The sequence below is a fragment of the Pteropus medius genome, unplaced genomic scaffold, assembly GCF_902729225.1.
Source record: "Pteropus medius unplaced genomic scaffold, Ma_sr-lr_union100, whole genome shotgun sequence".
Lineage (NCBI taxonomy): Eukaryota > Metazoa > Chordata > Mammalia > Chiroptera > Pteropodidae > Pteropus > Pteropus medius.
The window spans coordinates 10,453,408-10,517,128 of record NW_024344253.1 but is presented as its reverse complement, the minus strand read 5'-3'; the positions used below and the strand labels follow the sequence as shown (position 1 = coordinate 10,517,128).

Sequence of the window (63,721 nt, the reverse complement as noted above, 5' to 3'; positions counted from 1 at the left end):
AAAAAAAAAAAAAAAAAATTTACAGTGGAAAGCAAATAGTTGATGAGAATCTGAGATTATGAATATTACTTTGTTATGACATCCACCTTAACGATACAAATTTTGGGAAAAATATATAAAATTGAAAACATATTTACAGTAAAGTATGGTCACCTCATCCTCTCTTTATTTTTACCTCAGCTTCAAATTTTCTGGCTGCAGGGACAAAGAGGAATAAAAGGTCACTTAGAACAATGTAGTATCATTTAATCTTTAAAACTTTACATGCTTTAGCCGGCATGTACCTGGAGTCTGGGACCCACCACCACAGACTCCTTGGAATTCTTTCTTCTGCGTGGCTCTCAACAAGTTTTCTGTGATGGAATCTACTCAGAAATGCAGTCAACATCCATGTTTGCTTTAGACTTTTTTTTTTTTAAAGGATGTTTTCAGTCAACCAGGTAAATATATAACAGAGAATTTCAGCCACAAATTAAAGTGTACTTTGAGAGAGGGGAGAGAGAGATGATTGAAACAGAGGTGTCTGTATTAAATTAATGAGACTCCAGACAGCTATGCTTCCATAACTGTCCCCCTCTGAGTTACCCAGTGAATGCAACTTGTTCCCCTTCTTTTTGACAAATTACCAAAAAATTGCCAAAGTCACCCTTCTGTACTCTTTTCCTTGCGTATGCCCTTGTCTTTTTAAAGCTGGTTTTGAAGCCTGTTTGGTACATGTCGCATCCAACAATAAGGAAGAGAGGGAAATGGATAAAAAGGAATGAGGGCTCTCCTTTCAAAGGTCCTATATCTAGACTTTTGTAAACGATATTGGCATTACATTATGGGAGAAACCTTTGTAAATAGAGGCAAAAATAGAAGCCTATTTGTTTTAAATTTTTTATATTTTTAAAAAATCTACATTGACTTCAGAAAGAATGGATAAAGTTGTTAAGGTGTTCTCCAACAAGGAAGGAAGGCTCCAGAATGTCCCCTGGCGGCTCTGCTCAGAGGGTACCCACTTGGTGATGCTATGCAAGTTAAGTTCAAATTCCAGTTTCCTTGTTTAACTTGAACAACACTCAAAAGTCAACTATAATGGCTCCTCTACCCATCTTTTTGTTTTGTTTTGCATTGTTTTCAATCACTTAATTAAAGAATTTTGCATATAGATTAACTCTCTCCCTTTACCATCGCCCTGCCCACCAATGGTTTTGACTGCTAGGGACTAGGCACCACAGTGGTTTAATGGATTTCCTACTTTGATGATAAAATCCTTGTATTTCTTACAGAAAAGATTTCCTCTGCTTCTAACAAAACTGTAATCTTGAATCTTCTGACTCCTCTTTCCCTGCATCCCATCCCTGGTGTTTCAGGAAGGACAAATTAAGCGATGTTTCTTCTGAGAGTAGCAAGGAAAGTGTCTTTGAGAACGCATATGTTGTCATGACATAAATACTTTTCCTACACGACTTAGACCATTTTGAACTAAAGCAGGAAGGCTGATTCTAAGCTACTACTGACGCTGAACCTGGAAAGATAGAAGTGTAGAAGGAAAAAGGGCTGAAGGAAAACAACCTTTCCTGAGTAAAAAGTTGGATCTTTCTTCTAGTGTATAGTTTAAAACTACTGACTCATTGGAATGAATTTGAAGTTCAGGTTACACTTTTCTTATAGTAGATTTTGTGATTAAACTCATCGAATACACCCTTTTAAACCTTTCCATGGGATATACATAGAGATTACATTCTGCACCTTCTCCACCCACTCCTCCACCTCTACATCTGTCAAAACCATTACTATCTCATTTCTTTTTGCAAAGGGCCCTTGAAAACACATTTGCTTTGGCATTCCCAGCACTTGAGCAGCTGTGGGAGGCATGGATTCCCATGCCCCTCAGTGCCCTGAGATAGGTGGCTCCTGTGTGTTCAGAGAAAGCTGAGTCCCTGAGCGTAAAGCCCAGACCCAGGCCACACCTTCTGTCACTTGAGACTGGAAGGAGACAGAGGTGAGGTTCACAAAGGGAAAAAGAGATCGCCCTTCTCTCCCTCTGCCTGAATCTCTTCTTCCAGTAGAGTCCAGGGCCTTGCCATTATTGTTTGTTTAGATGAAAGGAATGTGGCACTTGACTTGCTCTTCTCTTTTTCAAGACTCAGTAAAGGGTTGAGAGCCGTTTCTTCCTAGAGGGGCTTCCTGACACCCTCACCTACCCTCTGACTTCCCCCCTCAGCCTGCTGTTTTTCGTCCTATCCTCTGTTGCTGGCTAATACTTTATCATACCACTTTCTTGTCATTCTCTCTCCAGACTGGGAGGCATTCCTTCTAGACACTGGGATTCCAGGAGTCTTAGTAAATCTTTGTAGCCTCCTGTCTAGCACTTAGTAGATGCACAATTGTCAACTGAATGAGCAAACAAACTGTGGGAGCCCACAAGGCTCTTCTGACTTCCTGACTGTGCCAGGAAGCTGCGTTTATATTGAGTCAGATGGCCCAAGCCTAACACTCCTTAAAATAGGAGATAGTTTGGAGAAAAAGGAGGAGGGAAACAATGATAGAAATGGTCTCCTGGTAAATAAAATAAGAACCTTTGAAAGGATCAACAAATAAAAAATAAGCTGGAAATCTCTGTTTTACTACAAATTGAGTATTCTGAAACCAGATTCAGGGCTGCCTTGCTTTATGAGCGTGGGGCGATCACAAATCCAGTGTGTCAGTTTTTGCACGTGTTTTTTCCTCCCAGTTCTTTAGTTTAGTTGAAGCCATCAAAATGCTAGTATGATCTATGCCAATCATCTTCAAAATGTTAAACCGTGTTCTCCATAAGTCAAAAATGTATCAGCTCACATCTTCTTTTTCTATATAGCTATAAATTATATGCACGCGCTACTACTATGCTAGTGCATCATGCACATTATAAAACATGTCACACATAAATTAAGAGATGAGATAACAATATAAATAGAAACTTCAGCTCTATCTCTTCAGGCCTAGATGGACATTATTGTGCCTTATGTAGACAGCACACCCCAGTTTGGAGGCCACTACTATAATGTGACTTCCCCCACTTCTCCCACTTATGATTTGGTGATTTGGACATAGTCAGAAACTGCAGGAGTTGGCTACTCATTATGCAGCTGTCTGCCTCGGTTTACTACTTTTGATGATATAGGCTTGTTTATGTCCCAGAAATGTAGAGATCAATGGATGGTACACTTGATTCTAAAAATGAGGTCATTTGTTTGGTATATTGTATATTAATTCCTTCTATCCTCCACTGTTTTCTGGGAAAATCTTTTTATACTAAATCTTGTTGATTCTTCAATTAAGTAGGGTTATAGAGTCATCTTTATTTTTGAATTGTGGAATTTTAACAGTTTGAAGAATCTTAGTGGTGACCTCTAGCCTAGTTATCACACAGTGACACAAAAAAACTGAGCCATAAAGAAGACAGAAGCTGCCTTGATATGGCAGATGATCCCATTGCCTGCAGAAGTGACCTTTCCTCCTCTGCTCTAACTGTATTTGCCCTCTTCTGAGTGGCCACGGGCAGGCTGAATCACCTCTTCAGTCCCTGAGAATGCATCTTGATTGGAGTAAGTCAGTTATGGAGACTCTGTCTATGGACCTTGTTAAGCGATTGGGTTTACGCTTAGGTGTGTGACATGGTGTGACAAAGCTTCTTGGCAAGTTTCTTTCACTTTAAAAAAGGAGCACAGCTAATAGACATTCCCCTGCTACCTCTGGATCTCATCACCTATGTGTAACATGGACACTTCAGCAGCCACATGAGGGCCAGGGAGGAAGCTGGCCTACAGGGACAACTCGTCCAGAATGCATGATGAAGTAGAGAGAAGAGCACACACACCGCGCTAACTCGAGCATGCTGGAACTGTCATAACTCTGGACCTCGTGCTGTGAAAGATAAGCCATTGTTTAAGCCGTCATTTCTGCTTTTTTGTAGCCAAATGCATCCTATCTGATATACTTATCCAAAGGAGTTGGAGATGTCAGAAATGGAACAATAAAGCAAAACTTTAAAATAGTAAGTATGAAATGGCTTGGTTTTTATTTACAAATAATAGCTTAAAAGAATTCATTCATTCTGCCCTGTAAAGGCAGTTTGTTTCTTTCACTTAGAGAACTTTAGTCTCTGTCAACTTAGAAGGTTCCGAAAGAATAATTATTTGATTACAAGGATATTCAGCTTCTTCATTTCCATAAATGTCCAACTCTAGTGACATCTTGATGGGCTGCTTCTGGGAATATATTTACTTTTTAATACTGAGCTCCTTAGGCTGGGATATCCAGTTACATTATGAATTTCATCTATTGGCAGATACAATTTGCCTACAGAGGCCTGGGTTAACAGTCTCTCAGTGAATTAGTGGCAAAATGCCTGAGTGTGGAATCAGAGTTTTTCTATGTTCAAACTAAAACTCCATCCTGTGCCGGTCTAAGCTGCTTTCACTGCTGGCAATTATTTAGGACTCTCAGAAATAACCTAGGAGCTTATAAAGGTAATGAGTGGTTTCAAATCACCCATAGACACCCATAGTAAATGGAAAAGCTTTTGTCAACATCTTTAATGGCTTCAGTTGGTAAATTATTAACAGAATATATGTGGAGTTCTCAGCATTTCAAATATACTTACTTTCTGAACAAGAACATTGGAGAACAGTCTCTCCTGCTGGCTCTCAAGCTGCAGGTGTCCGCCCTCCTGTCCCTGCCTCCCTCCGCTTCCCATGTTATGTCGAGTCTTCCTTCAATTACAGAGGGGGCTTCTCTTCACGTGGCTGAGGGCTCTTAGCTTCTTGTGCATGTTTACCTTTGTCTAAGCCTTGTCATGTGACTGGTTTCATTCCATTCAACTCCTTTCCTGGCATGTGAGGGAAAGATAACAATTTGAAAAAAATAAGCGCAAACTTAGATTCTAGTGAAGACTTGGCCACTTACTAACTTTCAGTAAATTGAATTCTCTCAGCCTCAATTTCTTTACCTGTAAATTGGGGACAGTAATATTATGTGTGATATCTACATCTCAGAGTTTTGTCAGAATCAAGTGACGCAATCTTTGTGGATAGGCTGTGAACCTTATAATTCTCAATATTTACAAATTGCATCATTTATGTTGATATTTTTCCTTCATAGGAGGTTTACATATATCCACTCAAATGTTCCAGTTCTGACTGACTCAGTATGAAGGAAGAACAAGTCCACATGCCAATGAGTGGAATGACCCATATGATACGTGTGCTGGAAAATAGAGTGTGGTGTTGTTTTTACACTAACAAATATTGAGAAGCAGATCTGTTATTATTTTTCACAGCAACATTTCCTGACATACCTGGCAGGCTGGGTAATGTCCGTATGCTGGGAACATTCATTAGTCAAAGGAGAAATGGAAAAGGTTAAGAAGAATAAAGCAAGGGTAAGTGGGAGAGACAGGTTATACTTTAGAAGACTTTTTTTTTTTTTAAGAGCACTCCTGTGGAGCAGGAGACACTGTCCTGAATCAAATGACAATAATGTGTGTTGTCTATTACTCTCACTAACTGTATGATGCTGGGAAAACCATGTAACTTTCTTGAGCTAAGTTTTCTCCATCAATGAAATGGAAATGGAAATGGTACCTACCTCAGAGGGTTGCTGTGAGTACTAAATGGGATAACAAACAAAGTAACTAGCACACAATGATGATGTTATATGTAAGTGTGTAGGTGTGTGTGTGCACGTGCTTTACTAGTACCCAGTTTCTGGTTCCCTGAGGAGCCACACAGTCCACTGATGTCTTATTGATCACTTATTAATCACAAGACCCTACTGTGAGGCAACGAACTCTGAAGGTGCTTAGAATCTAGACAAAAAAACTGAGAAGACAAGGGCACAAAAAACAAGGAAGAGTAAAAATGGAAAGTAAATAAAGATGCTAAATACAGAGCATCATTGGTTGTAGAAACTGAAAAGAGTTTAAGTTCCTTAAGACCTGAAAAATTCACAGAAATTATGTTTCATAGACAGGATCATGGAGAATGACTATGTCCTGAAATGAGGAAGAAATTCCAGTTGTAGAAGCAGCAAGAGCAAAGGCATGATGCAGGAGTAAGAATAAACTCATACTGGCTAGAACTGGCTGAATAGCAAGATAGGCTCGGGCTGCCTTTGTGTGAATGCTGCTGGTGGCTCCAAAAACCAATGGAGTCTACCTGGTCATTGCTCATGAATTCTTGTTTTTGAGAGAGCAACCTAGATGAACAATGCCTGGGGACACCTAATTAACATGTGATATGCAGGATGGTCTGGCCTTTTCTCTTTGTAAAGAATTTCCTGTTGATCAACGACATCTAACCGGGTCGTTAGAGTGTGCTAGGTATCAAGGAAGGTTATGAAGAAAATAGAGAGCATGCAAGATACGTGGCCAGAAGATCATTCTAATTATAGAATAAAACACACACGTAAAGAGAATAAATCTTTATAGAAGAGGTGAGCTGCATGTTTTAAGAAAGAACACTTTTTTAAAAAAAAAATAGTATAATATAAATAGAAAAGTGGGTGACATTCCGTGTAGTCGAAAAAGGTGGGGTTGTTGTGAGGTTGATGTGTGTGCAGAGCAGTGTTTGGAAAGCCTGAAGTCATGATTTGACTGTGTTTTGCTTGATGCATCAGAGGCCCACTCAGCCCCGGGGAGCAGTAGGCATGCCACAATATTTCCTGTTTGCCTGGCAGGTTACCCATCCTATTTTGATCTTGCTCCATCAAAGCAGGGATGATGTGTTCAATGATTTTTTAAAGAAATCCTCTTACTCATCTTCTTTTGTATTCATGGATCGTGCGTCTCCACTCATTCTTCCTCAGCCCGTCTCCCAGTGAAAGTTTAACAATTCCTCCCCTCAGTTCCTGGTGATTTTCCTCCTTAGAACTTTCATAATATTCTAGAGGAGGACCCCTAGATTCTCCCAGCTTCTTGCTAAGTGTTAAGAGCAAACACAACCCTGGCAGGTGTGTTGGCTGCATCTGCAATTTAGAATTAGAATGAAAGAATGCAAAAATGTGAATAACAAAAAATGGTGCTATTTGGGGGAAATGAAGTTAAATAATAGCTATATAAGGTTTTTATATACTGATAAATGCAACTGATAGAAACAAAGAGAGCTACCTGCTTCCAGTCAGGTACCTGCCAAGTCCTTAGGAGGAAGAGCAGGGAAAGATGTTGGGAGTAGACAGAGAAGGAGAGCCCACCAGTTTGAGCTCCTTATGGGTAGGGATTGTGTCTCTTTTATTCCTTTGGCCTAGTACAGTGCTGGACACATCGGTGATGCTCACTGAGAGCCTTATGTACATGAAAAAGTAAACAAACTTCAGAAAAGTTTCATGGATTAGAGGTGGCTTCAAGCAGATCCGCAGTCTTCCAAAGCCTAACTTCCAGATTTAGCAGAGAATCATTGTGGCTCTGTAATGCCCCTGGACCTATCTCAAGTATTAGTAATTTGCTGTTTCCTTTGGAACAGAATCACTAGTTGAGGCCTGAGACCAGAAAGTACCTGTACAGCTTTTTCTCAAGAAATACTGTTAGTGGCTGCTGGGTCTTTTTTCCCCCAGAGTTTTCTTCTCTCAGACTCCATGCCGTTAATATTAGATGTAATTTTAAAATACCTTTAGAATTTTAACATTTGAATTTTATGTATAAATTATAGCATTTAGCATGCGAGCTAAAAATCTGTACCTATTTACTTTCTAAAGAAAATATGCATAATTTCTCACAAGACTAAACAGAAGACAGTATTACGTAGAAAAAAGTACACATTGTAACTTTGTCATAGTAATGTCCTTGGGGCTATTATTATTTTTAAGGAAAAAAAGGAAAGATTTATTTGTCTCTTGGTCTAAGTAAGATTGGGTAGGGGATACAGGCACCTTCTTTGATCACAAAGGAGTCATAATTTGTGTCATTCAAACATTTTTCTCTCCTTTCTACCAAGCAAACAAAACAAAACAAAAACTCTAAAAACAAAACAACTCACAACCACAGTAGAGGCAACAACAAAAACATCAAACAAGAGGATTTAGGTAGAACACTACCACAATTAGATCAGCAAAGGAGATTTTAGAATTTCACGTGGCTTATGTAATTCTAAGAAAGAGATGCTTTATGTGTTGCTATCAAAGGAAAGTGGGAGACAGGAAAAAAAGAAGAGAAAAACAAGGAAGGCACAATTCTGTGTCTGAGTTCGTGTTTCTCAATAGGGACATTCGGGATAAAAGGTGGTCGATAATAATTTACCACTACAACAAAGAATTCTGCTGGGGACTTAAAAATGGGTTGGAATTCTCTTGATTAATTGTACATTTTATTTCCACTTCCAAAATTCCTAATGTTTTAAACTTTTGAAAGAGGATTTCTTCCTGTTACAGTTTATAAATGTCTCAAAGTGTGGGTGTATGGTAAACCATTCCAAATTTACCCTGGGAGAAATATTCTTTAATTTTGACTATTCTGGCTCTCCTTTTGATTTTTGTATGAGAATCTTCAGCTCACTCTGCTCTTCTGTCTTTGAACTCACTCTCTCTGGGTGAACTAATTAATGCTCATAGCTTTGACTCCTATCGATGGCCTAGTTTTTGCACCCATCATGGACATCTCAACTATTCTTCAGTCCCATGTCTTAAGCAAGGGTAAGAAATCTGCATTTAGATATATTTTTCTCATTTAAGAAAAATATGATAAAAACCAAACTTAACTCCTTCTCTCTTAACCTCTCTTAATTTCGCAAATATTTGAGTGCCAATTACATACCTATTAGGCTAAGGTCTAGTGACCAATCAGGCAGAGTCCCTGATCTCATAGATTATTATATAGTCTAGGGGTTAAAAAAAAAAAAAGTATTAGTAAATTAATCACACAAGTGTGGGAAAACTACAGGTTCCTACGGGTGTATAATATGAAGACCTCAGTTGGTCTGAAAAGTCAAAAATTATTTCTAGGCAGTATTTTCCTTAGCTCCCATATCCAATCACTAAGATCTATTGGCTACACCCCATTTTTACAGTTGCGACCCTATTGGGGACCCTCCATTTCTGATGTTTGGATTACTCCACTTGGATTCTCAGTGGCCTCTCTCTATTGCAGACTATCAGCACATGGCTGTCATGTTAATATTCTCAAATGTTCATTTTTATCAGTCAACAACTTAAGAATCTTCAGTGGTCCCCTAGAGTCTGTTGAATCAAATTCAGGCAGATTACCTTGCCTAAACACTTTCATGGTGCTAATCCAAAATATTTCCTTCACCAATTCCTTATTCGGCTTTACTCATGCTATTCACCATACCTAGAGTGTGACTTTCCTCTTCTTCTGTACTTTATACCTTCTAGACGTCAATGATTTTCAAATTCTGAACCCTTAATGAGAGGGAATCAATAAGGGAAGAATACGAAAAGTGGATAGAGGTGAGAGATGGGATCTGTCCTTATTGCTCTCTGTGTCATAAGATTTCATTTGAAGAAGGTGGTCCAAGGCGAAAAACACTTGAAAATCTACATATCTTTGAAGTTTCCAGTTAAGATTCATCTTCCCACAGAAGTTGTTCCTCACTAAGCACTGCCCCTTACTAAGCCTCCACACTGACTTTTCCCTCTGCCTTCACACTGTCCTCCCAGGTGCAGTGTGCTTGCGTAGCTATTGTTAATAAATTTGCCTCCTTGGGCCTGATTTTTTTAACTTCTTTTGTATTTCCTAAAGTTCTTTATCTTGATATTAATGAATGAAGAAATTGATGGACACTCTATGAATACTCTATGATTCTTTCAGCTAGTGGAAATTTCCAGTTTATAAAATTATATTTTAATCTAGTCTCCATTTTCAGCAACAAAACAAATAGAAATAATCAGTATATCAAAAGTGACATTCTGTATGGGTGTTCCTGCCACATGAGGGCGAGTCCACATAGATGGTCAAAAAATAAGAGAGTGGATTTGTGAGAAGTGCTGAGAATGTTCTCTCTGAAACTCCTTATTCACTGGGATTGACTTCCTGCTTTGCCCTGTTCTCTTCATTTCCTCCAAGATTTACATGGGCCTATTTGCTAACCTGTGACATATAGGTTCAAACTTTGTATCTTATATCTCTAAGGGCAAAGTGGTGGAAACTTTTTTAGGACCAAGGTTTACTTTGTTAAGTTGGAGTAATATGAATTTAATTGGACCACAATTATTGTTAGTGCTTATTATTCAAGCCTGTTCCTGATAAGTGGACCCTGATACATCCCAAGTTCCCACTGGAACAACAAACAACAAAGAGAACAAGTCTTTGCAGTGGCTTCGCCACTGAGCCCAAAAACCACATCTGATAAGCTATGTAATTTGCTATAGCAATTTGTGCCAAAAATAAAGGCACACTTTTGCAGAGTCGAACATTTCTAAGAAAAACTAAACTCTGCCTCATGCTAATCCAGTTCCTTTTCTTTCTTTGTCAGACTTGATATTCATGGATAGAAAATACCAGGTTGCATCTTAGGTCCATACCATCGACATCCTTTGGCTAAATGACTGTGTCTATCCTCTTCTAGTCATCTCAAGCCGCTCTTGCTGTCACACTGCAACCTGAAGAGTGAGCAAAGGCAGCAGCAGTGGTCTGTTTTACAACACCCCAGTAACATGATGTTTTTAACAGCACAGCAGGTTCTTGGCCAATGGCCCTGGTTAAAGGAAGAGAGGCACAGAATCTTCGAAGTCATCAATTTTAATGAGCAGTGCAACTATTCCAGTAAACTAGATCCCTTTATTTGTGTTTGCTTGACAAAGAAACCTGATATATCTAAGACATTTATTCCCTTTTAGTCAGCACCAGGACAGGAACTCACTTTTTTACCACCAGTATTAGACCCCCAATGGTGATAAAAATTTTTGTGCAGTCTTTTGGAGGAGAAGAATAAAAGAGGCTACAAGGAAAAAAAAAACTCAAAAAACAAAAAACAAACAAACAAACAAACAAACAAAACACATACAAACCTCTGAAAAATTCAGGCTTTTTTTTTGGCTCAGAGGTTAAACATGAATTGTTAGAGTTCCCTTTCAAAGTTGGAGTCTGCCAAGGTCTCTCAGGCTTGGATAGTTTTGTGGAAGTTACAACAGAAATAAGGAATTTCATCTGCATTTTCAAAGGCAAGAAATACTCAATTAGTGTGTGTGTGTGTGTGTGTGTGTGTGTGTGTGTGTGTGTGTGCTCACTAGGTGCCCGAAAGAGACAGAGACAGACAGAGAGAGAGAGAGAGAGCCAAAAGTTGAGAATTCCACTAATTTTATTTGTAACTTAAAAAACTGTAATATATTTAGAAGAAATATTTCTGAATATTCTGGGAAAGTCACACTAGATGTACTAAGTAATTTCTAAGGTTCATGGTAAGATAAACAAACAGGTAAATTGCTCAAGAGGAGATGTTTGTGTACCAGAGAAAACAACAACCTGGCCTTTGCTTCTAATCTTTTTTCATCTTTGTGCAATCTCATTGAATTCTTTTTCCAGATCTGAAGGCAATAGACAGGCATTTGTTTTTTACTCCTTAAGAAAACTTAAGTTCTAGAATCATTAAAGTTGAAAGCCCTTGTACAATTTGCTACATTACTCTCCTCATTATTAAGGGATTCATAGCAAAGGCAAGCTGTGCCATTTCTTACAAATTTTTCTATCAAATAAAATTCCTGTTCTTTTTTTTTCCTGTTAAAAAATTTTAAAATAGAGTGGAAAAAAATGAACCCAGAAAAAAATTACGCAAATGGCAAGGTAGTGACAGGGCATCTATCAAAGTGGCTCTGGAAATTCCAATTTTTAAAGTGTTATAAAAATATCATTATTAATGATGATTGACTGGGTTTTCAGAGCCAACATATTTCAAGGCGGCTAAGTTAGAGTTGAGTGCAAAAGCCGGGGTGCTAAAATGGCTTAAGGGTTCCCTCACTTTGTTTCTTCATTGATTTTTAAGTAACATGTGAGCACATTCAAATTGATGATTTTCATTTTGAATTAGTTTGGCCTCTGTCATGAAGAGCCTTCCATCTTTTCCTGACTGTCAGTGTCTAATTCATCTTCATCAAGTGCCCAGCAGGAAGATTCGGATCTTATTACTTTTTGTTTTACAGTTTTATCGTTTACAGGAAATAGGGAGACAGAGAAAAATAGAGCAGAATCTATCCACGTTTTCAGTAGAACTACTCAATGGGAGAAGCTACGCCTTCACTTATGGACCTAGCAGAATCTCCTGGGTTGCGGCAGTCCCAGGAGCTGGGAGAGGTGGAACGCTAATCCAATGCCCCCTTGTGATGTTTGTTTTGTTTTATTTTGTTTTAGTTTCTTTCAGATTCCTGAAAATACTTAGCTCCCAGTCCATGTAAATATGATAACTGTACCTGTTGTCCTCTCCATTTTACAGATGGGAACCCTAAGGCTAAGGAAAACCATGCACAGGACTGACAAAAACCATATTAGATTGGCCGACTGTTCCCCTGAAAGTCTTCTATTTTGCTCTATTTTCAGTTACTGCCAAGACTGGGAAAAATGACAAGTATGTTTTTTCTTTCTTTCTTTCTTTCTTTTTTTTAAATGTAACTAAATTGTGGTTGGAAAAGATCATAAAAATATTGTCCTGTTTAGGTAAAGCTCAAGGCTCAAGTTAGAGGACTTCTCTAAAGGACACAGGAAAAAAATATGAACACCAACAAAACCAATCATTTACTGAGCAAAATGGTCTCTTTTCTACCCTCTGAAGCTCCTTAACTCTCAACCCTCTGCTTTTCACAGCTAGCATTGCTGCATGCTCTCTGCAGACTCACTCATTCTCCAGTCCTCTGGGAGGACACCAGTTTGTCTTTTTGACAGTGTGCCAAAAATGAAAAAAGGAAGAGTTTAAGCAACTGTCAACCAGGAAATATTTTGTTTGTTTGTTTTTTGAAAAAGAAAATTTGCCAACGTAGCCAAGAAATTTTCTCTAAGTTATAGACTGTCAGTCTCCATAATCACTCTTTGTTCTTTTTCTTTTCTGAATCCTGCATTTTCACTGAGGGTACATAATCTTTGGCATTATCCTCATTGGCTCAGCTTAGCTTTCAGTCCCTTGGGGTCCTGCTGACTCTCTAAACTTTCAACTCCTAAATCCAGTGCTGGCTCACCCAGGAAAGAGAAAAGCAAATTGAACAATAAAATTCAAGCTGTAGCTTCCGTTGTGACTCAAGAGCAGAAAATGTTTTTAATGGCCAAGAGCACATAAGTGCCATTAATCACCAAGAATTTAGTATTTCTCATTGGGGGCCCCAAACTAATACCATTTTGCCCAACTCTTTTACTATCTGGGATTTAAAAAGCTTGTCAAAAGTAGTTATCCGATTGAATATTTACCTAAGGCTGAACATTTTGGAGACTGTTTCATAGAAACTATATATGCCAAAAAGGAGAAAGTAACAATTTTTCTTCTTTTCTTTTATTTTTCATTCCTCCCTCATATTTCTCTTCCTTTTCTTAGCAACTTTTGCCAGGTCAGCCCTTCTATGCATGATCAGTTTGCTGTGATCTATGGACAACTCCCACCTCAGGAATTTGAAGCCTTGTGTTAAGACTTTTTATTTTGTTCAGTCCAGGCTACAGATTTTTAAGAAATCATCAGAGGCTTATATTGTAGGCACTGATTTTTATTCTTTGAGCTGCATAGATAAATTAGAGCATTTTTGGGAGGGATCTTTGCAGGCATACTGTTTGGAACATTTTTCTAGTGTGTCCCTATAACTTTAAGTATTATTTGAATGTTTGCACAATAAGTTGATGGGAGGCTTTCTTTCTCTTTCTTTTTTCCACCTGATGTTCCGAGAGCAATAAATAAGTGTTTGAAAGATGTTATAAATTCACTTGTTAGTAATTCTTGGAATAAATTAGAATAATTGATTTGGGGAACCTAAGTAAGTATTTGTCATAATGAATCCACATTTCATATGGAAGGGAGCCACATTCTTCTTCATTCATAGAGATCAGGTCGAAAGCTTATGTTGAGTGATAGGGGCTCCAAATCTATTCTCTGGTCTTGGAGAGGCACAAGTTCTTGAAATAGCTGGACTACAGTTTAACTAGAATATTTTGGATGCAAGTAGAAATTTAAAAAAATATATTCTCCTTCGGTTTAGGATTAACAACTGTAATAGTGCAGAACATTGTAATTTTATATGCTCTATTCAAATAAAGGACTAACGGGGTTGGACAACTGCATTTGTTAAAAGCTTGTAGTGTGCCAGGCTCCACATATATTTTCCTCTCAGCCCTGTACAGCGGGTATCATTATTCTATTTCAAAGATGAAGAAACAGGCTTAGAGCGGTTAGGTGATCTAACCAATGTCAAAACATAACAGTAGCAGTGTTTGGAAGGCTTGCATGCCTCCAAATCCATGCTTTTTTCTGTTATAATCTGTTGCCTCCAACATGTAAAAAGGCTAATTTGATTATCTACCATTATTGCCCACCTACACAGGCACATTTCGCAGAGAATACTAACTCTTCTAATGGTCCGCCAAGCAGAGGTGGGGGACCACTGCCTTTGGCTAACCTGTCTCTTCAGAAATCTTGTAGATGAGCAGAGTATATTCCCCTCCTCACCAAATTGCCCAAAGGAAATGGGCAGCTCAGAGAAGCCACTCAGAACTTCATGCAATGCCGAAGTGTTCAGGGTGAGGAGATCAAGTAATATAAGCACTGTTGTATCAGGTGTAGTAAAATAAGCCTGCATCAGTCTGGGTTTTCCTATGATCTTCATTTCAGTTTGTAGTCCTTTCTTAGGACACTGAATAAGATGACCTCAACTGGTAGGATCAGGACAAGTTCTCGGTGGGGTGGCAGTGGTTCTGGCCCTAAGTGCAATTGTATAACAGGCAGGCCTATTTTCTGAGGTACTTGCTTCCCCTTCAGAGCTTTTGTCTCTTTTATGGGAATTTCTCTCCCGTCTGGCACTCTGGACCTTCATACTCTTCCACTTTCCCCTGAACACTCTCTGCTCTGATGAGCTATCACCTGGAAGGAATCTAATCAATTATATCATCACTTGCAGGAATGACTATTGTGGTGGAATTTCAAAAATCAAGGCAGACGAGTGAAGCTGAAATGTCAGAGCAACAGAGATTTCTTAACACTCTTCAATGGATAAGAGAGTTTACCATCCATTCACGGGTCATTCATAGGGGAGGCCGATCCTGGAGGGAGATGGAAGAAGACTAACGTAGATGCCTGAAGGGTGCTTGACTGGAATCTGCCTCTGGAAAAAACCAAGAGTTCTCTTGCTGGCATGTTGTCCCTCTAACATCTTCCAATTCACTCTACTATGAACTCTGGCATTTATATTGAGGCAGTTGGAGGTGTGGGAGAGGAGCATTTTCTTTCCTGTGGCTGGGTTCTCAGCCTTCAAAGGAAGGCCAAGATAATTCTTTTTAACTGTTGTAACTTGGTCAAAGAGACTTCCTAGAGAAGAAAGAAAGATTACGAAGACCAACAGCCTAGGCAATGCAGTATAAAAATGCAGCACATTTTTAAAAAGTAGTCCACTCATTGGCTGTAGTGCCAATAGAACCTTGTGTTTTCCTAAAGCTGTTTCTATGTCTATTGTTGATGGGAAACCTTTTTGAAAGTTGAAACTTGCCCAATTGATTTTGGAGCTGAAGAAGTTTCCTGGAGTGTCAGTAGTTTACCTATTTCCTTACTTGTTGTAGATACTCACCTAGAGCAGGACAATGCCAGTTTATAAAGTGATCCATGGTGTAGAAAAACATTTTTTATGAAGGAGGTTTCTTCCACAGACAGTTCAGAAGCACTACTATTTTATCTAGAGAGTCAAGATATACTGAAAGCAAAGGTACTGTTGCAGACTGTGGCAAGTTAGGTAGATGATAGGTTTCTTTTGTTCTTAAGGGATTGGCCAACAATGTTTGCAGTAATTTAACTTGTTTCTCTTCTAAAGGAGAAAGTGAAAGTGCTTGAGGAACACCTCTGTATATTCCATGCTGTGAGAGGAATGTGTCGAAGAACACAGAAAATAAGCTACATGAAAAACAAGAAGTAGAAGGGAAATCTACATCGACGAGTAGGTATGGTGAACTAAATATCTTTTTCTGTTGGTACTAATTAGGCATATTCACAATTTTGTTTGTTTTTTTAAGTTGCATTCTTGTTAGAACTTTGCTCTAGTTGTTTTGTAATTATTTCTCTAAGATCGCCGATCCTCATTAGGTTATGAACTACATGAAGGCATGCATCTTCTTTATTTTTGTATCCCTAGCAGCAAGCAGCAAGTGATAATTAAGTGACCACAATTATTTTTATCTTACAGTTTTTACTCTAAAACAATAATTTCTCTGGGAATGGGACAGTCTTGTGAATCATCTCAGAGAATTTAGGGCATGACCGGAACCAACAACCTGACCCAAGTAGGTCTAGATTATTGACTAGTCAAGAGATGTCAATCTTTCTTATTGTAAATTGACTGAATCTGAAACATGAATTTGGTTAGCCAAAGAGAATACGTTGAAGCAAGGAAGATGACACAAGACGGAAGACTATCTCAAGATCAAGATTCCAGAAAGACATTTCATCTTGGCCAGCTCTGTGAGAGTGCATGCAACCTTTGTATTTGCATAGCCTCCTGTATTCAGAGAGCCCTGCATTTGTTTTAATGCTCTTTTGTTCAAGTCTAAAAATTCTTAATATCTTTTGAACCAGGCATCCCACAATTTCATTCTCACCGGGCCCTGATAAATAGTAGCTGGTCCTGGCTCCTAGTAAGATGATGGGATCTGTAAGAGCCAAGGTCAGAGAAGCTTTACCCAGATAGTATATGAGAAAAAGCAAGCACTGGCTGTAAGTAGAACTCATCTTACATGGCTGCTGAGTATCCTGCAAGCACTGTATAGGGTCGACTTCCCAGAAAAGTGAATTATAGGACTGCTCATCAGAAAAAGACGGATATCTTCATGGAGAAGAGTCTTCAGGGAGCAAATTAGGAAGGACTTTTTCTCTCCGGGATGATAGGACAGACAAAAAGAAGGACTTATGTGGACTGGGAGACTGGGATAGTCTCAGGAAGAGTGAGGACATACCTGCAGAGAAATAGTTTTAAGTGCAGAGAAAAGAATCTTTAGGTATTCTTAATCTTTGTTCCAAAATAGGGCCCCCTTAGGAATGTCAGACTGGTCAAACTATGGGGAGCCCCATACTAGGACCAGATATTAGAATGTAAGTTGTAGAAGACACTAAAAATCCACAAAACCTCATCTGGTTTCTGAGTATACTTGATGAAAAAGAAGTCAGTAATTATTGGCCAAAGAAAATAACTAGGAGACCTCTTAGATTTCTTGATTTTGGGGGTAATTTTTTACATTTGTTTTTATTATCTTCATCTAATTCTTCATATTGATTAATAACACCATCTTAAAATAGAAGGGCCTGTGTACTTATTCTGGGGTGTAATAAGGAAGAGAAGAGGTGGGAGAATCATATTGTGCTCTGTTTTCTACGCTAAGGAGAGAAACAAATCACAGGACACAGAGTAGGAGAGGACAGTTTCTATTTTTTAGTTTGTTTTTAAAGAAGGCTAAATACCTGGGGTCTGTAAGTGGTATTTACAGACTCCATGTTGTCGCTGGGAGTAGCTTGGATACGGTTAAGGATACAGTTAAGGAAATTAACTGTATAGAAGGCTGCATAGAAGCTCCATGAGTTTCTTCTCCTGGAGGGCAATTTCAGACATACTCAAGAAGAGGCGTTATCCCAACCTCCAAGAGATCTAAAAGATTCCCAAACATTCAAAAAATGATGATACTGTTATCTCGATCAAACAGAAACATACACATCATAACAATTTGATAATGAACCCTCTGCTGGCTGGGAGGAGGTTGCTATGTATAAATGTGACATAGTCATGGGTTCTTCTTGGAGCAGAACTTTAGATATGATAGAGAGCCAGCCAAACTCACTGATCTCCATACTCTGATGGCTCATGGAGAAACGATTTCTGTAGTTATAAGGATTCTTTAATGCATCTCTAGGACTAAGTTGGAAAGTGAAAACATTTAGGGGTTCGGTGAAATTTTTTTTTTCTCTTCTTCCAGTTGTGGTCATGATTCTGGAAGAGAAAGGAGACTAATAGCTGGTTACATAGAAGGCATCCAAAGGAAAGAATTTGTCTTCTTGATCATGACAGGAATGTCAGGAAGATATACTACTGAAAATGAAAAAGGGCACTGGATCAAAGTGGAGAAGATATTTAACAAAGATAAATGGATGAAGGGGAGGGAGAAAAATTAAGACCAACTACCAAGTAGGTAATAAACAGTGGGCGTGACAGAGAAAGAATTTGTATAGTGGAGGTGGTCCCTAGTAATTATCATTCTTTCATTCTTTCAACACATAACAGAGAAGTTCAAAGAATACAATTTTGACCTTAGGAAACTATATATGTCAACACAGAGTAGGGGTTGATAAAATAACTCAAAGTTTTGAAGCAAAAAAGTAACATAATGTTATTGAGAATGCTGAGATTTGATGGGATAACACTCTACCTAAAAAATATCAAGATAAAGAAATATTTTATTCTAAAACTTATCCAGTAGAAGGAAAATAGAATAGTGCTATGTATAACTACGGTATACATCCAAATGGATACAAAGGTAAAGGAAAGAAGTCACATGAGAAATAAACCAGCTATACTGCCATGAGAATATAGTTCAGATCACTCAGAAAGAGGAAAAATATGGATATTATGTTTCTGATGTTAAATCTTGGTATGAAATAGCCCTTTGTAGTAATGGAGAATTTGAATCTCTTTTGGAAAATTAATTTTGATAAAATTAAAGTGTTTAATCAACATTTAACTTTTAACATTGACATTTTTAATTCCTAAATAAGAGAGAATATGAGAGAGGCAAACATCAATACGGAAATTCTAAGGGATAATAATAATGACCAGAATCTTGGAGTTCCGACTATTGTGAAGGTCACATGTGTCGCCTTGCTCTGCATTCCTCAAAATGAGGTTTTTGGACAAGGACAGTTCCACAAATTGCTGCTGGTCTGCAACAATATGAAATAAGTCTTTGGAAACTTTTAGAGCAATTTTCACCACCACAACATTTTAATGTTATTTTCATAATTAAAACTGATTCATTACTACAGATACTTTGAGAAGCACTGTCCTAATTCATGATAAAATAGCATTCAAAAAATGTACTGCTCTTTGTCTTGAAAAGGAATATAGATTATTAGGAAAAGAAATCTAAAGAGAAAATGAAAGAACAAGGGAATTTGAGCATATGTTTGGATATTATTTCAATGAAATGAATGAGGGAAGTCACCTAAAAAGTAGTATGATTATATTAGCAGCTCTCTTGATGAGAAAAGGGAGTAAAACCCTCTTATTGAGCATTTGTTGTATATTACACACTTTTATTTAGATTATTTTATTTAATCTTCATCTTTCAGATAAGCGACATTATTCAAATTTTTATGGAAGGAGGCATGAGGCGCAATGACGTTAGTGGGTTTCACGGTGGACCCCAACAAGATATGTCTACATCCTAATCCCCAGAACCTGTGAATATTACCCAATATGGAAATAGTTGTAATTTAGTTAAGAATCTTGAGAGGAGGAGCTTATCCTAAATGGGTCCCACATGTATCATTTGTATCCTTGTAAGACAGACACACAAAGGTGAAGACACAAAGAGGAGGAGGCAATGTGGCCATGGAAGTGAAAATGGGAGTGATGTGGCCACAAGTCGAGGAATGCCTGGAGCCCCTGGAAACTGGAAGAGGCAGGGAAGGGATTTTCCCTACAGTCTTTGTAAGGATTGTGACCCTGTAGACACTTGCGTTTGGCTTCTGGCTTCCAGAATTGTGACAGAACAAATTTCTATTGTTTTAAGCCACCCCGTTTGTGGTTATTTGTTACAACAGCCTTAGGAACCTAATACAGTGACCTAAAGTAACTTCTAGGAAATGAAATATCTGACATTTAACCTCAGGTCTAATTTCAAAGCCTTTTACTATGAGCTAACACATAGTAGACTTCAAGACTTTATAATACCTGGATCAAATGATTAATAATGTGACGAAAGGATAGAGAGAGCACTGAGAAATAAAGAGCATATGATGTGGCCTCATGTTATAGGTTTGAATCCTGGTTCCTCTATTCACTTTACTTGTCTTCTGAAAGTCTCAGTTCCCTCAACTGAAAAAGAAGTATCATAAACAAAACTAACAGTGTCATTGTGAACACTGAGTACAATGCCATATGTGAAACTCCTTTGAAAATTGTAGAGCACTATTTAAATGCTAATTACTAAGATTTTTTTTTTCTCTAGGAGATACTAAAGAGATGATGTTCGCAGTGCCCTTTCCATTTAATACCTATCTGTTGCAGCTGCAATGGCACTAGATTGCCCAACCTTCTGCCATAGCAAAGGGCAAGATGAGCATCCTCCTCTCTCCAGATGCATAGTCCTAATAACATGTGCCCATAGGAACAACAAGAAGGCCCTGAACCTGTTGAGCAATTTCTGTTTGAAAGAAAACCTCAGCAACTCTCATGCCAAAACAAGATAGTTGTTTTTGGCAGATATTTTTTTTTTTCGGTATTTAGATGGACAATACTAAATAACTCTATTCAAGAGGCCGGTTCATTTTTACTTGTTTACTTACACCCTGCCTTGTTCCAGAAAGGATTTAAGGTGGATTACCTACTAATACCACAAAAGATAAAGTGAAAAATAAGTGGTGAGGAAAGTAGGACAACAGGAAAATGAGACTCAGGAAAATAAATAAAAGCAAGAGCAAGTTAGACTCATTGTGTTCTGTAAGGTCTTTTCCCCTCACCAGGGTTGGCCACTGAGTGTGTTTCTAAGCTTTCTGACTGTTAATCCAAAAAAAGGCTAAAGTCATGGTCCCCGACAACATCCTCTTTATGAAATAATTTGAGTTTTCCCAGAGCACTAACTGTGGGAGATCAAGGCCCCAAAGATCTTGACACTGAGCATAAAAACCACCCTTTTAGCTTGGATTAAAAAAAAAAAAATCAGTAAAGCATTTATGAAATTTGTTTCTTTGAGGAACATAATTTCCTGATGTATTACTTAATAGACACTAGTTATAAAATTCATATTTGAGAACTGTTGACCTACTAACCATACAGAACTATAAATCATGTAAGCCAAAAAGGATGTCTACCAAAAGGGATGACTTTGGTTTCAGAACTGTTTATCTGTAACCCCTCTTTTTGGCACTAATCAGGATAAGCTTGATCTGTAGTTACTCTCTGTTCATGGCAATAAACTCAGCATTTGCCTATAAGAGAATGTCTATGTTTCTCTTCTCTAGAACTGGGGGAAAAACATTCAGTTTATAGAAAAGTGTCATTATATTATGAAGATATGAATTAAAAGGGAAAGATCAATCAGCACATGTCTCTATTTTAACCCAACTGAAATCACTACTTGAAGATGAATTCAGTTAGCTTTTGGGGAGTGATTTGTGCAGCAAATTCATTGGGGAGAGCCCTTTGTTATGCTGTGAGGCTTAAATTAAAGAGTTTAAAAGAGCAATATTAAATAACTTTTAGTGTGAAAATTGATGATGGGTAAGTAACTATAGCCCTCAAAACCCCTTTAAATGTGAATCATCTCTATTTGTTCTCTGTTGGGGGTTGGCAACCTTCTGTAAATGGCTGGATAGTAAATATTTTAGACTTTTGGGGCCATATGTTCTCTGTTGACTCTTCAACTCTACTATTGTAGAGTTAAAGCAGCCATAACCCATCTATAAGTTAAAAGGTGGAGCTACGTTCCATTAAAACATTATTTACAAAAACAGGTGGCAGGGGCTTGGCCCCTGAGCCATAGTTTGCTGACCTTCCTCTATGATATTGAACTGTGGGGTTTTAAGTCCTTGTTTAATGTTCTCACTATATTTCAAACTATCCTCCAAGAGAAAATTTGCTTTGACAGCCAACTTCCCTGAAGAAGATAGGAGGATCTTCTTTTTAGACAAGAAGACCTTAATTTTTAAAATAGATCATTGGTAGCTACATACCAGTTATCTAAAGCATGGAGCTCTCTATGTCATCAATAAGACAGGAAAACTATATTCTCAGCTTCTAGTCAAGCCTCAGCCTCTATTTATCAGCAGCCTAGCCACTTATCAAGGTCTGGCTGAAACACAAATAAGGGAGATAACTTAATGGGTACAATCATAATTCATTACTCTTGATTTAAAAAATTTCAGCCTTAAATTAAGCCAGGTTATAAAAAACATTCGCACATGTACAATGTTACGTTCCTTTTTCTAGAAATACCATTACATTATAATGACAGTTTAACGCCAGTCCATCTTTTATTAAGGATTGTGTATAAAAGCGACCATTTGGAGAACATATTCCCTCTTTTGTAAAATTTCTGTTGAAGACACTTTCCATTTGATTATTTTGTGTTCTTTATGCAAAATTCTATCTGCAATTGCTCTTAGAGTTTAGAGGGACAACAAAAGTGTCTCTCTTGTTATCCTTCCTGTTATTAACCAGAGAATGAAGTGTGTCTCCTCTTACACTACACTCCAGTACTGTGTTTTTAGCTCTGTTTCCAAAAAGTGAAGCTAAGTATATGTTTCATTGTCTAGATGATATTTAGCTGAGATTTTCTTACTCATCCATCTCTTCCTTTTATTCTTGGTCTCTTCATCTTTCTGGTTTTGTTGGATCTGATTGTATTTGTATCTTAATATAGAATACCATAGGGGTATAAATAACAAACAAATAAAAAAGTTTGGGCTTGTTGAGTACGTTCAATACCACACACACACAAAACTCTGTTCATCTGTAGTTGAAACTAGAAGAACAAGGAAGTGATCACCCAGCTGCCTGGGGGCAGATAGTGTAATGATAACAGATAACAGATAACAGATAACAAATTTATTAAATGCATATTTTGCTTTAAATTCTGCACCAAAGAAAGTGGTCCGTGGGAAGGATAAGAACAAATAATACCTTGAATTATTTGGGGTGGTTTTTTGTTTGTTGAAACTTTTTTTTTTTTTACACCTGTCTCATTGTATTTTCACCCCGTGAGATAGTCTCAGTAGTTATCATCACCCTACTTTACTGAGGAGGAAATTGTGACTCAGCATTAAATGACTGTCCACATTCACAAACAACGAAAAGAGGGAGTTGACTGAAACTCTATGTAAATGAGTGAACAGTAAGACAAAGCCTCGTCAATTTAAGTGAATTCTAGTTGCCAGCACTGGGTGCAAGTTATGCCAGGCTACTGAGAAAACGGGGGTGTGCGGCAGATAGTAGATGCTCAAAATATTCTTTTTTGAGTCAATGAATATGAACTCAGGATTAATCATAGCAATTACTGAAATATTACAGAGACCAAAAGATGAATGAATAAGGGAAATGTCAATTCATTTTTCAAAAAATTTCTACAATCCACAATCAGGTCAGCTATTCTCAGAGATGACCCCAGAAAGTCAAGAATGGATTTTTAAGCTAATGGTTTGTGAGTGTTAACAAAAGAATGTAGTGCTTACCAGAAGTAAGCATGGGTTAATAAGGAATCCCATATTATGCTAGCTTAATTATATTCTTGCTTTTGAAGTGGAACTACTTTAAAAGATCAGAGAACTGACTAGGAAAATTTAATTTTCACAGTAACATCATAAAGGTAACAACTACTTGTTGAACACTTACTATTATTCCAGGCCCTATTTGCTTCATTTCATTCACCCCCACAATAGTTCTAGTAGGTTGGTGCTTTGTTTATTTCCCTTGTTACAGATAAGACAGAGGATCAGTGAGAACAAGTAATTTGCTAAAAGTCACATTCCTCTTAAGTGACAGAGCTGGAACTGAAGCCAGATTTGTCTGACTCAAAGCTGTTGATAGTCACTGCTACACCATATTGTGTTAACACAAAACTGGGCTCACGAGATCTTTAAGGCTAAGGTAAACTAAAAATATACAGGTTGGGTCACAATACCTTTAGATAGATTCACAAAAGGTTGAAAACAGACCTAATGTATGTTGATTAATATTTTGGTCTTAGTCTGCTTAACATTTAAATTAATGAACGGGATAAAGACATAAAAAACATACTTATCACTTCTGCAGTTGACAAAACCAAGAAGAAAAGCCAATCTTATCATTGATATTAACTAACATTTGCATAGTGTGTCCCATTTTATAGAATACTTCGCCTAGTTTGTCATTTATAGCTCTATAAAGGAGACTTACTACCAGCTCCCAAACTGCCCCCACTCCTTCCTTTTATAGTGAGCAGAACTGAGGTTCTGGGAAATCAAATGACTCAATCAGAGTCATACAGTGAAAAAAATAAGGATTTCTGTTTTCTATCACTGCAACAGATATGGAGTCATAATTAGAAATAATATTGAGACATGCAAGTGCTAGATCAAAATTATTAAGATGAAATAAAAGGTGATAAAGGTGAAGTCTAGCACTGAAGTAAAAAGTGTGTTTTAGAGGAATGTTTAATATAACCCAACATTTCATTATGATTACTAATAATACTAATTTAATTTTGGCCTAGATTAATGGAAGCATAATGTCTGTATAAGCATAAGCAATGTTCTTACTGAACACATTACTTTTCAAAACATTCATGGAACCTATATTTCCTGAGCCTAGTGTTTATTAAAAACTTGAACTAAGTGGAGAGTACCTACAGGCAGGTAACTACTGTGGAGACCATGGGCTACATGTAACAGTGGAAAGGAATGAGGAAATGAATAACAATTCTAATTTCCTTCCAAGTTTTAAGAATTATCATGTGAAAAAGGAAAAATAATATTTGCTTTGTGTTGAAGTAGGTCTGACAGGTGTTAAGTATCAGAAAAGTCAGATTTTGGCTCAACATAAAACAATTTTAACAATTGAGCAGTTCTCAATGGAATAAGCCTTGTAGTGATTTTTTAAAATTCAGTTTATTTAAACCAAACCAAAACCAACTCAAACAATTCACCCATTTCTTCCACCCCCTCATCCTTTGCCTCTGGCAACATCAATCTGTTCTCTGTATCTATGAGCTTTTTTTTTTTTTAATTTCTCTAACTTATTTCACTAAGCATAATGACCTTAAGGTCCATCCATGTTGTCGCAAATGGCAAGATTTCATTTTTTTAATGGCTGAATAATATTCTCTCCTTCTCTATACACACACATACATACACACATATCTCACATATTTTAAAAAATACAAACCAGAAGGAGACTTTGAGGATTTTATTTTTTTATTATTTATTTTTTTATTTTTTAATATTATTTATTTTTTATTTTTTTTAATCCATTCATCCATTGATGGACACTGAGGTTTTCTTTTTCATATCTTGGTTATTGTAAACAATGCTTCGATGAACACGAGGGTACATATATCTTTTCAAATTAGTGTTGTTGTTGTTGTTGTTTTGATAAATACCCAGAACTAGAATTGCTGGATCAACATGGTACTTGTATTTTTAATTTTTTGAGCAACATTTATATTGTTTTCTATAGAGGCTGCATGAATTTTTATTCCCACCAACAGCGTACGAGGTTTCCCTTTTCTCCACATCCTTGACAACACTTGTTATTTCAGTCTTTTAGTAAAACCTTTCGATAAGATGTGAGGTGATATCTTATTGTGGTTTTAATTTGTATTTTCCTGATGATTAATGACATAGAGCATCTTTTCATGTACCTGTTGGCTATCTGTATGCCTTTTTTAGAAAACTGTCTATTCGAATCTTCTGCCCACTCTTTAATTGAATTGTTTGATTTTTGCTACTGAATTGTGAGTTCTTTACATATTTTGGACATTAACCCCTTATTCCACATATGATTTACAAATATTTTATCTTATTTAGTAGGTTGCCTTCTCATTCTGTTGATGCTTTCCTTTGCTGTGCAGAAGTGTTTTAGTTTGTTTATTTTTGACTTTGTTTTGATTTTGGTGTCAGAGTCAAAATATCATTGCCAAGATCTATGTTAAGTAGCTTACTGCTTTGTTTTCTTCTAGAAGTTTTATGAATTCAGGTCTTATATTCCAGTTTTTAATCAATTTTGAGTTAATAATTGTGTATGGTGTAAGATACTGGTTCACTCTCATCCTTTTGCATGTGACTGTCTAATGATCTGAATATCATTTATTGAGATGTCCTTTCCCCATTTTATGTTCTTGGCTTCTTCGTGATAAATTAATTGACCATATATGTGTGGGTTTATTTTTGGGCTGTCTATTCTGTACTATTGACCTAGTGTTTGTTTTTATGCAAATACTATACTCTTTTAATTACTAGAGCTTCGTAATACAGTTTGAAATCAGGGAGCATGATGCTTCCAGCTTTGTTCTTCTTTCTCAAGATTGCTTTGGCTGTTTGAGGTTTTTGTGGTTCATATAAATTTTCGAACTGTTTGGTCTATATCTGAAAAATGTCATTGGAATTTTGATAGGGATTGCATTGAATCTGTAGATTGTTTTGTGTCGTATGGATATTTTAAAAATATTGATTCTTACAAACCATGGGCACAGAATATCTTTCTATTTATTTGTGTCTTCTTCAATTTCTCTCATCAATGTCTTGTAGTTTTCAATATACAAGTTTTTCAACTTCTTGGTTAAATTTATTCTCAGATATTTTATTCTTTTTGATGTAATTGTAAATGGTATTGTTTTCTTAATTTATCTTCTGATAGTTTATTATTAGAGTATAGAAATGCAACAGATATTGATGTATTGATTTTGTATCCTGCAACTTTACAGAATCTGTTTATTTAGTTACAACAGTTTTCTGATAAAGTCTTCAGGGTTTTCTATATATGGTATCATGTCATTGGCATATAGTAATAATTTTACTTATTCTTTTCCAATTCGAGTGACTTTTATTTGGTGGTTTTGTGTGTGTGTGTGTGTGTGTGTGTGTGTGCGTGCGCGCGCACGCGCACCTAATTACCCTGGCTAGGATTTCCAATATTTTGTTGAATGAAAGTGGTGAGAGTGGGCATTCTTGTTTTGCTCCTTGTCTTAGAGGAGAAGGTTTTATCTTTTCACTGTTGAGTATGGTGTTAGTTGTGGGTTTCTTATATATGTCCTTTTTTATGTCAAGGTATTTTCCTTTATACATGTTTTGTTGAGAGATTTTTTAAAATCATAAATGAATATTGAATTTTGTCAAATGCTTTTTCTGTATCGATTGAGACGATCATATAATTTTTATCCTTCATTTTGTTAATGTGATGCATCATTGATTTATAGATGTTAAACCATGCTTGCATGCTTAAAATAAATTCTACTTGATCATAGTGTAAGATACTTTTAATGAGTTGTTGATTTCAGTTTGCTAATATTTTTGAAGACTTTTGCATCTATGTTCATTGGGGATATTGGCTTGTAATGTTCTTTTCTGTGGCATTCTTGCATGATTTTAGAATCTGGATACTGCTGGCCTGGTAAAATAAGTTTGAAAGAGTTCACTCGTCTTCTATTTTTTGGGGACAGTTTGAGAAAGATAGGTATTATTTCTTCTTTAAATGTTTGATGGAATTCACTAGTGAAGCCGTATGATCCCGAACTTTTGTTTATTCGGAGATTTTCGATTACTGATTCACTCACCTTACTAGTAATCAATCTGTTCAGGTTTTCTATTTCCTCATGATTAAGTTTGGTAGGTTGTATGTTTCTAGAAATTTATTTCTTCTAGGTTGTCTAATTTATTAGTGTATGATTATTCATAATAGTTTCTTATAATTCTTTGTATTTCTCTGGTATCAGTTATAACAACTCTTTCATTTCTGATTTTATTTGAATTCTCTCTTTTTTTCTTGGTGAGTCTAGCTCAAAGTTTATCAATATTGTTTGCCTTTGCAAAGAACCAGCTCTTGTTTTCCCTTCCTTCCTCCCTCCCTCGCTCCCTCCCTCCTTTCTCTCTCTCTCTCTCTCCCTTCTCTCTCTCTCTCTCTCTCTCTCTCTCTCTCTCTCTCTCTCTCCATTCCTGCTCTAACCTTTGCTATTTCCTTCGTTTTACAAATTTTGGGCTTTATTTGGTCTTCTTTCTCTAGTTCCTTGAGGTATAAAGTTAGGTTGTTTATTTGAGACTTTTCTTGTTTCTTGATGTAGGCATTTATTGCTATGAACTTCCCTCTTAGAGCTGCTTTTGCTATAATCCATAAATTTTGGTATATTACATTTCCATTTAATTTGTCTCAGGTATGTTTTGATTTCTCTTTTGATTTATTTTGACCCATTGATTGTTCAATAGCATGTTGTTTAAACTCCACATGTTTGTGAATTTTCCATTTTTCTCGGTGTAATTAATTTCTAGTTTTATATCATCGTGATTAGAATAGATACTTGATGTAATTTCAGTCCTCTTAAATTTATTATGATTTGTTTTGTGGTCTAACATATGATCTGTCTTGGAAATTTTTCAAGTGCACTTAAGAAGGTGTATTCTGTTGCATTTATTTATTTATTTAATTGAAGAAATTATTTAAATTTTTTTTCTTTTTCCTTTTCCCTCCCATCTGCTTTCCCCTCCCCGCTTCCCCCTATCCTGGTAACTATTCTGTTGCTTTTAGATAGTGTTCTATAAATATCTGTTAAGTTCATCTTGTTTAACTTGTCCTTTAAGACCAAGGTTTCCTTATTGATTTTCTTTTTTTTAATTTTTCAATTACAGTTGACATACAATATAATATTAATTTCAGGTGTACAACCTAGTGATTAAACATTTATACAACTTGTGAAATGATCTTTCCAATAAGTCTCGTCCTTATTGATTTTCTGTCTGGACAATCAATCTATTGCTACAAGTCCCCTACTATTATTGTAATGCTGTCCGTTTCTTCCGTAAGATCTGTTAATATATGCTTTATGTGTTTAGGTGCTTTTTTTGAAGTTTCCCCTCTCCCAGCTTTATTGAAATATAATAAACAATTAATTGCTCATATTTACATTGCACAATTTAATGAGTTTTTAAAATAGTTGGCATGCAATAATATTTTAGTTCAGTTGTACAGCATAGTGATTAGAGATCTAAATAACTAACAAGATGATCACCCCATAAATATAATAACCGTCTTCCCCCTTACCTATTTATTACAACATTATTAACTATTTTTCTTATGCTACACTTTATATCTCCATGTCTATTTTGTAATTATCCATTTATACTTCTTAATCCCTTCGCCCTTTTTTGCCATCCCCGCAAACTGCCTCCCATCTAGCAGCTGCCAAAATATTCTCAGTATCTATGAGTTTATTTCTGTTACTGTTGTTTATTTTGTTCTTTAGATTCCACATGTACATGAAATCATGCAACATTTGTCTTTCTCTATGTGACTTACTTCATTTAGTACAATACCCTCTAGGTCCACCAAGGCAATATCTTTTTCCATTCCCTTTTTTTTGAAGTGTTCATGTACTCTCAAGGAAAGAATTCCCTAGGGGCTGCTTGGTATTTCTCACTCTTAGAAGTCAGGTGAAAAGTGAAATTATAATGAGTTATCAAGGCTCATCCAATCTAATATTATTGTTTGTAAACTTACTCTAGGAGAGTAAAGATGATTCCCATTGTGATTTCCACCTAGCTTCAAGCAATGCCTGAAGTATAATAGATGCTCAATACCTATTTATTAAAATGAATCTTCAAAAAAGAGAGGAAAAGATTAGTAGTGAAATATCTACCATGATATATCACCCTTGACATAATTAACCCTCCCTGGATCATTCTGCAGTGAGAGGCATTAGTGAGAATTTTCCTCTACGGTGTTTGCGCTCACTGTGCCCTTTGCTTGGAATGTGCTTCTTAGATTTTCATCAGGCTCAGCCTCTCACTTTAGTCAGGTCTGATCAAAAGGTACGCCATCAGAGAGACTCATATCTGAAGTAGAAATCCCTTAATCTGTATCACTACACTATATACCTACCCTTCTTTATTACTTCCTAGCATTTTAACTGCCTTATAAACACACACACACACACACACACACACACACACACACACACTTACTTTCTCTTGCCATTTGAATGTAAGCTTCTTGTTTTGTTCTTGTTATGAATTGAATTGTGTCCTGTCAAAATTTACATACTGAAGTCTTAACCACCTTTACTTGAGAATGTGACCTTATTTGCAAATAAGGTTGTTGCAGGTATAATTAACTAAGATAATGTTATATTGAAGCAGGGTGGACCTTAATCTAATATGACTAGTGCCTTTATTAAAGGAGAAATTTGGACAAAGACATGCACACCGGTAGAATGCCATGTAAAGGTGAAGGCAGAGGTCTGGGCAATGCGTCTACAAACCAAGGAATGCCAAGGATTGCAAACCACCAGGAGCTAGGAGAGAGGCATGGAACAATTTCTCCCTTACAACTGTCAGGGACAACCAACCCTGCCGATATCTTGATCTTGGACTTAGAACTGTGAGGCAATAATTCACAGATACTTTGTTCATGGTATTTTGTTATGGCAGCCCCAGCAAACTAATATACTGCTGTATCCCTTTATCTAGAACTATGATTAGATAGAGTAGGAATTTAATAAATATTTTTGAGTGAATGTTGAATGAATGAAAAAATGGATGAATCAATAAATATATGATACATCAAGAAAGTCATCTACTTTTTCCTTGCTTTCAGTGTTGCCATCTGTAAAATGTTATCTACTACAGTAGAATATAGAAAATATATTCAGTTCTCATCTATTCTACTACATTCATAAAAAAGAACTCTTATGACAGAAAAATGATCTTATATTAGAAGTTATCAGAAAGCTTATTTAATCTGAGTCTCTATTAAAAAATACAGATGAAGATGTATTTTAAGGATGTGTTTTAAGGATGATTGAAATTTTAATTTGACCTGAGGCAAAAGTCTAAAATGAATAATTTCCTGAGTTTGCTTTTAGATTTTGATCCTGTGTTTTTTCTTGACAAATTTATCTATTTATAGAAATCAGGTCAGTGAGACTGTGTGAGTTATAGGCAATGTGATTTCATTGCACTCCAGGCTCAACTATGTTTCAGAGTAGAATTTTCCTCACTGAGGAATTGGACCATCAGCAAAGAAATAATATACGAATCAAATTACAGCAGAATACAGAAAATTGTCTTCATGGTTCAGAAGTTTGGATTTGTCATTACCTGAGATGATATTAAATTTATCCATGCACCTCTAAATAATGGACTTTGAAGAAGGAGCTGTATGAACAGACAATGAGCAGAACTCTAGAGAGTAATCTGAATATGACTAGATTCATTAGTCTGGATTCTATCTGGAAAGCTCCAGTTGGCCAGAGTGAGCTTATGTTTTCAGTCCTTCAATATTGGCCTATGTGGGCTGTCCAGGGCTGATCCACAGAGGTAGTTTATAGAAAAGCACTGTACAGAGTCCATGGTACAGAGTCCTGGTTTCATTTCCCTTTTTAGATCCCTTACCTTCCATTGGACCTGTAGGATCACATTCTCTGTCTCCTGACATTCAGAGACTTTGAACTCTCCTATATGAAACTTTTCCAAATGTGTTATTAAAAGTTAACACTCTTTACTTGGCTCTTTTTCTTTCTCCTCTTCAGAAACTTGCATTTCCTAAAACAGATCTTCATTTCAATAAAAGATATTGATACCTTGGTGTGCAAAACTCATACATTCGTAGAGAATTGGTGAGGAGGGCTCAGAATTTACATCTCCAAAGAGAGGAGTTAAATTTATCTCCCATTAGTGGTCTGCTGAGCCCTATGGGAAAGATATTTTGAGCTGGAATTTTGGTGCTTTTGGCTTCACCAACTCTTGGGTTCTTCTAGCTATCCTTACTTAGCTCAAGTCCAGAAAGCCCACCACAGTGTAAAATACATGAAGTCAAAGTTAGCAAAGAGTAGAACATGCCTCTTACTTTCCCACCCCTACCCCAGTTTTGTAAATGGGTCAATAAAAATAGTGCCCTTGATGCGGGCAAGGGTGTAAATTAGTACAGTGAAAACAAATCCCCAGAACAGAGGCTATTTATATTTCATCTTTGGATTGTGGAGGGCAGTTAGATAAGAAATCTTAAATGTCATCTAATTTAATTTATTTATTTACAGATTAGGAGAGAGAATACTCTGAGTAAGAGATCTTCTGACTTGAAGACCCAATATTCTTCATGTAGTTCTGTATTTTTAAATCTTTAAGATTTTTTTTAAAAAAATTATTCTTCCCTGCATTATCTCTGCCTGAGCTAGGGGGGAAAAAAAAAGTTTATAAAAAAAGAAGATGGGTAAATTAATCAAATCATAGAGATAGAAAAGTGAAAATACTTGGTTGAGAGCCCATGCCCCCTTTGTTCAGTGCTCTGTAATTTGAGAATTAAAGCAAGTTAAGACTAGGTGAGGATTAGAACTTGTGGTCCCTGTACTCGGGAAAAATGGGCTACGGTGTTGTACTCTATAGTTTAACATTTGCTATCAGTCTCTATGGCAATTATTCTAAATTTCTTTTGGAAGATGGAGGATTTGATTTCATTTTGAGAATCTGAATGTTAGGGATTCTCTTAACATTCAGAAAAAACACACACACACAGCTTATACAGAATTTCAAGTGATTCGCATAATTCCTTCACTTGAGGGCAGGCCCCTAGACTATGAACTAATGGTCTAAATTTTAATTTCAACTAATGTTTATTGAGTGTTTATTATGTTCTAGGCAATATTCCGAGGACATCTTATGTGCTGCATCATTTAATTCCTGCAACACTTGAAGCAGGTTCCAGCCTTATCTCTATTTTATGAAAATTAGAGATATTTAAAGAACAACTGTTTATTTAACAATATTTCTTCTATACTGACTGTTGGCAATTCCAATGTTAGGTGTTAACAACTTAATGGTGCAAAAAAAAAAAAAAAAAGGGTACAGAGCCCGTCCCCATCAAACATGGAATCCAGTGAAGCAGACTGATTGCATGTTTATATAGAAATGTGCCATGAAGTGAACAGACATGGGTGAGTGTGTTGGGCCATGATAATCACACACATACGCAGAGAGTTGGAAGACCTTAAAGAAGGAAGTCACATCTAAACCACCAAGAAAAACAGTTGCCAGTAATGCATAATGAGGGGCTACAGAAGAGGTGACTGTGCCAGACCAGGTGAGTGTGGGCGAAAGTTAAATCCTTTGCTAGAGGTCAATTCCAAAGGACACATCCTGAACCTGAACCAGGTCCATCTGCTTCCAAAGTCAGGCACTGCCCTATTGTTGCCACAGTTCAGTTCTTCTAACTGCAATGACTCCTGGTGATACTTTATATTCTATCCTGGTCTCCTCCATGCCTGTGAGAAGTACACCTCCCTAAAATGCCCAAGCAGTGCTTCTTGGACCATGGGTGGTAAAGGAACAATTTAATAAATTTTTTAATCTGTCACACTGTGTTCTGATCCTTTTATCCTTATATTTTTTGCTGGAGAATCAACCTGTCACCCCTCCCCAAAGCCCTGGCCCCAGGTTTGCCTTCTATGTCCGGATGGGTTCCAAGTAGGAGTGAGGAGAATCTTGGATAATCATAGGTTCATGCTTAGCCATTTCCTGCCTCATCCTAAATTTTGAGGAATTATGCATCCAGACTAGCACTTAAATTTGGTAAAAAAAAAAAAAGTATTAAAAAAAAACTGAAAATATTCAGCTCTTACTACTGCCCCCACATCTGCAGAGCCCTTCCCCAAACAACTGGGCTTTTATTTTTTCCTTCCAGAGCAAGTTTTGCTGACATCCATGATTCCCAGACCATGGGCTGGAGTCTTGCCCAGATTAGCAGGGATAGGTACCCAGGCTATGTATGACTTGTAGTCTGCTGTCCAGCTGATGTATTTGGCATGCCACCACAGGTGAGTATGCCGATACAACAGACAGAAAACACTGCTAATTTCAAGGTCTAGTAGAATCACAAGGCAGTAAAAATAATGGTTGATAGATAGAAATGGTCGGAATTGGCAGGGTAAGAAGTCCTATTCTGAAAGCTTGTACGGAATGCCTAAAAACACTGGGAAATAAATAATTACATGTTATGATAATAAAAATGTACTTGACAATGTGCTTTTGAATGAGCACATTGAAGGACTGAAGTGGACAATTTGTGACCATGGATTTTGCCCCTCACCATCCAGAAGTACTGATCGGGTCAGGCTGAGAACAAGCATCTGTGCATTCATGTAAAAGCTATCGGAATGCAGAGTGTTCCCAGCTAATACATTAATAACTTTCAACAACCTTCACTTTTGGACATGATGTAATTAACTTTTGAATCAGGGAAGCAAGATGGTCTGCGGTCTGATATTTTCATTTGAAAGCAAGTGGGAAGACAAAAGCAAACAGACTTTTTGGCTATGAGAGAATAAATGACCTTCCAAGTAAGGAATTTAAACTGGAGCTTTCAACTTTAGAGGGGAATGAGGCTAAAGAAGCTTTTTGTAGCAGAAATTTAAGGTGGAGGAATGGTTGTGGGTTACAGTGTCCCCCAGTGCCCCCTGAGCGTGCTCACCCTTCCCCATTACTCATACTACTCTCCAGGGCCCTGATGTCTCTGAACCACTTTTGAGCAGGAAAACATTATTATTAACAGTTTTTTTTTTTTTAACACAAGGCTGGCATGCCAGCACATGCTTGAATGCTCTCACAGTTACATATAAACTTTAAAAAGAGGCCCCTGTTCCCCCTAGCCTGACTCATACTGCATGCATCATATAACCAGTGTTTGGAAAGGCTATGAAGAATGCTTATGGCAATTGGATATATTTCGTTAGATTGTAGAGGTGATAAAAACAGGTGATCTAGTAGTGAGTAGGACTGTAAAGTCGGGAGGTGCATGCATATAGAGTGGAGAGGGATCGTGAAAGGCAGAGGGGAAGTTTCTCACACTTCTTAACTATTCCTAGGACATTTAAGATAATAGAATCATTGTATTTTAAGGATAGAAGAGACCTTAAACATCTGAAACGAAGATTCAGAGGCATTAACTGCTAGTGCAAATTCATACAGCTAGGGAGAAGTTGTGGGAGCCAGCCTCTGCACACGCTCTGTACAGCCCCCATTCTGGAGCACAAAACCCATTTGAGAATCCGATAAAGCCTACAGGCACTTTCCCGTGGAAAACAAAACTACGCATATTTCTTGTACAATTTCAAAAGATTTATGGACTTCTTAAATTTGTCTATGAACCCGAGGGTCTGATGAATTTTCGACTAAGGTTATTGACTGAGCACATAAATAATGTTCAGCCAGACAAGGGTTTAAGTTCCTCCTTTCTTTTCACTCACTGTTCGAGCACAAGCAAGCATGTAATGTTTCTAAGCCTCAGTTGCCTGATACGTGAAGTAGGTATACTGGTAGTACTTATTCATAGGTTATCATGAAGATGAAATGCGATAATGGGTTTAAGGAAGTTAGGTTAACAGAGAGCCTGGCAGATGGGAAGGGCAAGGCCATGTTGTTATTATTCCAGTGGTTACCGGTGTCCTTCATTGAGCATGGCCTCTATGGTTGGTTGTTGATGGGCTACTCCAAAACCAGGTCTTTGAATTTCTTCCCAGTCCTTTGCCCTTTGCTTGCTTCCGACCTAAATCTATTTACTTCCTGACCATTCTTCTGTCCTTAAGGGTCTCTCCATCTCACCACATGAAAGGCAGCCTGTGTTAAAATGTCTTGATAAATTTGTTGTGCAAAAATCCATTAGACGGAAGTACTAGGAAAACAAGATTGCTTGAGAAAAAAAGTATGCCTGTGAAGTGCTTCCTTTCTGTAGTGGAGATCAAACAGTAGAATAAGTGGAAATACCAGGTCTGTGAGAATAGTTTTGAACCCATATTATTATTTTTTCTTTCTTTTTAATAACAGCAGGAGAAAAAAATGGCTCGTTTTCTTTATACAGTTTATTTTTTTAACAACTAAACTTTCAGTGTGGAAAACTTCTGTTTGATATCAATTTTCTTTGGGTTATGTACTTCAATTACTTTCAACTTCTAGTGAGTTCCTCCTACTACTCTGCCTCAATCTCTTTGACTCCATGTTGACAAGCAGAAAGGCAGCCCCAAGAGGAGGAGGGATGTAAAATACTGTGCAGAGAGAAACCTGCTCATGCCACCTTTCTTCTAATTCAAGTTGTCCATTTTTTAGAGTGTCGGAAGTTCTCCTGGGGACTGGTACAGGGTGAATTATATGACATCTTAAAAACTGCGTCTCCAAAGCTAGTTCAGTGCGTCTCAAAGCTTCCTGGAGTCTACCTGACAAAGGTAGATCAGAGGACTTATAAACTCTTGTATTTTTTTGGTGCCAATTCAACTCCCGCCTACTTATACTTGAAAGTAGGACTTCAAGATACTTTACCACAGAAACCAGAAAGCAATCTTTAAATAGTTCCAGAACAACAAAAGTCTGCATTCTCATTAGGCTAACTATTGAGTTTAACTTCACCCACACTAGAATTATATGATGCGAGCCAGGAGAGCGAGTTTCTGGCTTTCTGATGCTTTAAGATTAGAGATAGTCATTTTCTTCTATATTGTCCTTTCACTATTGACCTGGTAGGAATGCAAGTGACGTTCTGAGAAACCAAGTCTTCCTTTTGTTAGGGATAATGACCATGTGACTGTTTCCCAAAGAACTGCAATCTCAGGGGGCATAAAATGAGTCTCCTTGGTAGTGGGAGGCAACTTGTTTTAGTAGGGTAATTCCATCATTCTTTCTGCTTCTGACACAGACTTGGGTTCAAAGCCTTCCTTTACAATGTTCTAGCTAAGGACTCTGGGCAAAATACTTACCTCTACCTTCATAAACTTTGTTTCTTTCTCTGTAACTGGAGACATAGAGCTATTGATTGAACCAGTCCATACACGGTGTCTGGCACATAAAATCTACTTCTTCATCTTAGGACAGGGAGTTTCATCTTGGATAGTGACTAACTGTACTGGAGAATGAGAACATGCCTTTTGGATGATGTCTTAATCTCCAGAGTTAGTAGAGATGAAAGGTTTGAAATTGGAGTGTATGTATGTTGGGAGGTAATGTTTATACTCTTGAAGATAATGAACTTTTCCTCTAACCTGTTAAATATATGCTAGAGCTCTTTTTTCTCTTCTTTTCCTCAATGTCTAACAAGTGTGTCTACAAAGAAATCAGTTAGGCTTGTACAGTGCCAATTCATCGTCTTTGTCATCCATGTGATTAGTTAACAGAGTGATCATCAACTTGTTACTAACTTAAGCACAATGTTTTGAAAAGAGAATTGAACTGGGTGCTACAAGGATAAGCATCTATTCCACAAATACATATTAACACCTACTCTGTCCCAGGCCTTGGGCTAAGTGCTATAGATACAAAGATGAGAGAATCCAACATTACTTTGCTGAGCGAGTCTTAGTGTAGTTTTTCAATTGGAACCCAATGATTCTTAGGGATCGAAAGTTCCAGGGCAACTCTATTTTTTATTTTTGCTTTTGTTTCAATAATAAAACTTATTAGTCATTAGTCATTGTACTAGTCATAAAGGCAAAACTTTCCCCCCCGATTTTACTGAGATACAATTGACATGACATTATGTAACTTTAAGGTATACATTGTGTTATTTGGTATACTTATGTAGTACAATATGATTACCATTATAGTATTAGCAACATCTCCATCAGTCACATAATTACCATTTCATTTTTGTGGTGAGAACATTTAAGATCTACTCTCAGCAACTTTGAAGTATAAAGTACAGTGCTGTTATCTATAATTACAGTGCTGTGGATTAATTCCCTTTTCTTAATATTTTCACCAGCACTCATTACCTCTTGTCATTTTGATGATAGTCATTCTGAAAGGTGAGGTGATAACTTATGGTTTTGATTCTCGTTTCTCTGATAATTAGTCATGTTTAGTATCTTTTCATGTAACTGTTGGCTATTTTGTATGTATACTTTAGAAAAGTGTTTATTTAGTTTCTCTGCTCATTTTTAATGGGATGTTTTTTTTTTTTTTGCTATTGAGTTGTGTGAGTTCTTTATATATTTTGTACATTAACCACTTATCAGATATATGGTTTGCAAATATTTTCTCACATTCCACAGGTTGCCTTTTTATTTTATTGATTATTTCTTTTGGTGAGCAGAGCTTTTTAGTTGGATGTAGTCGCACTTCTTTATTTTTGCCTTTGTTGCTTGTGCTTTTGGTGTTATATTCAATAAAATCATCTTCAAGATCTACGTCAAGGAGCTTTTTCCCTATCTTCTAGAAGTTTTACAGTTTCAGGTCTTACATTTAAGTCTTTAATCCATTTCAAGTTTTTATTTTTTTAAATTTTTTTTTATTGTATGCGTGAGTGGTATAAGATAGGGTCCAATTTCATTTTTCTGTATGCGGGTTATCTAGTTTTCCAGGCAAAATTTTTTATAATGATATCTCAGATCTGAAAGATATATTCAAAAGTTTTGGATTAAGTTTCTTATCAGATATCTTGGAATATGCCTACATAGTCTCAGAATCTTCAGTTTCTTTTCATTTAAGGTACATATATTATCAAAGAAAAACAGTGGCATAAGGGATCTGAATTTTGTATACCTCAGTCTCTAGTTAAGTGTACATGGTCTTAGAGAAGATATTCATTTAAACCCATTGAGACTCAGGATCTTCCTCTTAAAATAAAGTGCCTGAATCAGGTGAGCTCTGAAACTTTTCCAGCTTTAATAGTCCATGCCTCTATGACTATTCCTCTAGCTAGATGATAACCTGGATTTTTTTTTTTTTTTTTTTTTTTGTAGTTTCTGGTTCGGAGGAGAGAGCCCTGGCTGGACATCAGATCTGTTCTAATTCTGCTTTTAGAAATGATTGCTAGGAAAAGCGCTGATGCACTGTTTTCTTTCTCTATATCTTAGGCTTTCTACCTGAGACTTAAAAATGATAAATTAAAAAAATATGTGAAAATAAGTAATACAATATGCTTGAAAAATTTGGAATATGGCCGCAATGTTATTACGATGATGAGTCCTGCAATGACACTAAATGAAAGGACAAATTATTACCTCTAAGTTAGTCAGGATGATATAGGTTATGTTGTGGCAACAAAAATCAACGAGGATTTACTGGTGCTACAAGTCAATGCAAGTTGGTAGGGGCTGTGTTCCTCATAATCACCAAGGGATTCAGGCTGCTGTGAGCTCTATCCAGACTCATGCTCCCAACATCACTGGAAAAGAGAAGAGAATAAAGCAGACTATGCTTGTCTCTTAATCATTTCATTGGCTGCTACAAGTGACATGGTTGTGCCTAAGTCCACAGGGGGTGAAGAATTGCAATTCTAGTTGTGACCAAAAGGAGCATATCTTGAATATTTGTGAAAGTATTATGATATCAGATCTTTACAAATATAACATCACTAGCATGCTCGTTTTTAAATTTGCAGACTAAACTCCATGTTTTATTTCCAGGTAGTGATCATTCTAAAAGGCAAAACAATGAACAAACTCAAGTTGATTTTGGATTTGACCACATGCATTTCTCAGAAGAGGAAGCTTTCTTGGGGAGGGTGAAGGAAGAGAAGGAGGATATTTGGCAGCTGTTGATTGGTGGGCTGCCCATAATAGAACTGGCAGGTAAGAATTCTTAGCAATGTGAATGTGCAAAAGGAACAAAGCAAAATTAACTGAGGTTAAAGTTCATGGAGCATGAAAGAACACAGGTAGAACTGTGATCAAAGGAATAAGTGGTTTATGACAGAACTTCTTTATTAAGGATTTTGTAGTGGAAGTCAGGTTTGTGTTTAATGTAGAATAATCTTATATTAGACATGGGGGTATCAGGTTTGGAATGAAATAAGTGTGTTCAAACTGGAAGAAATGTAACAAACAAAAGGAAAGTCTGTAGAGAAAGTATAGTGAATATTTGAGTTTCTGTGTTAGTTCATACAGATTGGTTTTGCTATTGGCATACTATTGGTAACATTTAGTACTGAGATTGTCACTACATAGATCCAGCACGATAAATGAAAATTCTAAAAGAGAGGGGTATTTTAATTGAAACATGTAATTAGTTGATGGCCTTCTTCATAGAGGTAACAACAACTTTGCTTTAATGTGATATTCTGTCTTCAGTCCGGGAGGTGAGCAGTTCTAAATAGAGCGGCTTTATAGTTCCTTTGAGTAAATATTCTTAGAATGACATCACAATTTAGGGTAAAATATTGTTAATTCCCAAATCACCAAAAACATATATACTGATATAACTATAAAAACATTTTTAAATGCCAAATATAACATATATATATATATATATATATATATATATATATATATATATATATATATATATGCTGTTCAGGGATGGCTGACTAGTGATGTTTGCATTTATTCACATTTTGGATTGTTTATCACTTGTCTTTTGTATTAGTGTCTAGAGAATTGACAAGGAAATAAGCGAAACCAACAGAGGGGAAAAGATAGGGACACGTGTCAAAAAAAAAAAAAAAAATTAAATTAAACTAAATTAAAAGTACAAAGAACCTAGGCAGAAAGAAGAAAATTCCTTAAGTATGATAGTGATATGAATCTTCTGAAATGCCTGTTTATGATTTAGAGGAAGCAAAAAATTAGAAAAAATTATATTTAAAAGATAATACAGTGATGCTTAAATTTTTAACAGCTATTGGGAATACAGGTAGAAATGCACCTGATGTGGCAAAAGAGCACCTCAAAAGACCTGATTCACAAGTCCATGCATGTCATTTGCTGTCACGTGTCATTTTGTAAATCACTTTCATGCTTGAAAAATGCAATATATACATACATCATATTAATGCTAATAGCAACGGTGATAAGTTCCTGGTCCCGCCTGCACTAATGTCTCTCTTCTCTAAAGGCTGCTATGAGATGTCACAGCAATAAAAAAACTAGAATGATTGGAAATAGTTGGAAAGAATGTTCTCCAGCTGTTTGTCTAAGATGAATATGGCCTTACACTTCAGGTCCAGCTTCCGCCCATCTCCAGAATCATAGGTAGCAATGAAAAGCCAACCAAAATAGACCTACTAATGGTAGTTATGACCAAGACGGCCTAATGACATCTTGATATGGCAAGGAAGCAAATTAAGAAAAAGAAAAAGGCCCATAATGACAGAGAGGAGGACTAACATTCAGTTGTTACTCTCCCACTTTTGCTTACTGCTACCATGTTCTGATCTTGAGAGATTATATTTATTTTATGATGCCTGAAGTAGGTATGATACCTGCATTTGTCATGGGCCCATCTAAATGGAAAAGTGTTTTAATGTTTGATAAACCTATTGTTCTTAGAGAGAGAATAGTGGCGTCAAGAAAAGGGGTGAAACACTTGGAGATCCAGCCAGTTTTTGTCCGGTACGCCTGCGCATGTGCCTATGCTCATGCCCACCCATACTGGCAAACCTGGAAAGGCATGAAAAGACTCAGAGTGACACTAGCTCCTGAGACTGGAAGGGCCAGGGCAGTGACTCAGAGATGGGCCTTTCCCTCTGGAGACTCTGAGGGACTGTGGAGTTTGCCTGTCAAGTTCTAGACAAGAATTCAGGTTATTATATAACTTGTTTTCAAAATGTTCTTGTGGGGTGGGAAAGTTGTAGCTCTTCATGAAACCTCTTGCCAGGGAAGCACTGTAGCACCTGTGGATTTGATCCCGCTGTGGTGGGGCAGGCTTATCAGGTTGGCCAACCTAGTAGATCCTGTTGTGCATAGAATATTTTCTTCTCTCTCCACTTTTGTTGTTTACTTAGCAAGAGGCACTCCACCCTCACTGCAAGTTTTGACACTCTCTCTGATACACTGTATGGCTACTGTACCTTGACTTTCAATTACATTAAATTCTATTATAATCATTTTCTTATAACAAATCTTCTTTAACACCTGGAATGCTCAGCTCCCATGGGTCTGCAGTATTATGTTGTCAAAATAAAAAACAGTGGAATCCTACTGGAATTGCAGTTGCTGTTGCATGTGTTTGAAAATAAGATCAGCAAAAGGGCCTTACATACTTTGCATTCAATTCTGGTAGCACAAGAGAAAAAAGTTCTAAGCCATTCAAATATGGCTTGACCTATAAACCCATGGCCTTAATTTAGTGATTTTAAATCAATGTGATAGCACGTTAAAATACTTTCCCTGGGAAAGCATTTCTTTCAGAAGCGAGGTCCAGAATTCTTAATTATTTCCATTATAATGATTAATATAAGCAGAATATTCTTCACTAATACATTATAAAAACACACTTCATGGGGAAGTTTTTGTTTGTTTGCTTGCTTTGTTTCTTTTAATGCTTCTGGTGTAATGACTAAACCATAATCAAGTTTGAAAATTTTTTTGGCAAATGGACACAATGGTTTATCTTTTCTGCCTTGATTATTATTGGCCAACATCTATAAGTTTAGCTCAGAAGTCCATTTTATTATTTCAGTTATTTAGATCTTATTCTGTGTGGTTTGTAGCTGCTTTGGGGTAACTCATTTTGAAGAGAGAGATCGACATCTGAGGAAAGTAACAGATTTCGTCAGCGATGTCTCTTCAGTATCAGTTATGCCTATTAATTTTACAAACTGAGACTCTGAGTTCCATCCTGGGCAGTGAGGGCCCTTTGTGGATTAGCTGGTGAAAGGATATATTTCCAGTTAACCAAATCCCACCCTATCACTCCATTCCATATACAATCAAAGAATTATGTCTACTTTTATTATTTTCCCATTGTTAGAAAAATGAGTAGCTTGATTATTATGTGTTAATCAGAATAATCAAATTTCCTCTTTTCTATTTGAGCCTTTACCTCCAATTGGCAGGTTGATAAAATCCTACACATTCTGGCAATAAATGTTATTCTTTTTGTTAAGGAACAAAGGTAAGATTGCTGATGACTCTAGTCACCATATATGGCAACCAAGTCTTTTGCTATAACCTAGGAGAGGTAGAATTCTCTGCTTTCATAATGTAGCTTTGGTTCAGGCCTATTTTTTTCCAGCCAAAGGTAATGTGAGCTGGAATTGGTTGCAGAGGCTCTGGCAGCTGGCTTAACCTGTTTATATAAGGACGGAACACAGCCACTGATTAAGAGGGCCACCTCCTACTGGTTGGTTTTGGAGTGGAGCCCAGAATTTTCCATGGAGATAGCTTTTCAAAGTTAGGTTAGCATCTCAATGAAAGATAAGGGCACACAAGAAAGCCCTTGTGGGTTTCCCTGTCTTCAGAACCCCCACTGTTCAGCAAGATTTAGAATAGATATATTTCACCAATAAAATGCCTCTACTAGGTTTATCTCCATGAAAGGCTCACTCTTCCGTAAGTGGGTCAGTTTGAGCCAAACTTAGCATTTAGCAACTTATGCATTCATTGCCCTGGCTGTTCAGGATGGGCTGGTCAGTGGTAAGATCAATTTGATGTCAAGACATTTTATATGGGGGATATTTTTAAATGGTAGAGACAATATTGTAAATTAAAAAAAAAAAAGTCTACTGCTTCTCGAATTAAATCAGGGAATAAGGTTAAGGGGGGCAAATGAGGGATGGGCAGGAAGCTGAGTGAAGGAACAAAGACCTGATAAAAGAATTCCCTGGAGAATCCGTGGAGAAATTGTAAGGCTTCCATGGTCCCAATGGTCCCCTCACTAATCAAACATACTTAAAGAAACAGTATTTCTGAAACACTGAGAAAATGATCTTAGGTCTTGGTGTGACTCGTGGATGCAAAGCGGTCCTTATACTGGATTGGATTTTGATTTTATATTTTTATTTATTTAGTAGGCACAGACTATTCCTTGGGTTTTCTGTGTGCTTGGAGATGAAGACACGTGTGGTAATGCCACAACACTACTTGAATGAGAGTTTTTAGTAGCTGGAGTGTGTGCACCTAGAAGTGGTGACTGGAGGATTTTCCTGCCCTCTAGTCTGCAACTCCCAGAGGTTAAAAAAAAGAACATCCCATTTTTATAAAAGGAAAAAAAAAATCTTTTGCATAAATTATTATATAAATAAATCTTCTTAACAAGAACTGCAGTTCTTCTTCTTTTTTTTTTACAAAGCACAAAGAGTTATTGTGTGATTTATGTGAAAAGGTTATATAACTGTACTCTGTTACTTTAAATAGTGTTTTTTATTTAAACTGCCAACTTCTTCATCACCAGCAAAGGAAAAAAATGCATATTTGCAAAGCGCAAAGGTAATTTTCAAGGACTGTAATTAGCTCATGATAACTCTATCTTTTGTGATGTCTTTGCTGCAGAACTAGAAAAGAAATGGACTTTTTTAATTGTTAAATCTAAACTATGGCACCTGCAAAGTGTCAGTTCAGTGAGAACTGGGGAGGGAGAAAGTTGAAGTACATTCGGTCAGGGGAAAATTATGGACAGACTAAAATAACAGATCTTGCAGTTTTTATTTGGCTTCATCTTTTTTTTACAAACATAACAAGGCTCTATTTTCCCTGTTCCTGTTCCCCAACTGACCCTTTCTTTTTAAGACATTAAAAGATCTATTTAAAAACCAAACTGAATACATGATGTAGATTAAAAAAAAAAAAAGAATGAAATTATAGTGAAAGAAGGTAGGAGAGCAAAAAAAAAGTCTGTGTATCTTGAAAATGGATAATAGGACAGAACTACAGCAAGAGAAAGACAAAGGAAGAAAACATTTGAGGAAGAGGATGCTAATTAATTCATTCCAGGGAAATTGATTACTAAGAAAAAATTTATTTCCTTGAAAAATTCTATCTTTGGGGAGAGATCAGAGTATATGTGCATACAGTGTGTGTGTGTGTGTGTGTGTGTGTGTGTGTGTGTTTCTTTTCACTAAATGTATTTCTGTGATTGGTTTAGGCAATATTATGGAGGAATCAGGAGGAGGTCGAAGTCACGAAATTTCCCCATGGTGAGGAATATTTGCAAAGACAATCTAGGAAGTTTTCTTCTTAGGAAAATAGGCTGTTCTAGGCAGTGGAATTCCCTGGAGGTCATACTTGGACTGCATTCTGGGATTGGGAGGCGAGTTTTCTTCTGAGACGTCAACAGTACCTTTGTGGGCTGAGATCTGGAATTCTTGAGCTTGTTTTTCTCACCAGTGGATGATAACCACCTGAACAACAGGAAAACCTATAAAGTACTTGAAGTTAAGGAATTGCAGTGTGGCAATCTGAGTGCTGGGCGTGTTTTCTGTGGGACTGTGAGAACATTGTCATCTGTTTGGTCATCCACTAGGTTGCCCAGGTGGCAATTTGGCAAACAACCAGCATGAACAACAACAACTTCTTGCACTGGACTGTGAAGTATTTGGACATAGTTGTTCCCAGACATTATAAATCCTTCTCAGTTTAAATATTAGATTTAAATTTTAATGGAAATAAAAACAACTGATATGAGACTGAAAATAAAGAACTATTTTTAGAGTTCAGGAATCACATACCCACTTCTAGCAACTCTGCTCAGAGGGAAAGCAATTGATTTTTTAAAGAGTGACTTGTTACTGGAAAAGAAAAATGAGACATTAGCTGGCTATTTCAATATATTATAGACAACGATGTCAGTCAATATGCTTTGCAGTAGAATTCAATTGTCAGTTTGATTGTTGTATCTTTAAAAGTTACATGGGAATGTGGAGCCTCCTCTATCAGGCTCGGTCTACAGCATTTAGGATTTCGTTAAATCTTGTTGCCTGGGAAGGTGTCACATACCGTTTAACAGATCAAATAAGAGAAGACTGAAAGTTAATTTCCTAGCCAGGAAGGAGGAAGTCAATTAAAAACATACAGTTGAAGAGTGATCAATTTCCTTCCCACTAGAACCTAAAAGGAAGTGTTTTGAAATGTATATTTAAACTAAGAAGTAGAGCACATATGAAAGGAAAAGAAAAGTTAAATTGTAAAAGGCCAACCCAAGGTAGCAACAATGTCATATTCGTACAATAACAGGTGCAGCTTTTCTAAACCCACAACCACTCTTTCTGGCTTTAACATGTGGTGGGAAAATCTCTTCAAACTTGAGACACTCTCTCTAAGACATAAAGGCTATCTTTGGCTTCTAGCAAAGGTTGATGAGTAATATAAATTCCTCTATGTGCTCAAAAAGAGGATCAGACTAAAATTAACTTCACTTGTAGACAGAAGGTAGCCAAGATGACACTATTATCCATTATGCTGAAAACAAAATGTTTCTCTTTAAACTTAGAGGAAATATGCGGGACAAAAAGTCTTTCAAATGAATTGTGTGCCCAATTTTATGCAGGCTGGGTCACTTGGGGAGACACCTCCCTATTTTCGTCTTTTTCTATGGACTACATTTAGACCTTAAACAATTAGCCCTCTTTAAGCTTCCCTGCCGCCCCCGCTCTCCCCCAAGTCACCTGCTGTAGAAATTCCAGCTTTTCATATTTTTAGATGCTGGGGTCAGGGCAAGTGCAAAATTGATGACATTTTCTGCCTTTTCAAGCAATTCTTTTTGACTTTAGCAGGACACAAAAAATGAGTACTGAAAAAGTTGCTGCATTCCATTTTAACCCTTTAGGGTCAGAAGCACAAAGTGTAAATACTAGTATATTCTTAAGATAGGCTAACCCCATTAGAGTAAATCCCATTTAGGAAGACAAGTACTTCCTGTCATGAAACCCCTCCAGGTCCTACTAACTATACAATTAGGCACGTTTAGTTTCTTGATCTGTTCTTATTTAATTGTCACCATCAAAGTAAAACAAAGAAGCCACTTTCTGATCTGATTCTTTTTCTCCTTGACAATTCTAAATCGAGCGGTCCGTTAACAGTTTAGTTTTCTAAAATATTTTTCTCTTTGAAAAAGAAGATGCGTGTGTTCTATTGAAGGGCAGAATCTCCTGTCTTTTAAATTACACTAAACATTCAGTCCAAGCCTCTTAGAATAAATCACATAGGAAAAGAAAAGAGGATGGCTTGAGAGAAAGAATGGAAAATCATACTGGATGGCATAAACATTTTAACTTTCAAAGGAATATAGAGGATTCCTCTCTCGTGGTCTCCCTTATTTATGAGCAGCTGGATGTACATGTAAACATCATCCCTCTTTGCTGTCTTCTCCGTATGCAGGGACAGCTAACCCCTAAAATCCCTGATCTCAAGCCTGAGAACCATAATTCTTCATTTCATTTCATTTCATTTATTTATTCATGCCTTCACTTAATACACATTTAGTGAATACCTATTATATGCCATGCACTAGACTAGGCATTGAGAATACAGTGGTGAGAGAAATAGACTCCAGGAATAGGCCTCTTGGCATTTACAATCTAGACTCCAGATTGTAATCAAACAATTACATGGATAGATGTAAAATTACAGCTCTGATAAATGCAATGAGGGAAAAGTACATGATACTACAAGTAAGAAATAGGAGAAATTGAACCTAATCTGGGGGTTAAAGGAGGATTTTTTTGAAAAAGCGATAAAAGCTGAATGTGAAGTTTGAATAGGTCCCACCCCAGAAAGAAATGAAGGAAATTTCAGGTTGAGTAAGTGGAATATTTGAAGATCTGAGGTGGGATGGGACACGGGAATGATAAAGGGCCACTGTGACAGGGGAGAAAAGGTCAAGGACAAACTGGTGACAGGTGAAGCAGGAGAGGAGCCAAATTAGTCTTGAGGTAAAAGTATGATTCTTGTCTTTATCTGTAAAGAACTGGGAAGTCATGAACCATGTAAGGGTTTTATCACAGTGCAGGGTGGTGGTGAGGAAGAAGGGGGCCACAACAGTTTGATTGGCAGTATTAAAGGAAGAACGCATGTCCGCTTTCATTCCTCCATAACTGCTTTTTTCCCCCACCACTGTACCTTTACCTTGTCATCTCCCAGATGCCCTATTTCTGCTTCTCCCCCCGATCATCCCACTCCTTACTCTAAGGCTCCCCCCCTCTACACTCTGGGTATTCATGTCTCTTCCTCTTCGTTCCACCCTACTGGGCCTTCCTAAGGCCACAAAACTCCATCAGTACTTCAGAGTTAAGGCAGGCAGGGGTAGACAGGTGAGGCATCTATTCAGGTGCTCCAAATTAGAACCTTGACTGTATTTCCCATCGAATCAGTGGTACACACAGTCATAACAAACCTCCTCACCTATGAGATGGATGGCACTGGCTTTGGAAAGCTGACGCTCTTGGAGCCTCACATCATGGGACATTGTTTCTACGGGAAAGATTATTTTAACAAACAACTTATCAGTAAAGTCCTGAAGCCAAATGCTTTTTCCCATTAGAGATTGCCTTTATATAAATAAATTTTTGTGATATCTTCCCTACATTATTGTTTTTCGTCCTTTGCATACTGAATTCAAGCAATGGTTGAATTAAGGAAGAACTGACTAGAGAACTCTTTGGCCCCGGTGATAGGTTTTTGGTGTCAGTCTCTGTCCTTATGGGTTATACAATCTACAGCAGTGCAGATTGTGAAGTTCCAATAGAACTGCCTGTGATGATGGAAATGTATTATGACTCCACTGTTCAAGATAGTAGCCACTGGCCACATGTGGCTACTGAGCACTTACAATGTGACCAGTGTAACCGAAGACATGAATTTTTAGTTTCTAAAATTAATTTAAATTTAGATAGTCGTTTATAGCCATTGTATCGGATAATATAGGTGTAAGGATACAGAGAGACAAACCTAGTAAGATACAAAGACGGTAAACAGGTAAAGCTTAGGAAAACTAACTAGTTATACAGTTTAGACCAAAAGAAAGAATTATCTGAGTTCTAGAAAATTGCAATTTAAATAGGAGAAATGTGAGATAAGTGACATTCACACAATTTTCTAGGGAAATAAGTAAAAAAATCTTTATAAAGCTAAAATCCATTTAAAAAGATGTTTGACCTTTCACTGGCTCTTCTCCAAATCTACACAGATACACCTGCCTATTGCTTTCCCCTTAAAAAGGACCCTGGGAAGATTTTTAATACCGAATGCACAAGCACTTCGAGCTTTTTGGAAATCAGAGGAGACCTTACACTATCACTGGGCTAGAAATCATTATTTAACTGAGCTGCACAACAGGAAAGAAGTTGAGCTTTTAAGGATAAATGGGTCATGCGGTGATTTAAATCACCATTTAAAAAATCTAGCATAAAATGTTTTGTTCTGGAAGAATATCGCTCATTTTAGAAGTCGGTTCAGAGGAACTCTTTGGCTAGAACAGTTTGTATCAGAAAGAGCTGTTTAAAAGTTATATGTTGTGTTACTGGTAGCAACAGGCTTCAGAGATGTTTTGTAGTTGAAAGTCATCATACCTAGCTTGCAGCTGCTAATCAAGGAAAGAATTAGGAAAAGGAGGGAAAACTTTCCCTTACATTTTGAAAAGAACAAGAGGAAAGTTTCTTGGACTGGGAAAGGTTGGTAATGGGGAGGGGGTGTCTGCAGAAATAGAGGGACACCTTAAATGTCAGTAATCAACTTATCTTCATTCATGTTGGGAGAAACAGCTTAAGACAGAACAGAGCTTGGCAGCTAACCCACAGGGGCTGTAAAGAAAATGAAAGCTGTGTATTTGTTTCTAGAAAGCTAATAAGGGAAGAGAAACCACATACAGATAGAGTGAGAGGCATACCTGGGGTTAAGCCTAGGAGGAATCTGGATTTAAGGCAATGGATATAGTAGTGTAGATTTAAAAAGCAGACTAATCAAGTCTGGGGGAAGAGAAAGGTTAAACAGTGATAGATAGATAGTTTTCTTAGAAAAAAATACTTGGGAAAAATTCACCTTTACACTATTTAAAAGTTATTTAAAATTCACCATAAATTAAATAATAAAAAATATATTTTAAGTTTCATTAACTTTGGTCCATTTATATGCAGCATAAGAATCTCAGTTTAAAAAAAAGAACACATTATTTCGTGGCATTCCCCCACCTGCTGACAGTCCACTTCAAGTATATTTCCCTGAGACTTTTTCACCTTTATCACAATCTCCTTATCACAAGAATAAGGGCATTACTATGTATCCCTGCCTGCTTCACAGAAGTGATAGTCCAACACGATAACAAGTATAAAACACTTGGGAAACTCTCGAACAATATGCAAATATAAGCAGTTTCATTTATTATTTGAATGGCAAATAATCTCCTTGAAAGTTAAATCTGTACACTTAAACACAGAGTGATTACAAGGGTCGCAGTGGGATTTACTTTCTCTACTGTCCTGGTGAAGGAAAATGGGCACTGGAGAAAGCGCGCATGCGCCCAGGGGTGCAACTGTGCGCAGTAGCTAGATTTCTATGTATTTCAGGACCTGGATCTGTAAAAGGAAAGGCTGGGATAGGATCATCAAACAAAGCCCAAATTCTTTCCTGCCCATTATATTGGAAATCTAAAATATGTATATGTTTTTAATTATGGTACAACCTCTTGTGTGTGCATCCTGCTGGTTCCAGACACCTGTATAAGTTCTTGTCTGTTCACCAAGCACCTCTAATCACTGTAGAAAGTGAACTAACAAAAATCATCCCTATTCTCTGTGTCACACGATAAGAGTCAGGCTATCTTCTGGTTATGAGCCTTAAAATCATTTACTTATTCCTTTTGGGGCGGATTATTCTCAGCTTTAGCGTTAAATTCATCCGAGGTCTTGGATTCGAGGATCCTGAGATTAAGGGCATAGAAAGGGTTTATTTTAAGAGGGCTTACTCAAATAAGTAGCTGAACTGGGCTGGATTCATCAATGCCCTTTCAGATTATTCCTCTTTCTCTTAGGCATTGTAGGTTTCAGGAAAGAAGATGAAGCAATGGAAGGTACTTGAAGGAAGGAAGAAGTACTGCAGAGCTCCAGTGAGCATCACAGGCATTTAAGGGGGCCTGGGCCCAGGGATCTCAAAGTAAATTTGCCTTAATGGAGAGGAACACAACCACATTTAATAAGCGCCAACAATGTGTGGGAACTCTACCAGTCATTTTACATGTTGTTATTTTGCCTAATTAACAGAATAGGAAGAGTTAAATAATATTCTTTGTTTATGCAATTTGGTTAAAACATGAAGCAAAATTCTGCTGAGTGAATGCAATTTCCTATTGATGTTCACATTGCATAGACACCATCCCCATGGCTATGGCTGCTCTGCCGATCTCTCTTTCCTGGAAGTTTCACTTTTCACACACTCAATTATCATAGCAAAATTGTGTCATCTCAGTCACAATCAGGCCTACTTAAAGGAGTGTTGTCATCAACAGTTTTGTTCCAAATACATATTTCCCTCCAAAGTAGGATGGAATTAAGCTAGTGTCATTGTTTCCAGAGCCAAATGTAAGACGGCCACATTTGTGTTTTCTGTCTTCAGATCCTAATTTCTTAACTCCATGCATTCGATCCCCACTGTGCACGTTTCCACAGGGAGGGAGGAGGCTCAGGGCCCAGGGAAGAAACAGGAGCCTTGCTAGCAAACAGGCTGGGTCCATGATGCATCTGTGGGGCTGAAGTCCAAAGCAACACGCAGGCGGGCCTTGCAGGCTTATTCTTTGAAGAGTCACTAGAATACTTGATTTTTATTTTATTTTATTTATTTATTTTTTACTATTTCAGCAGCTCCCACTATGAGGACATGTTCTCCTCATCTACAGAAGCCCTTTTCAAACATTACTGAGAAGACTGATAAGGAGAAAAAGCATCCACTGATGGGTTCTCAGAAAGAAAGCATTCGATTTAACTACAGGGCAAGACGGCTCTGATTACCACAGGCCCAGCTGACAGCAAGGTTGCCAGGCAGCACTTGCTCTGCCAAGAGTGGTGGTGGAATGAAGCAGCCATGTGGTTTGTATTACCATTTTTCAGCTTTTTAGGGTTTAGAAAGGAGAACGTCACCAGCGATGATAACGCAGTTTGGAATGAATATGTTTTCAATGCAGTGTTCGGTAACTGCTAATTTGTGTTAAATTCTAAAGTCCATAGTCACATTTTGCAATGTGTACAAGATAAAGCATAGGATATGTAATGATCCTACTATATGCAAATAACAAAGTTTCTGGCCAAATTCTCTTTGAAAAAAATAAAAAAATCTCTTCAGCATTTCTAAGCTGCTACTTACAGCCTTTATAAAGATAGCGCTGGAAAAAGAAACCAAAGCCAAACAATAAGCTAAATTCTGCCTTCAATTTACTTACACCATCTTCTTTAAAGTCAGAGTTGAGTTTCTGAAAAAATGGCTCAAGTCAGAACTTGTCACTAATTAATTTGTGTAAGATTGTGTTAAACCATAAATGCAAATGTTTTAATTTGTTATTTATCATCTAATTTTTTTAGTTTAAAAGGAGAGAGAAATCTGGGATTATTCACTTTGAATTCTACTGGGTATTCTTGGAAATATTATTCTCAGAAAGTCTGAAACACTAAATTGGAACAAATGATTCCATTCACAGACAAATTTGCGAAGTCGTATGGGTTGCTGCATTGAGTTTAGTAAAATACCTTATAAATTAAGCTCTTCCTCAAATAAGCATATCCACCTCGCTCTCAGTGGGTCCAAATAGCATTGCTTCCAGTCTCACCCCTTAAAGAAACTTAAAAAACAAAAAAAAAACCCTCATATTGTTCACAATCATTTTAGTAGAATTCAGATTCTATTGCCTTTTTATAGCATTTTGAGGATTCTGGGAAACCCGTAAGACATTGCATTCCTGGAAGCAAAGCCTTTCTGTCAGAGGACATAAAGCAGCAGAAACCAGGAAGAATCCATAGCTGGTGCAGTCATATTTCTGCAAAGACTTTCAAATAAAGTAAAAATATAACTTGTCAGTCATGATACCCTGGTCTAAACAAAATGCAGTTTTACTTAAAGAGATGTTGTCAAACATAGTCATTTGGGTTCCAAAATTATGCTTCGCAAAACACTAAATTAGTTTTGTCAAAACATAACCTTGGTTCTGAAAACATTGTCAGAGCTTTCAAAGTTCAATAAAAGAAGGCAACATTTGTGGTTTAGGTGGACATTATCCTCTGTATTTATTCTACATAACAGCCATCAAGCCGTCCGTCCATCTGCCTATCTATCCACTCATCCAGCAAGCATTATTAAATTCTTATGTGCCAGGCACTTTGCTGGACCCTGGACACAAAGATAAAAAGATACAGCTATAGTCTCAAGACTAGTAGTCATAGCGAGGAGACAGACATGAATAAGTTGCCACCGTCAATAAAATGGCCACTGTAATAGACACGCAGAGAAAGCAGGTGCCAAGTAAAGGCTGGGATATAGAACTGGTTTAGGATACTCTGGGAGCTAAGATGAAAATAGACTATTCTGTTCTTTAAGACCTGGTATTCAACTTCCCCTTAATTTTCTTTAGTGATGCATGTGAATACACAGGGAGCCTTCCTGGAGAGGATGAAAGACAAGAAGGAGGATATTTCGCCACTGCTGATTGGTGGGTTTGTCCCCCACTAGCTGTATCTACATATTTGTCTCCCCTCTCAAGGAAACATATGAAGATGCAAATGAGTGAGAATGATGCTATTGTATGAATAGTCTAAATCTGATCTAATTTACTTAGAAGCAAATATTTTTGAAAACTCATACTTAATTACATCTTATGCTTGTCAGATTTCAAATAGATTGTGACTATTGGGTTGTTTCATTGCAGTTGACAATGACGTGTTTTAAAAGCTTGACAAAGACATCCTGAAGGAGTTTACATTCTCCCAAGGTTAGATGGTTTTTTAAATGCACCATTTCAGGAACAAATTGTAGAAAATTTGACTTCAGATTTTATTTTTGATTACTCTAGGTAACATCAGCCACGTAAACTGTGACAATTGGAACTGTCTTCCTACTTTCCAAACAGTAATAATAAAAAAAGTGTGGTTGGACTGAACATTTCTTTATGGCTGGGGAAGTGCTCTCTCTACCATAGCACTTTAGTAGAGCCCCAAAGGGAAATCCTGAAGGCAAACTTGATGGCTTTATGGCAAATCTTCTGAAAGTTTTTGAGTTCCAACAGAATATATTAGAGGATGCAGTTGAGTAATTTATCCATTAGACCAGGAGTAGTGATGGCTGGGGTGGGGAATTCCTTATTCTGGAATCTGTAAACCTAGCGGATGTGAAGATTAAAGAAAGTGCTGGACAAAGCAATATTCTCTTTATTTTATAGGTTAAAAGGGCTGTGTCTTACACATAACTGAACAGACTACTGTAAAACCAAATAATAATGTAGAATTTCTCATTTTTATTTTTGCACAATCTATCCAAAAGCGATCAATTGAGGAGATTGTTTGCCAATCTTTTTTCAGTCTTTAAGAACTAAAATTAGAAATTCTAGATCAGTGGCAACTTGGTCCACTTCTTTTGGTTAGTAGCATCTGAAATGCTACTAATATTTCTGCCAAACAAATAAACTGTACTAAAACCATTGAGAGGCTTTAGAGTTTATTAAATTAAAGGCAGAGAATGAATTTACTGTGAATCTCTCAGCAATGTGAGTCTTTAAATCTACTTGCCATCTATCTCAGAATTTTCACTGAATTTTGCTTGATGTTGGCTGTAGTCACCTTGACACCTGGATGTCAGGAAGAGCTCAGTGGCTCAACGCATGACCACACTCAGACCTGCCTAAGTTTCCTGGGAAGTATCAGCAAGTATTTCTGAGACCACATGTCTTCCTAATGCAAGTTACAATACTCTTCTTGGCTACTTTGTTTAGAAGTCCATAATCAGAGTCTATTTATTTAACTTAAATATATTTTCAAGTTAAAAACACGACCAACAAACTGAACCTCATTAGTCTCCGTTCACTAGACAGTGAACACTTACCATCTATTGTTACCCCAGGACCCCTGTGAAGACATCTGGGTAAGACCACCAGAGCTGCCTCTCGGCATGTGGTGCTGAGAACAGCCTTCTGCACCCTCTGGGGGAGAGAGGAAGGCCCTGGAAATGGTGAGTCTCTGGATTACAGTGCCCTAGATGGGAAACCCTGCTTCTCTCAATGCCTGGTGTCTACTAAAACTTGCTATTTGGAGGCCTTTCTTTCCTGCCTATTCCTGTAGGCCTCTTTCCTCAGTACCAGACCGTGTCCTCTTCCTTAGCTCATTCACCGTAGGCAGGCATTCCCACACAGACTCTAGCTCTGTCATGGGCACTTCTGATTTCAGCTTGGAAGCTGTGTCCCTTTCTTGTTTCTTAGATCAAATTGCTTTGGGCATTGGTGGGAACTTGTCCCGTTGCCCTCTCCTTTGTTCTCACCCTTCCCCCTGCCCTGATTGACTCCAGTATTGCCAGTTCTTACCCGGCTTTCCTTCTGTCTTAAAGTTTACCCCACTTGCTATATCATTTCTTCTACCTCTGCTTCCTTCCAGTGCCATTGAGCACAATGGGATTTACTGCTGACAATAAGCACCTTGGCGTGAATTATTTTATTTGACCCTTTGATGACAAGAGAAATAGAGATAAGGGCTTTAGAAACTTCTAAGGCGAGGCAGAGAGAAAGGGAAAGTCACTGCTGAAAGAGAAGTAGAAAGAAGCTTTCAGAGCAAGGGGTGGGGGTGGAGAGGAGAGAGAGGAAGAGAGGGAGGGAGGGAAGGGAGGGAGGGAGAACATGTGCACATGCAAGCCCCGAGAAAGAGAAACAGAGAGAGACTGAGAGAAAGAGACTGAGAGAGACTTCTAATTTGTTAGAAGTAAGTCACTAATTCCTAGGAACATTCAAAGGTAGGGAACTGGGCTACACTTTTGAAAGAAGTAGTGTCAAAGTATTTGGGACATATTTTAAAGCAACCAAACCATTAAAGAGTGTTAAACAGGAACAATGACATGATCAGATTTGCTTTTCAAAAATATCACTTTAAATGGAAAACAAATTAAATAGGACAGTATTCGTTAATAGATATTAAAGTGATCCTGATGGGAATTGCTGGTAGGGCAGAATAGGATGCTTTTGAAAATTAAGGGAAATGAAGTTTTTAAGATACATTTAGAAGGTAAAATATAACTTAGAGATTAATTGGACTTGGCAATTGCAGGTAGAGAGATTATTATAGATTCCTAGATTTCTGGTTTGCATAGATGCTTATGGTGTCATTCATTGACATGAAGAATACCAGTTTTAGTCTACAGTGGTAGTGGGGCAATCATGAGTTTTATTTAAGAGCAATTATATCTGTTACATGATTGTATTAACAACACCTAGCCTAAAGGCTTGGTCAAATATCTGGTGAGTGGCATGCATGGACCGCAATCTAATTTAGGCACGGATGTTTATCTACCACCAATGTCTATAAGTCACACTCATATATGTTTACAGTAGCTCTTCCAAGAAGTGTTTCCTCAAATAACAACAGGTCCCTCATAACTGAGGTACAGCAGTCATCAAGATCAACAACTAGATCCTCTCCTTTTCCCTGAGAACATTTTTATTATACGTTGTAAAGAGATGCTTAAGAAAATTGATGCTCTATCTACATACTATGTTAATATTTTAAAGCATATTTTATTGCTGTTAAAGCAAATTTCAAGAGAGCAAATTAAAAAAACGTTATTAGTGGCAATAAACAGGCCTGTAAATAGTGTGTCAGTAAAATGAAGGCAATCAAAGTGGCTCTTTGGCTACTAATATTTTCATAAAAGCTTTGATTAGTTATGAGGTAATTGTGAAAGATGATGAGTTAGACTCAAAGAAAGGAAAATAGTGTCTCTAGTTTAACAGCTGTGGAATCTTTTAATAATTATTGGAATATCTCCTTTCAGTAAACTTAAAGCTTGCTTTTTAATGCACAGTAGAATGCTCGATCTGAAGTATATATTTTAACTATCTTTTTTTATCACTTTCTTCTTCAGTGTAACTTTAAATTATAGTTGAGAAGGACAACATTTAGATTTATATGTTGCCTCTGTTGAAAAGATAGAAAAACTTCATAGGAAAAGCAAAACAAAGAGGCTGCATTTAAAATAATTGACTGTCACGTTTTGGTTATTAAAATGTGATTCTCCCTCCACCCATAGGTACCCGTCTTAAATGGTCATAAAAATTGTGTGCCTGTGTACACACAAAACAAGTGTAGTTAGTTGCTCAGTGTTTATGGGGGACATGCGAAATTATACCTTGCCTAGTTTGACCACAGTGTGAAATTTAAAAGTATAAACATGATCAAAAAGAAGAGTGGTTTTAAAAATGGAGAAACAATAACATTCCATTCTCCCAGAAACTTTTCAGTCTCTCAGTCAGACAGCTGCCCCCCACTCCCTTCTCCCAGCAGTCACTAGAAACAGCATCTCATTCTCCACACCATCCCCCACCTGAAAGTAAAGGGCACCATCAATTCTGAGAAAGAGATCGCCAAAATAACAAAACTTATTGGGGTGGATAATTTCTCAGAGAAACTGCCAATCGGCTACAGATGCAAATCTGCCTTCCTTACCCTTCACCCTAGCCCTTAGTTGGGGAAAACAACTTAAACCTCAGGAGCAACTTCACAAATGACACGGCTAGCTTGGAATATTTTGCTTGTACTTCCCTTCTGCCTTCTTTATTACACAGCTCTGTGTGTGTGTGTGTGTGTGTGTGTGTGTGTGTGTGTGGTGTGTGTGATGTCTTCTTGCCTTTTAATTTTGTTCAGGATTCAAAAAAGTTCTTTAACTGAAAATATCACATGAACATGGTTTAAAAAACAAACGACAGAAATGTATAAAATAAAAACTTTGTTTTTATTTTTTTATTTATTTACATTTATTTTTATTTTATACATATCTCCCTCTCTGCACCCCTGCCCCCTTTCCCAATTCTCTTAGCCAACAGAAGTTCTGAGAGGAGGAGTGTGTGTGTGTTGGGGTGGGGAGGAGTGGAAGAGAGAAAAATCATCTTAATATTGACTTATTTTTATTTTAAGAAAAAAAATATCACATACACATTCCTGCCTTCATCTTCCTGCACACACACACACACACACACACATACACACACACCACACGACAACAAAACAGCAACCCAAAAACAAACAAAAACCAAACCTCTGCTGTTTGGAAGTCTAAGAAAATTATTGGTTAAAGGTCTTTCAGATTAAGCTCATTCCAAAGACATTTCCAATATAACCAAACAATGAGAAACACTGGTATCCAGCCAGCCTCAGCCTCTACCATCTCTGATTTAGTGCAATTTGATGATGATTAGCTCAAAGAGGTGGAGACGGTTTCATGGAACAGGAAAACAAACAACCCAAAATTCTCCTTCATTTATTTATATTTAAAGTATTTTATTTTTATCTATTACTTTAAATAATAACTTCGTGTACATTTAGAATGATTTTTTTTTCGGTAGGAAAAAGTCTCTCTGCATTTTCTTCTTAATTATAAAGGTTTGCCAAATGTTTTCTGAGAACAGGAATCTTTCCTCATGGAGTCGTTTTTCTCAGCCTGTTAGGAGGGTCTCCAGTAGGTAAGCAATGATGTCAGTGCAAATGTTTTAGTACTCCTCTCTCATCCACGTTGGCTTAATATGTTTTACCTTTATGACTTGATTGTTTTTAAAGCAAATTGAAAATTTTGCTCATAAAAAGAACAGCAATTAATTAAATCTGTAAAGTGCCATTTCACTTGCTATCAATAACTTAAAAGAAAATCTAAATCTGTGACAAATGACCCAGAAGTTCAGTACTTGTTTGGAGGCGCCTCCTCAGATCAAAGTGTTATTTTTGAAATATTTAAATTTATTTTGTTCTTTTCCCCATGTCATTCTACTTAAAAAAAAAAACTTAAAAGAAATTTATTTCCAGGTCTTATTCCCTTTTTAACTACACACTTGAGTCTCTGTAGTCTGTTATTCCTCTGACTACCTATTCCTGCTTTTGTCATGAGATAGTGTAGAATATCGTTAAGAATAGGGGCTCAGGAAACAGCCTGTCCATACTCTAGATCTTGCTATGTAGCTTAGATGAATTTTCTTAATTTTGCTGCTATACGTCAGTTTTCTCAACTGTAAAATGGGAGAAAAATTTATAATTATAATGTAAACTCGAAAAGTTTTTATAAAGATTGAATGAGAAAGTATAAATAAAGCTCTTAATATAGTTCTATCCTTGAATAAGCCACAATGGAGAGTTTTAAAAATAAGATACATGAAACAAACAAACAAAAAATTAAACTTTCACAGCCCCCTCAGTAAAAAATAAGTTTTATTTCTCAGGAGAGAAATAACTTATGTTATTTCTCCAAATTGTCCTATATTTCAAATTTTATGATATTGGGTATTGAAAGTTTGTATTACCATAGTCTATTCTATCTGTGCCAGCCATGACGTAACTGACTGAGGATGCCAATGCAGTTTGTTGGTCTATGAATATGGAAGAAAAGGTCAAGAGAAGTTATATAGATCATAGATCAGATGGCCTAAGAAAAATATGTATTCACCACTATATTACTGATTGGAAGACACCAGGAAAATGACTAATATTTCCATGTTGGAGCTTATACATTGATGCATACAGAGATAGCATTCATGATCAAAGGAATTACTACTTACCATATCAATCTGAGAAATTGTAAAATTTCCGTGGCCAAGTATACCTCTCAAGGTTATAGAAAATATCCACATTAGTTCCTTTTCATATACATTTTGTCTACAATTAGGACATTTGTTTATTCCATAAAGAATCAATGTGTATCTCTTTAAAGCCTAGTAGCCCTACTCACAAAGCTATTGAGGTAAGTGATAATTCCAGTAGAGTATTTTGGGATATTATGGGAGCCCTTGAGGGACATCTACCACTCTTGGCGGGGTGGTGATGGTGACTGGTATCACAGCTAGGAGATAATATCTACAGATGATTATAAAAAGAAGCATAAAGGTTAAAAGAGTCCAAGGAGAGAGTAGAGAGCTCTACTGGAGAGGAGAAGATGAGCAATAATGCAGACGTCATAGGTTTGTTTGTAGATGGAGATGGATCCATGGTCAAAGCAGGGTTTTAATGAGTGTGAAGAGCATGGGAATATTTGCAGGTTGAAGAGGGGAAATTCAGGGATAGAAAGATTACAGGTACAAGGAAATGGGGGCAAGTTCTTAGAGGAGTTGATGTTGGACACCCCACCACTCTGGGGCTAGAGGAAAGGTCAAACGTGGGGACAAACTCTGATAAATATTACTGATTTCACTTTGATTAAAAAATGAATATTCTTTTGAGCATAAGGGTAAAAAACTATTTGTTTAGTTACAATTTTTTTGAATGCAAAAGAAGAGAAAAAAGAAAACAAGGAAATGAATTTTACAGTTAATTCTCTATTTAGAAAATAGTAACTTCAAATCAGTTTTCTAGTTTCATCTATCTTGCAGAAAGATTTGTTTTGTGTGGGTGTCTGTTGCTGGAAAACATTTTACATTTCTAATAAAATTCTAAGTGGTTAAAAAACTTATGTATACACAAGGCAGGGGCATCTTCATGTTATCAGATATTTGATTGCCTGTAAGGTTGATCTTTTTCGTATTTTTATTTCTTTTATGAATTTTCAGTTTTGTCATCTGAATGAAGCCTTTTTATGAAACACCTTCAAGCTAAAAAACAAAAGTCTAGCATCAAGAGAATTCAAGATGCTCTCATCTAGGGTGGCTGAATTGGAGAAGCAGGAAAAAAAATAACCAATACAGAAAAAGGTGCATGGAAATATAGACTCTCATATATGAAAGAGACATCAGTGGTTCCTAGTCTAGTCAATATCAACTTAATTAATCTTAGATGAGCAATTTCTCTGTGGAATACTCATGTAGCATTGTTTTGATCAATTTTAGAGATAGGAAGCTCACTGTCTCTTGAGGCTGCCCATTTCCATTTTGGATAAACTCTGATCCCCCCAGAATAACTTTGTGTGAAGGGATCAAGATTGTTAATATACAATATGAATAGCTAGTACTTACAGAGAGCTTCCTATGTGCCAGATATATTTCTAAATGTCTTACATGTATTAAGTCACTTAATGCTCAAAGAATCATCTTAGAAAGTTTTATCTTTATTTTACAGATGAGGCAAATGAAGCTCAGAGAGGCTCAATACATTTATCAATGTCATGCAGATAGTCAGTAATCGAGCAGAACATAGAACTCCAAAATTCTTGCTCTAGAGCCCATGCTCTTTCCCCTATCAGTATTTTCCTCTCACTGCATGCTTGTTCCCAGGCTTTCCCAACTCTCGATCAGTCAAGAAGATTCTATCTTTGCCCACTCAATTCCACCCCCGCCTTTTTTGAAGCCCATGGACATATCCGCTGTTGTTAGATTATTCGTTTAGACTTCTGTGATGTAGAATCAGGAAGAATGAGGAAAATAATAAAAAGAAGTCAGACTAGGGGATGATATTTCCGGGAAATATGGCACAAAATCAACATAGTACGAGAAAAACGTTGGAAGAAAAGGAGGAATTTTAATAGCATCACTAGAAATTATATACTTCATGGCATGCAAGAAATGCAAAAGAGGAAACTGAATCATTTATTCTTATGTTATTTTTTGTTAGCTTGACTTTGTCTTTTGATTACTGTGCCATTCTAACACTGGACTATACAGAACATAGATTTATGTTCTGTATAGTTACAGGGTTACTTCTATACTTTTTCTATACCTTTATACTTATACTTCTTCATAACTCAAATCTTCCTCCCTATTAAGTTCTGGAGCCAGCTGGCCCAGATGTAGCTTTTCAAGTATTTAAAAGATGCTTATCCTATCTAGTCCACTTAATTATTTTTTCTTTTCTTGGTTATACATTTCTAACTCCATCAGTTATTTTTTTTTTTCCTTTTAGAAAACAGCTTATTGAGGCATAATTGACACACAATGAACTAAACATATTTAAAGTGTAAAATTGGGTTAGTTTTGCCATATGTATATAACCACGAGTCATCACCACAGTTAAGATTGTGGACATAGTCATCACCCCAAAGAGTTTCCTGCGACACTCATTAATACCTTTTCCCTTCCTTCTGCCCTTTCTCAATCCACAGGGGACCACTGATCTGCTTTCTATCGCTATAGATTAGTTTGTATATTTTAGGTTTTCATATAAGTAAAATTATACAGTACATACTATTTGTTTTGGAGAGGAGAGGGTTTGGCTTTTTTCACTCACAATAATTATTTTGGGATCTATCCATGTTGTTTTGTATACCAGTAGTTTATTCCTTTGTATTGCTGAATAATGTTCCATTGTATGGATATACTTCAATCTGTTTATTCATTTGCCTGGTGATGGGCATTTGGGCTTTTATAGGTTTTTGAATATTACAAATAAAGTTGTTGTAAACATACACGTACAAGTTTTTGTGCAGACAGAAGATTTAATTTTTCTCGTGTAAATAACTAAGATGGGAATGATCAGACCATACGGTAGATGTACATTTAACTCAAAAAAACAAACTGCCACTTTTTTCCCCAAAGTGATTGCACCGTTTTAAAATTGTACTTTAGCAGCAATGTGTGAGTTCATGTCCTCTACATCCTCACTGCCACTTGGTTGAATCAGTCTTTAGTTATTATAATAGATGTTTAGTGGTATTTCATTGTGGTTTTAATTTGCATTTCTCTAATGACTAATAATGTTGAATATCTTTTCATGTGCTTATTTGCCACTTTGTATATCCTCTTTGTTTAACATCTGTTTCAATCTTTTGCCTATCTTTTTAGATTGAGTTGTTTGTCTTGAGAGTTTTTTATTCTCTGGATACAGTTCCTTTATCAGACATGTAATTTGAAAATATTTTCTCTCAATCGGTGGTTTGTCTTTTCATTCTCTCAACAACAGTGTATTCTGAAAGCAACTTCAAATTTTAATAAAATCCAATTTATCAATTATTTATTTTATGGATCATGTGTTTGGTATTGTAGCTATAAAACTGATGTCTAACTCAAGTTCACAGAGAAATTCTACTATGATTTCTTCTAAAAGTTTTGTACTTTTAGAGTTTACATTTAGATTTATAATTATTTTTGAATTAATTTTTGTCTGTGAATGAAATAAATTTTTATTTTGCATTTTCAATTATTTCATCACAATTTGTTGAAAGAATACACTTTGCTACTAAAATGCTTTTGCAACTTGATTAAAAATTAGTTATTCATATATGCATAGCTCTATTTCTTAACTATTCTATTTCAATGATTTATTTGTCTATGTTTACATGGTTATCAAATCATCTTGATTACTGTAGTTTTATAAAAAGTCTTGAAATTAGGTAGAACTAGTCCTCCAAATTTATTCTACATTTTCCAAGTTGTCTTGACTATTTCTAGGTCCTTTGCATTTTCATATGAATTTTAGAATCAGCTTGTCAACATCTACAAAGATATTCTGATAAGATTTTAATTGTGATTGCATTGAATCTGTAGATCGGTTTGGAGAGAATCGACATCTTAATAGAGGATTGCTATCTTTTCATTTACTAAAGTCTTCAATTTTTTTTTATCAATGTATTATAGATATTCACATATCAATCTTACATGCCTATTGTCAGATTTATTCTTAAGAAATTTGAATTTTTAAATTATTTTGGATAGTATTTTCAAAATTTCAATTTCCAATTTTTTATTCAGTATATAGAAACACAATTGATTTTTTATTTTGTATTCTGCAACCTTGATAAACTCACTATTACATCTAATTGCTTTTTGGTAGGTTCCATGGAATTTATTATACAATCAGATTGTTTGACAATAAAAGACAATTTACTCCTTTCTTGCTAATCTGGTGCCTTGTATTTCTTTTTCAGTCCTAATTG

The 63,721-nt window shown here is 36.8% G+C and overlaps 2 long non-coding RNA genes across 2 annotated transcripts; both read left to right on the top strand.

Annotated features, from left to right (window-relative positions):
* Positions 1–3,543: 3,543 nt before the first annotated feature.
* On the top strand, positions 3,544–39,959 carry LOC120607918 (uncharacterized). Its single transcript, XR_005654269.1, has 3 exons — positions 3,544–4,021; positions 15,958–16,084; positions 39,467–39,959. It is a non-coding gene; the product is annotated as an uncharacterized LOC120607918 (long non-coding RNA).
* Positions 39,960–51,582: 11,623 nt separating this feature from the next.
* On the top strand, positions 51,583–55,087 carry LOC120607916 (uncharacterized). Its single transcript, XR_005654268.1, has 3 exons — positions 51,583–51,789; positions 53,322–53,399; positions 54,803–55,087. It is a non-coding gene; the product is annotated as an uncharacterized LOC120607916 (long non-coding RNA).
* Positions 55,088–63,721: the final 8,634 nt, after the last annotated feature.